Source organism: Thalia democratica, chromosome 5, assembly GCF_965202585.1.
Source record: "Thalia democratica chromosome 5, ktThaDemo2.hap1.1, whole genome shotgun sequence".
NCBI lineage: Eukaryota > Metazoa > Chordata > Thaliacea > Salpida > Salpidae > Thalia > Thalia democratica.
The window spans coordinates 74742289-74814377 of NC_139169.1; the positions used below are offsets into that span (position 1 = coordinate 74742289).

At 26.5% G+C, this 72089-nt stretch overlaps 2 protein-coding genes and 2 long non-coding RNA genes across 4 annotated transcripts in view; 1 reads left to right on the forward strand and 3 right to left on the reverse strand.

The window, feature by feature from the left end:
- LOC145837171 (26S proteasome non-ATPase regulatory subunit 7-like) overlaps nt 1-4435 on the forward strand; it is a 14768-nt gene extending 10333 nt beyond the window's left edge. The window contains exons 7-8 of the mRNA XM_082944939.1: nt 2583-2792; nt 3955-4435. Coding sequence (XP_082801065.1) covers nt 2583-2792; nt 3955-4059 — 315 coding nt within the window. The 3' untranslated portion in view covers nt 4060-4435. The remainder of the gene's footprint in view (nt 1-2582; nt 2793-3954) is intronic.
- Nucleotides 4436-29311: 24876 nt separating this feature from the next.
- Nucleotides 29312-42897, reverse strand: LOC145837135 (uncharacterized). The gene is made up of 4 exons (XR_014369919.1): nt 42765-42897; nt 40149-40261; nt 33633-33714; nt 29312-29515 (listed from the first exon to the last, which is right to left on the reverse strand). It is a non-coding gene; the product is annotated as an uncharacterized LOC145837135 (long non-coding RNA).
- A 5343-nt stretch (nt 42898-48240) lies between these two features.
- On the reverse strand, nt 48241-50353 carry LOC145836893 (cullin-associated NEDD8-dissociated protein 1-like). The gene is made up of 3 exons (XM_082944665.1): nt 50300-50353; nt 48704-48838; nt 48241-48342 (listed from the first exon to the last, which is right to left on the reverse strand). Exons 1-3 carry the CDS (start codon nt 50351-50353, stop codon nt 48241-48243), a joined length of 291 nt encoding a protein of 96 aa, XP_082800791.1.
- A 3971-nt stretch (nt 50354-54324) lies between these two features.
- LOC145837177 (uncharacterized) lies at nt 54325-69905 on the reverse strand. Its single transcript, XR_014369926.1, has 4 exons — nt 69767-69905; nt 66403-66542; nt 54735-54897; nt 54325-54515 (listed from the first exon to the last, which is right to left on the reverse strand). It is a non-coding gene; the product is annotated as an uncharacterized LOC145837177 (long non-coding RNA).
- Nucleotides 69906-72089: the final 2184 nt, after the last annotated feature.

The window sequence follows — 72089 nt, forward strand, 5'->3', positions numbered from 1 at the left end:
ATATTAGGATATGCCAAGAACCCTGGAAATTGAAAATTTAAACAAAGAACTGGAAAAATCTAGAATTTGAAAACTTTTTAACAAAACCTGGAAAAAAATAGAATTTTTAGCAGTTTTTACATGTAAAGTTATGAAATCTAGTTTACTTACGAAAATCTATAAATTAGAAAAGAAAATTGAATCTTTATATTTAAAAACACATTTAAAGTAGCATTACAGTATCTTTTCAATATTATGTTACCATTTAAGATATTTTTTACCTTTTTTATTTTTATACTAATAATGAACTAACAATATTGTATTTTCAAAAGCCTGAAAGAAGTTCAGAAAGCCTGGAAACATTTTTCATAAAACCCTTGGCAACCCTGTATTATGCAATAACCAACAATAGGTAAACTAGAGAAAGTTGATAGTTTTTAAAATTTGTTGTAATTTTTTCCCTGGCTAAAATAAGGTTAAGAATATAAAAAAAATTCAATAGTTTTCTTAATACCTCACTTATATATCTTTTCATATTATAACTTTTTCAAAGAAATACAACGACTAGTAAACTTTATCAACCTTTTGACAACCGTATACGTGAACAAGATAAAAAATAATCAATTATTTATTATTACATGTTATATTTTGGTTTTTCATGCAACCTGTCTGTCTCACATTTTAGAATTTAACTTCTAAAAACTTAAATATATATTTTAAAACAACATTACGTTTTACTATAACAAATGTTTCGCAGCTCTTTAGTTAGTTTATTACAATAGTATCATAAACAATAATAATAATAAACAAGAATTTAAGCAATAAACTTAATGGATTGTTACGCCACTAAATAAGTCATTGGAAAAATATAAGACACAAAAAGTTTGCATAAACGTTCAGAATTATTTAAAATAAAAGCTTGAAAAATGTTTACAATTACTATAAAGTCCATTTATTTAAAGCTAAATTTTATTTTATTTTGAGATCTGGTGTTTTTCCATGTTGCAGAGAGTGCAGCCATGTTTTAAATTGAATTTGTTTTTGTTCTGGCTAAAATTTCCCAGTTAACGGATATATATATATATATATATATGTAACAAACAAAATTATAAAGATTGTTTTACTTTTCCTTTTAGTAAAATCCGATTTGTAAGTTAAAGTTTAATTTAAACATTTCTTGAAATTTTGAAATAAAAGATCAATAAACATTATGCAGGGTTGCCACTCGGTCAGGAAAAGTAGAGAAAAATTTTTTTAAATGACAAAAGTCAGGAAAAAATGGGAGGTTTTGAAAAAATGTCAAGAAAAGCCAGGAAATTTGATAACATTAAAAAAAAAGTCAGATTTTGTCAGTTTAATTTTACAAAATTCCTTGTTTTCAAAAGCCTTCAAATTGTAAAAACTAATTAAAAGTCATTTAAAGTCAGAAAAAAATTGAAAAATTTTCCTATAAATTTACAAAAATATTTAGTTTTATTTCCAATGCCTTCTTCACCTAGTATAAATTAGTAAAATATCCTTTATAAAACTAAAAATTTTCTATTAACATATTGAACAAGTACCCTACTTGAACAAGCAGATTTTGTAAGCTTTTTAGTATTGATGATCTGTAGCAAGGACACTTCCATAGTGAAACTGTGATATATACACAAAAGTTTATCTAGCATAATTTTAGAATCAAAATGTTTTTGTTTGAATAATTGAGTTCTTTATAACTATACAGTTAGTTTAGTATTTTATGTATAAAGTTAATGTGTATACTTTACCTCTTTATAATTTTTTCAAAGTTGTTTAAATTTATAAAATAAGTTATAAGAGAGGTATATGCCAAGATTAAGTTTACTTATTTTTGGTAGAGTAACTCAAGTTTTTAAAGTAAATAAGAGTATATTTATTTGTTACAAATATAGTTTAAAGATTTTATATTAAATAGTTTGGGTAGTATTTTATTAAACTAAGTGAATAATTTATATAAGTAAAACTGATTTAGAAAAGTCAGGAAAATTTTGGTAAAAAGTCAGGAAAAGTCAGGAAATTTTTCTCAGCTTGATCAGTGGCAACCATGATTATGGTACCACCAATAAAAATAATAGTAATATTAAACTTCAGTAATAATATCTAGTCAACGAGTCGGCAGGTTTCAAAAAAAAAGGTTGAAAATGCTCATTCAACCATTTTCTTTGAATAATAAAACATAGGGGTTGGGATAAGTTTTAAATGAAACTTTTAAATATTTTATAAAACACAAAATTGCATTTGATCAGTTGAAATAAAGTTAGAGTCTGTTAACCTCTAATTCACCCCTGAACAAACGACATTAAAATCAACACACCATTACATTAGGCAAAAAGTATCCCTATGGCGTAACAATTGCTTTTTTATCGAATCATTATGACGTCACACACACAGGTGTATAAAAATATATCATGCCTCCAATGCTTGAATCATTAACACTAGAAACTACGATTTCAGCGTGAAAACCTACGAAATTTTTACCCATAACTTAACAAAAAAAAAAAACATGCATCAAATTGTAACAAAACCAAACTAATTTTTTTTTTTTAAGTATCACTATGACGTAACAACTTTATGACGTCTCACAGGTGTACAAGGGCGAGCTGCCGATGAACCACCAGATAATGTACCTGTGCCAGGACATCTTCAACCTTCTTCCCGACGTCAACCTGGTGGATTTCAGCAGGAGTTTCCACCTGAAAACCAACGACCAGCTGATGGTGGTCTACCTCTCCAGCTTGATCAGAACAGTGGTTTCGCTGCACAACCTCATCAACAACAAGATCTCCACAAGACAAGTAGTTTGATTAATTTTTATATAAATACTTTACCTAAATTATGACGTTTTCTATTATAAATTTAGTCAAACTCAAGTTTTTTTTTTTTATATGAATTGATAAAATAATAATAATTTATTTATTATCAATGCGTTTTTTTTTTTTTATACAACCTCATCAACAACAAGATTTCCACCATACAGATTTATAATTATTATTTTTAAAATGTTTTGTTATTGTTAAACAAATATTGTATAGTTGCTAATAATTCTCCGTAAACAACAAGATTTCCACAAGGCAGGTAATTAGTTTTTGTAGTTAGTTTTATTTATAATTAACATACATTTTAGTTCCTCAACAATATTTGCTGCTAAGCAGGTTTGATATTTATTTTTTTAAATTTCAACTTTTAACTATAGTTAGTTGTAAATAATTCCTTATCAACAACAAGATTCCACAAGACAGGTTTGTAGTAAATATTTTTTAAGTGTTTTATTGTTGTTAAAAAAATATTGTATAGTTGCTAATAATTCCCCGTAAACGACAAGATTTCCACAAGGCAGATATTTAGTTTTGATTGTTTTTATATAAATGTTAAAAATAAATTTAGACTTTTTCTATCATAATACACAAGTTTTTATACCTCTTTTATTTTAAATTTTAATTTACTAACATGATTGCCTCCAGATATGTACTTTGTTGAGGTTGATTTTAAATATTTATATACTTATTATTTAAAAGTTTAAGATTTTAACCTTCCAATAAATACAAAGATTGCTGCCAGAATGCTTTTTGTAAAACACTTCTGTTATTTATTATGCATTTAGAATATAATCTTTTAAATCATTTAATTTCCTCATCAACAACAAAATTGCTACAAGAACAGCTATTAAGTGTAATATTGAAAGACTTAACTTATTTATCATTTAGTTAACAAGCTTACTAACTACAAGATAAACCATAGACAAGTTTTCTTTATAATTTGAAAAAATCTACTCCTTAATTATTTTTTGATATAATATATTATTTTTCAAATAATTCCACTTCAACAACCTAAATACCTATTATTAAAATCTAAAAATCTCTACAAGACTAAGTAATTCAAAAAGGCATAATTTTGAATTTGTAAAGCTTATCAAACAAACAGTATTATTATGTTTAATTAATAAAATAATAAATGTAGCTTGAATTCGGTGACCAGAGTGAAAAGTCGGGGGGTGATTGCAAAAAGGAGGCTCAGAAAGAAATTAAAACCAAAGAGGCTCCGAAACCGGCCAGCGCTAAATAATTGAATTTGTGTTAATATTATTATGTTTATGTGGGTTTATGTTTTCGTGAAAGAAAATGTTTTGTTTAACTAGCTTGAATATTTTTCAAAAACTACAAATTTAAATTTTACTAGTTTTTATCGACTTTTTTGTTTAGGTCAGTCTATTTTAATTTTTTGTCGAAAAACTAAGTTTTGTGGAAAAGTTTTAACCAGAATGGTTTCTGTTCAAACATTTATGTTTTATAAAAATATATATTAGTTTTTTAATATTTAAAATTTTTGTGGAATAATTTTTGAAATAAAAACGTTTAAAGTCAAAAGACACCTAAGTTTGTAAAATTAAAAAATAAAATAATATGGAGCTATTTTCAAACTTTTTGGAAACTAACGTTAAACAACAACATTTGTTAATAATATAATCTTTTTTTTAAATTTTGTACATTACTATGTTAATAAATTATTTAATTAACTTGTTTCAAAGAGTTTTTAAAAGTAATGCAATTGTGTACAAAAGCTAAAAAGCTTTTACTCTTATTATTATTACAGGGTTGCCACTCGTTTTTTCAAATTTCTTCCAGGTTTTTAAAAGTACACATTTTTGGGTTATTTTTAGTTAAAAGTTAAATTTAAGGTAAAAAACAGTTTTAAACAGTATAAAGAGATTGAAAAAATACTGTAAAGCTACTTAAAATGTGTTTTTTATTAAAAAAATTTTTGGTGATAACAAAAATTTTTTATCTATATGATAAATTTCTTGAGTTAAACCAAAATTTTATTACTGAACATGTAAAAATTCTTAAATATTCCAGGTTTTTTGTTCAAAATTCAAGGTTTTTTCAAAATTTCTTAAATTCCAGGTTATTTTAGCCTAAATTGTCAAATTCCAGGTAAAGTGGCAACCCTGTTATTAGTATAACTAAATTTATTAATTAACTAATAGTGTTTTTCTAAAACATCAATTATAGTACTTAAGACTAATTTTTTTATTGAAACTTAGATAGTGTAAAGTATCCCCATCATTATATCCTGTATAAAAATTCTGATATTACTTGATACATATTTGAAAATTGAAAAACTTAAGAAAATATGATTTTTAACTAAACAGTCCTTAACTTTTCATTTCGACTCAGCAAAAGTACACGAGCTAGCTTTCTTAGCTTAGATCGTGATTCTGTAAGAATCGTTTTTAATAGTAGATCAGCATCCTTAACAAGGCCCGGTCGGATCCATATCCAACAAATGAAAAATTGCAATAGTTAAGTTTTAAAATAAGACGTCTAAATAAATGAAATAGCTACAATAAATATGTAAAAAAAATTCTTTGGAAATAGAAGTAAAGAACAAAGAAATCCAGTGTTAGAAAATAATTTTTATTGCTGTTAATGCATAATATTGTTTCAGTTCTTTTTCCTTGCTTTGAAAGGTTTTAACAAGATCTCCTTTCACTTTTTCCTGCTTATTTTGTTTTAATTTGACCTACAATAAAGACATGCTGACTAATTCATAAAAATTTTGCTTCCTATATTCGTGACTAACCATTGCTTGTTTTGAATTAAATTTTACATCCTAAATCAATTAGTCTTACACATTCGCATTACTTTGCAAAATGGAAATGTTTCACTTGCACCAAATTATTTCAATATAACCATAGAGCTAGCCACACAGCCAACTCTTAGCTTACATAATAATGTTATCAACCTCTATAGGGATTGTAATACTCAAATAAAAAATAATTTAAAATGTAATTCGGCATTGATGTCTCTTATAATTCACACTTATCTGAAACTAGACCCGGATCTCAGTTTGAAAAAGTTATTCCAATCCAGCCTGATTTCAGTTGGAAAACATATCTTGTTCTGGTTAGATCTTAGTTTGATGAAAAGCTACGGATCCAGTAAATCGCTTATTAACAATCAGAAACCACTTATAACTGTAAAATCAAACTTTTCAAAATCAAGCGGTTCTAAAATGTGTACATTTTTTGCATTTATATTTTCAATACTTGACCTATTTTGCGACTTAGGTTAGAATCTTGCGAAAATCCCTGAAATCTAGAACATCAAAAACTCAAATTGTGGTTAACATGCTTGTGTAAAAACTCAACTATAGAAAGCTTATATTGAAAACAATTTGAGTTTAATATGGTCATGAGCACACTTTTTGAGCATTTTTATAACCACTGCTCACGCATCACCAACTTTAATCAAAGCAGTTTTATTAGGGTATATACAGTTTAAATCAGAAATTAAATAAAAGTTGTTCCTGTTTTGCAAAAAGCCTCCCTGAAATTATAGGAGATTGGGGAAGGTCATCATCTACGTCATCGCTCGATTCATCACTAAGGTCGTTGTCTTCTTCGTCATTGATGACGCCATCGCTTTTAAAGAAAGTTTTCGCCGTGACGTCACAACTTTTTGTTTCTTTTGTGACGTCGGTAGGCACCTCCTCAAAATCATTAGTTACGTCTTTTTTTGTGTTAAGGTCAAAGTTTTGACTGTACTTTAACTCTTTACTGACTTGTTACGTTTTTTTGAATAACTTCACAAATAACGTGTTTATAATTTTTTTTAGAAATTTAAAGCTGTTTTAGAGCTATCGTTTTTAATTGTTTTAGCCTTTTTGTATTGAACTAAAATATTTCGTTACTTATTTAAAAAAAAAACAACATAATTTTGAGTTTAATGTAAGGGAGATTTTAATTATAGATACAAAGGAGCATTATCAACTTTTAAATCATACTGACTAAAATAAATACAATTAGGGAACGCGAAATCTCCATAATATTAAGCTCTTTAAAAGAAGATGACACATTTAAAAACAAAAACCATTAAAACTAACCCTCATAACAAAACGCAGTCGACAAAAAAAATCAAAATGGTATTCCAATTGCAGCTACCATGCAAGTATAAGCTTTTAAAATAAATCGTTTTTTATACTTTAGTGATTCGAAAGTAAATTTAAACAATTTTTTCACTCACTAAACAAAATGTTAAAGTTGATCAAGTTTTTCGTGTAGGTGAGAAAATGATGTTTTTGATGGAAAAAACTTATATTTTACATTTTAGTTGTTTGTAAAATGTTTTCATCTTAAAAAAGACTTTCATTTTGTGAATAAGTTAAGTTAAAATAGTTTTTTCTACATATGCAAATAAATGCTATTATTTGTATTTGGAAATGTACATAACAAATAGAATTGTAAAAGATTAATTTTATATATAAACACACTTTTTGTTAAGCATTACCTGAGTATTATAGTTATTTGATTTTAATTGTTCACACCTTTTCTTCTCGTAATCAAAGGATTTATTGGATACTATCTTAAAAAGTCGTCGCACAAACATTACAAGTTTAGATTCTTAAAACACAAAACCCAATTAAAGTTTTCACATTTATAAACAGAACATACTACCAAAATCAAAGTAAAGCGTATAGTATGATTATTATAACACTGCAATTTTTATTTTCAATTTTTCAAACTTTTTAAGTAGGCTTTCTGTGAGATACATTAAAACTTTAACACGAAATAAGTGTATGTTAAACATAATATACTTCTTTATTATGGTTGTTCATGGTTAATAAATTAAATATAACAGAAAGTAAAATTTGAAAATAAAATTAAGAAAATAAAACATTATACTGTTGCTTTTTGTTGTTACTGTTATTGTAAACCAGCGTATTTTTAATTTGAAAACTAGTTTTGCTTGTTAATTGAGTGTTTAAACTTTATGAAGTTCCTGAAATATTTATCTTTAAAAATAAAGTTCAAAGTGATGTATTATTACATGTTTTACTTGGCTACAAGTAAAGTACCTACTTTAAGTACGAGTATTTGAAAATAAAAAAATATACAAGTATGTTCGGTTTCAATAAGTTTTTTATGGTGAGTATGAATATTTTTCAAGGTACAAGTGTATTTAACTTCCTAATAAGTATTAAGACGTTTTTAGAAGATTTAGTGTTTGCTATGTTTAAAGTCGAGGTACATATTATAACACTCTCTGTTTATAATACAATTCTTAAAAACATTTTAAAGAAAAAAAATATTTGGATAACTGATCAAATTCTTAAATTTATTTGTAACGTTTAAAACAAAGTTTTTTATTTTGATAAACTTTTATTCAGAAAAGCTTAACAAAGGTTCATAAAAAAAGAATTAGAAACAATATACATTTTAATTTTATGAAAAATGAGTAATTGCTGTTTTTTTTCGTGTTTTGTTGAAAAGTATATTTACTTTGAAATAGGTTAAATAAATTAACAATAAAACATGTATAAAAGCGTTATTTAAAACTGAACTTTTTTTTTTGAAAAAGTTTTAAGTATCTAACGAAAATGTTATAGTTGAATTAAAATTAAAAACATGTCTCCAATATTAAAAATCTTGAATATCAATAATAGTTTAAACAAATAAATAAATAAATTGTAAATGATGATGCCTATTAAAAATCGTAAATACTTTTTACCTATTTAGTTATCGTCAAAAAAAAAACATTATTCAGGAAATATCCCTACAGCCAATGATATTAAACATACTTAACTTTAAAAACTATTTTTTCACTAACTTCTAAAATAATACTTTTACCATCCAATAGTCTTAGAAAAAAACATTTTAATGTTTAAAAATATAAGCAATGTAAAAAAAAACAAGCGAGAAATACATTTTCTTAATCTCAAATCAACACTCAAAAAAAAAACAATGTTATTTTCATGACAAGTAAAATAATAATCAGGAAATATCCACAAACCGATTATTTATTGAATTGCATCTTTAAGTGTGAATCAAAAATTCTTTGCAGGTCAGAACTTGATTTTTCTCTCTATTAGTGAAAACTGGTTTAAATTTTGAGTACTTTTAAACCGCTTTAGACTTTTAAAACTGTTGTTAAGTATTATTTGATAATTTTCTAACAATTTTTTTGCCGACTCCTGTAACAAAAACTCTAATTGATTTTTTTTAGATGATTTATTAAAAATTGTGGAAAAAATAAATTTAATGTTGCTATGAATAAAAATTAGAAGTCTAGTATTTTCTAAAGTCTTACATAGAATACTGTTTTTATATCAATTACTGCTTATTATAATTTTACTTGAAATTTTGAAACAGAGGACAGATTAGAAAAATATGATATTTTTATTAACAATCATACAAAAATATATAAACAAACTTTAGACATGCAGGTTTTTTTGAATAGTATAAGTACTCCATATTAGATGTGTGTTGACCTAAAAACAAAATAAAAATATATAACAGCTAGATTCATATTCAACTTCAGTTGTGGCAGCTAGGTATAAAAAAAGTAATAACTGTTTAAATATTTTACCTGTAGTTTGCTTTTATGACTTTCTTAATTAGAAAAATCTAATGATAGTTTTGAAAAGTCTACAAATGTTTATTGCACAACACTAAAACAACGTTTTCAGATTTACAATTACTCCTCTATAAACTTTAATAAACTATTAGAACTAAAACCTAATGATAATTATAAAACAATTTATAAGTTTATTATTGAATTAAAGCAAATATATTTTATAAGTTAACAAAATACATTTGTTAAGAATTTACAGACCTACACAAAAGTTTAAAACAATTTTTGTTTAAACTACTTCATTCTAAAAAGAATTTTATACGTTTGTCAAATAAAAACCATAATATTTGTTTTAAACTGTAACTTTTTGATGAAATGAAATTACTAACAATCATTTGTTGAATATATAAAATATATCAAATATTTAACTATAATTCTTTTATTCTTAATTTACTATAGCTAGATGCAAAAGTGTAAAATGATTACAATTTAAGGTTTTAGTTTTAAAGTTCATGTACTTTCAAACATAAAAAGCTTAAGAGTTTATTTAGTAGAAAATATTTATTACTTAAGTAATAAGATTATTAAACACGAAAATTAAAATACTCAAAAAAAAGGTCTAAGGACCCAATGTATAAAAGGTCTCCTTGTCATAAAACAGTATAGTTTTAAGATATAGGGTAAGTATAAAAAAGTCAAACTATTACACAACTAACGTTTGAAACAAAGTAGCAAAATTAGTAAGAATAATAAAAAACTAACATTAGACAATATCACAAACTAAAAAGGTTAACAACCATCTTTTAAAGAGATAAGTTTTTGATGAATGTTTAGACCTATTGTTTCTCGTTTAAAACTTTTATAAAAAGTATTACAGAATTCTACAATTACAATAAACGAACAAATATTTTAAGCAAAAGTGATAAAAAAATGTATTGTATTACTTTTAATACTGTATTTTTATGACATATCTCATTGTTTTAAGAAATTTGTCTATACTGAATCCATAACAATACATTTCAAACTCTTTAACTAGATAAAATTAATGAACTTTACAAACATATCAATTTTAACTTTCTCTAATAATCTAACTTTATTATTTATAAAATGACGGACGTTTTTTTAATAGAAAATATAAGTTAAAAAAATAAAAAGGTTTGTCTTCTAAAGAAATTTGGAAAAACTCATGATTATTTTTATTAATACCAACTAAAAGTACGTTTAAGGACATTTTTATGTAAATACTCGGTGTAAGCTAAAAACAAAGTACTAAACTGATTTTGATAATTATTTGAATAATAATCAAATAAAAGGGTATATTTAAGTATTTTACAGTATTCATATATTTATAAAAGAATCAGAAAAGCAAATAATATAAACAAAATAACTTAAATATTGGTTTGGCAAAAAAAAATTCTTCAAAATGTATATAAAAAATAAAATTTTTGCTAGAAACGCCAATTTTTTCAAAAAGCACATTTATAATTAGCTTGACACTTGAGATTTTAAAAATATTTTTATCAACTTATAAAATTATATACTAAAACTTATATGGTATTTGATTGTAAAATGCTACTTAATGCTCTTCTATTTGCCGATTTACAACTACATCTCAACTTCTTTACTTTACTTCTACAATTAAAAAAGATGTAGAGAAAAAATTAGTTTGTCATTTTTTGTAACATAAACAAAGAATAATAAAAAGGCATATATATATATATATATATATGTTACATTTTGTTGTTAAGAAAAGAATATTTTGCTTTCTAAACACAAAGTAATTCAATAAATGTTTAAAATTTATTTAACTTTTATTTGAAGTTTCACTTAACTGTATAAATTATTATTTTTACTTTCTAGAAACTGTGTGAATACATTATAATGATAAAAACCTTTATTACTCTACTTATGTATATATAAAAACTAAACTAAACTTTAAAATTAGATTTTTCATAAGCAAGTTTCAATTCAAAACGAAGTTTACTTCACATAAGTTGTATTTTCAGTATTGACCAACTGATGAAATTAATTTTATAAAATAATTGGAAGCCCTATAAACAATTTTATATAGAGCAGCCAGCAAAAAACTAAGATTATAAAAAAAACACAAGTAAAGAAATTAAGAGTTTAAGTTCGGAGCAATTTGTTTATTTTTCTTAAATAAGTTTTTGTATTAAACAATAGTTATTTAGTTTAAAACTTTTTTATTTAATTAAGATTAAGTTGAAAACTTTGAATTATATTACTTTATAAAAGTTAAATACGTTAAAATCTCTGAAATTATTTTTTTTACTTTTGATTTTTTTAACAATTCAAAATAAACTAAATATTTTAACTAACTGTTTACAAGTAAAAAAAGAGCATTGAAAATTTTGTAATATTAACAAATTAACAGCTTAAGGTATATAAAATTATTTATAAAACCAATGAAATTTCAAGAAAAAAAATAAAACTTTACAGTTAACAGATTTTTTTTACTTTGAAAATGATAGAACTTTATTAATAAACAAAAGATAGTATAATGTTGATAAACATAAAGTAAAGTCTAAACAAATAAAGTTTTGTTAAAACTATTTTGTGAAATTTTAGTTTTAGGTTATTTAAAATATTAAAAGTTTTCAAATTTTACAAAAATAAGTAAAAACGTATTGAGTTAAAGTTTTCAAAGTATATCTAAATCAAACTTACGCGCTAAGTGAAACAAGAGGACGAATATGAAGAATCTATCTGCTCATTTTAATGTTTTCATTTTCCCACATAACTAAGATTCCCAGATGTTACGGGCCCATTGGATGGAATCAGAGCTCAAAGGTTATTCTTATGGAAGTTGTAGTTTAATTTCATGGACCAAACTTGTTCGTAGGCAGCATAATTTTTCATACAAATTAAAAAAACTGTTTAAATTCAAAGTCGAACAAAATTATTATTTATTGAGCAATACTATAATACTGAAAATAAAGTATAAAATTTAACACAAAATATTTCATGAAAAAACTCAAATTTATGCACATTTTTAACAACTTTAAAAGGCCTTTTTAAATAAAACCTCACAACTTAAAAAGTATATCGCAAATATAACTTTACTTATTGTTTGTTCAGTGAAAAAAATGTTTTGAATAGCTAAGTTATTACGATGATTGTTTTTAGTCTTAAACTTTAACTTGATTTTTTTGTACAATTTCGTAAAAGAAAAGTTGAACTTCTGTTACCAAGTAAGGCTATATATATATAAAATATAGTGATACAATATAAAATTGAAAACCAAATTTTCAGACTCAGTCAAATAGTTGTTATCATATTTGACAAAAGATTTGTCCATGAATTTATTAAACGCATGAAAACTTTCTTACACTACCTTATAAGTGTACGATAGCTACTTCAAGTTACACAGGTAGTTTTTTAACTAAAGCTTCTTTTGTTTTGGTAACAAAAAAGTTGCTTTAAGCGTGTGTGAAATTTTACTCTAAAGTTTTTCATGCAAACAAAAATTTTGTCGTTTATCCACAACTAAACGTTGAATACTGAAAACTTAGCAGTTAAGAAAATATAGTTTAAAAAAGTAGATCAAAGGATAAAAGAAGTTTATTTTTACAAGGTTTTTTACACTTTCGGACAAACTAAAAAAATTAATAATAAAAGTTATAATTAGTTCTAAATAAACAAAAATGGTTACATACATCAATTATTACTAATAAAAAAATTAAGCAAATTTGACTTCTTTTTTTTTAAATTTATATACAATGATTTAGAAGCTCATTAAGCTAACAAACTTACTCTGCCCATAAAAGAAAAGCTGCTTTTAGTTTCTCTGAAGTTTTGTAAGATACATTATAAACGATTGCAAAAACAAATTGGTACATCTTTAAAATTTTTACATTTATGCTTCAAGTGTATTTGTAACCACCTGGTTAACACTAATTTGTTTTAACCTGAAATATGCTTTTATAAAAATATTAGTTGTTGATTAAAGAGCAATACTAACGTTTTAATTTAGCTTGTGCTCTAGAAGACAAAATATTGCATCCTTTTTCAATTATAAACATTTATGAACATACATATAATATACACTTTATACTGTATATATACGTTGACAAAAACCGCAAAATTGTTTGCGGACTTGCGTAGAGCTGTTTACATTTTATGGGCAGAGAATCTTATCAATTTTTGTGAAATAAAAACATTTGTTTTACATAATTACTTGGTTAAGTCATTTTAAAAAACTTGTCAATAAATAAAAGATAAAAACATATCGTATATCTGGTTACTCTTTAGACTAAGTATACTCTCTTTTACAAAAAAAAGCTAATTTTATACATAATTTACTTTTTGATTGAAAGCTTAGTGCTAAACTTAATTAAAAGTTTAGTATTGGAATCTGTTTGATAACTGGACAAACTTGATTGTTTTTCATTGAACGTTCTTTGAAAAATATTAACACATAGAGGTATTTATACTTACGATATTTAAAAGTTTTCAGCAATTAGTTTAAATACAAAAGTTTTAGACAGATATTTATTGATGTTTTTCGAAACTTTTTCAAACCTTATTGAATTTTCATACAAAGAACTTTATACTCTTAGAATAATATTATAAAAGCTTTACGTAAACGTTTTTATGCTTAAGACATTTTTTAATGATTTTTTGTTCTTTTTTTAAGAAAGTTATACAAAGAAAAAGTACTTGTATGACATGTAAAGTTTGAAAATTTATCTTTTGTTAAAGCAGTAAAATATGATTTGAATAGATTTATCATTAAGAGGTTTTTTGGTTTTGAACAAAAAACTTTTGCACAACATACAAACAAAAAAAATTAACATCTGTTCTTTAGAAAAGAATTTTTTGTATATGAGACAATAAAAGCTTCTAAATCATAATTTTCAGTATAAGACTAAAAAGTTTTCAAAATATTTGTCTGTGAACTTCTTAGACACCTGAAAACTTACTTACATTTCCTTATAAGCACATTTTGATGACTTCATCTTAAAAATTCAGTTTTTTAACAAACTTGTTTTTTGTAGTAGTAAAACTGTTTGTTAGAATGAAAAACCTTACTCTGAAGTTTTTAATATTTCATAAAAACTACATTTTTATCAAAAAGCAAATATGTGATTTTTAAACTGGACAAGACATTAAAAGGTGTTGGACTCGATAACCGAAAGGTTTTTTGGACAATAGGTCCTAGGACAAAATATTTTGAGTGTAGTTTTTGTCGTTCAATAAACTTTTGAATAGAAAAATATTTTTCTACAAAATAGCTACAAATTAGTAAAATGAATACAAAATTTCATAATATAAAGATAGTTCTTCTTTTAAGAGTTGTGTTGTTACACTTTTAAACAAGAAATTAAAAGTTAAGGTAAGGTAAAATCAAATTAAACATAATAGTTTCCTTACTGCTGCTATATTTCCATATTTGTTTACACTAGTAAAAAATTACAAAGTTAAAAACATGTTTTAAGCATTGTTTAAAAATATAAGGTTTTTTGGAATGATTTTTAAATTATTAACATTAGCAACTGTATAAGCAAATGTAGATTATTACAAAAAAGTTTTGGGATAGTATTTCATATTATACTCCAAAACTTGTGTTAAACTGTAAACACTTATGTTGACAGCTTTATAATTTAAAAAAACATTCAATATGAAAATTAAATACTTAAATTAAAGGACTATTTAAAGTTTCAATGGTGTACTAATTCAATAGTTAAGATCCAGGGCTTGACAATATACTAAAGTAACATAAAAGATACCTAAGCTTGTAATAATTACACTTTTATATTAAACAACTACCTTATCTTTCTAGCTAAAATTACTTACATGACTATTTTAATATATAAAAGTTAAAATGTTGTATATTTCACAAAACACTTAAACTGTTATCTGTGTAGGCCTGAACTGTTTTCATTTTAGCTTTACTTGCAGTCTGAGCAACATGAAAATTTGTTTTTCGAATTTGGCCGACAACGATGTCACTACTGAGCTCTAAAACCGGAGCAGAAATTTTCAATATCTGCAACTTTAAAAAAAAATTTAAGGGTCAAAAGTCTAAGCCGACTAAATACTTTAAACGTAAATGTACTTAAGTACCATTTGTATAAAGCCTGATGTTGTATATACATAGTAAACGTAAAATTTTACCAAAACAAGGTCACAGTAGTTAGTCAGCGGTAAAACTGTGTCGAAGTTTAGTAATTTAAATGGTAGTTTAGTTAGTATTTACAAAACTTTTATAACAATGTACACTTGTTTATAGTTTATTCTTACCTTATTATTATTGTTTAAAACGAAAAAAAAGCGCTTAAAATATTTGGTCTCAGGACCTGGCGCACAATAAAACATTTCGTTTATCGAATTAAGTAGGATATTTCCCACACTTCTATTGCAAAACATTATAGTCAAACATCGTTCATTAGAGTTTAACAAAAATTCTAAAATATATTTATACATAAAACTCGTTTTATGTCACTGTTTTAAAATAAAAAGACTCAGAATAAATTATTAAAAGATGTAAACAGGTATATATTAAGCACGCACAGGTTGTAAAATTTCAGCTTCTTTAGTTTTGTATCTACTTTAAAAAGTTTATTCACAAGCGATATTTAATCACCAAAATTTTTTTTTTATGATTTTTATAATTTATTTAGAATTTTATTGAACTATTCTAAAAGTTATAACTTTTGTTAAATTTTAAATTCAAGCATACGTAAACGCAGTGTAAAGTTTTTAATTCGATCGTTATAGAAAAATTTTTTATTTTTTTTTAACCTAGTGTATTTTTCTACCTTTTTCTGAACTTTGCTTTTTTAATTTAGTTAGTAACAATAATTTCAAAAAAGATAAAGTTTTAAACATCAAACATCATACTGAGTTTAACTTAACTATCATTTGAAAAAAGTACTATCTTTAAATGTGAGAATCTAAGAATTTTATACAATAAATTAGGGAAGTAAGTTTTTTTGTAAGACTGTTTTACAAAAAAAAAAAACATTAACTCGAAGTTAACGTCTATTTACATACTTTTTCTACTCGAAGTATGTATTTTAAAAACACCTTTTGTTTATGAAAGTATATAAAATATTATAGATACAGGTATTTTACTTTAGAACATAGTACAAAAGTTCACTAAAGTTTTAAGGAGTAAAAGCAAAGTAAACGATTACGACATACCTATTTTTAAACTTAAGTAAACGTCAACAACAAAATATGTATTCAAAACATACTTCTTGATTATGATAGATTTCAGAAGCTGGTACGAGAAGCACTTATAGAAAATAATTTTAAATATTTGAAACGCGACTTTTTCACACAAAAGATTTGACAACGACGTGTCTGATTAAAATATAAAATTTTCGTGTATTCTAGGCGTTGACGCGGAAACCAACTTATTTTTTGTTTGTTTCATTAAATTCACCTTTTTCGCAACTTCTCACTTTTTCAGGTATAAAAAACCGTGTATTCGGTTGTATTACACAACAGACTTGGACTTTAGAAAACTTTAAAGGTAAGTTTTTAGTTTTTTTGAAACGGACTTTGAAGGTAGTTTTGGAAAATTACGGCATTGGCTCTGACGAGGACATATTGGCAGCCCAACGGGTTAGTACATTGAGAGTTTAATAATATATTTTTACCGTTACTTTTGTTATCTAGCAGTGTGGTATTAGATAGCAAACGATAAAAACGTAATAACTTGTTAACAAAGTGTTCTGATAGCTTCCCCAAAAAAGTGACTGTATAATAATCCGTTTTGATTTTTAATTTGTGATATTATTTTTAATGTAGAAATTATCGAGTATTTTCGATAAGTTTTGAAATTGAGTCAAGTTACTATTTGTAGTTCGATAATGTTTTGCAAAAAAAATTATTACTTAAATTGCAGAAGGTAAAAACGCCTTAGCTGTTGATGAAATTTTTCTAATTTCTTCACTTGAGTTAGTGCCATATTTTTAATTCAAAACGAAATATGACACTTACTTCAGTGTAGAAACTAGCGAAAACTTGAAAACTCAATATTAAGTCAATAGTTAGTTGTCCGATGCTAAAATGTAAAATTAATGTTTTTGTCGTTGTTGTTCTTTTTTGTTGTTGTTGCTTTGATAACTAAATGTTGTTAAAATATTTTACTAATTTCTTCACAATGATAATCAACATATTTCGTCGTGTGTTTAAAAATATGCTGCTTACTATTGTGTAGAAAGGAGAAAAAATACCAACAAAACTTGATGTCAGTAAAAACGGGTAAATGCTTTAATATTTTTTCTTAATATTGATACTGTTGTTGTGGTACACTCGATGATTAATATTTCAGAGGTTTTGAACGAAATAATCGATGATACAGAATTGTTTTTAACTTTTTTTTAATTTCTTTACTAGACCAACTGCCATATTTTTATTTCGAAACGAAATCTGGCAGTTAGTCTGGTGGAGAAACTAAAAAAACATACAAAACAAAAAAGGGAACTTATAGCGGTGAAGATTAAAAACGAACAATAAATAATAATAAACTAAAATACATTGCTACTTGATTCAGAAAAGCAAATCACACATATTTGAAATTAAAATGATATGTGTTTCTTACTTTTCCGAAGCAATTGGTCGGTTTTTCAACAAAACTTAACAACAAGTCAAGTTACTAGGTACGGATTTAAAAATTAATTGTATATGATTTGAGGTATAATACATAACTTGTGTTAACAAGATTATTTCGGAAAACCTTATCAAACTGTTATAATCAACATTTAAGTATGCTTCAAGTATAGTAGTGTTTTACTTGAATGTTTTAATATTCATAAGTTTTACAAACCACAAAAAAAGTAAAAAAGGTTTTTTAGTCGCGCAGTATTATTGTCAAAAATGAAATTATTTACAGTTTGCTTTTGGCTATCACACTACAACAACTTAGTTTCAGATGGTAAACTGAGTTGTTAAAGTGTTATAATCATAAGTCAAAAATACGCTAAGAAAAAAGCATAACATTGAGATAAATATTGTCCATAAAATAACTACTTTATGAGCATCATAAAAGTTTTATTTTAACGTCAAATAGTGACGTGTTCGATCTTTGATCTGAATTGTGACACCATACTACCTTGTCAGTGCTTCTTCAAAAGTTTTACAGGTCGTTGTTTCAAACAGAGACTGTATTAATTGTTTGGCTTTTTTAAACTTCTAAGTAATCATCTATGATAATATTGAATATATGATTACTTAGAAGTTTAAATAAATCCATTCAACTTTATACGTTTACTAGTTTTTGTAATATTTTACAGTTGTGTGAAAATATACGAAGCCTGTATTGTAAAAAGCCAATCAGCTCTACTTATTGTTGTTTAGTAAACAGTTGAACAAATAATTGCTGGAGAAAGGCATTTGGCCCGCGGGCAGCAGTTTACCCTTTCATATTTTTGAGTTTAAGATTGAATATTTGCTGTTGACTATATTGGTCTAAATATTTTGTTTAAAGAAAAAAAAAGTTGTTTAGCAGTAAAAGACTTAACTAGAAAAATTTTTATTAAGATTAAACAGCTTTTGGATAAATAATTTATTTTTGAGTTTTAAATTTTGATGTTGAAAATTTCTCTGACAGTAAGTTTTTTATCTGTAATTAAAAATAAAACAAAGTATTTAAATTTAATTTAGATTTTAAATTAACTTGCAATCAGCTTATTCTATTTGAACTTTGCAAGTGAATTTAAAACTATTGGTTTTGCTCAAACTTCAATATTTTTACCATGTTAATATTTTTGTTCCAGTAGTATCTTTTACCTGAATTAAAAAATTAAATATATAATTATCCAGTTACAAATTACTTTTTGGTTGCAAAAGCTTCAATTCTGGTGACTCAGTTATACCTTAGTTGTTTTATACGCTTTTTCAAATAAAAAACTTCCTAAAGTCTACTCCATACAGCTTATCTTTCTATACAAGTTTAGATTCTAAATAAGTATAAATTAAAGGTTAGTTTTTTAACAGGTATTTTTATGCAGCAGGTATAATAAAAAATGTGCGATGATTTTTTTTACTAGACCATTTCACAGACGAGCAGTTGAAGTTTGTGATATGTTTTAGTAAAGAGATTGTGAGCATACATTCTACTTATTAAATAAACTGCTATAATTTTCTATAATTTTATGTTTTTGTTACAACAAAATTTAACTTGTATAATTTTTTCTATTTATATCCGACTGCGACCAATTCAAAGCAGAAAAGTGTTTACAACTTTTTAAAAATAAAATAATTGGCAAGCTTTTTGGCACCTGAATTATTTAAAACTTCAATACTGTCGAGTTTTAAATTTTTCTGGCGCGAGAAATTTTGTCACAACTCAATAAAACAATGGTTACAAAACTTGACTACCAGTAAAACATTATTTCGTGAGTTTTGAACACACCTTGTTTATATAAAAAAGTTTTAAAGTCTACCATTTACAGCTTATGTTTTTTATAGAAGTTCAACAAATAAGTCAGTAAGAAAAGCTTTTTATTTACCAGGTATCTTCATGCAGCGGTGATAATAAAAAATATGCGATAACTTTTTTTACTAGCTCAATTCACAGACGAACAATTGAAGTTTGTGGTTTGTTTTAGTAAAAGAGATTGTCAGCATACGTTCTACTTATTACTACTACCACAATATATCATTTTTAGCTCAATGAAAGAAAACTTATATAAATCTATATATGTAATTCAACTCTTATACGAAAGAAGTCTGGAACTTTGAAAAACTAAGATATTTGACAAGCTTTTTGGCTTCGGAACAATTTGAAACTAAATTTTTAGCAGTTTTAAATTGTTCCGGCGCGAATAATTTTGTCACAATTCCAACTACAACTATTCTGCCAAACTTGGTTTGTACAAATTCAAATTAAAACAACATACAAAAAAGGATTAATTTCAAAACATTATATTATTTTCCATAAAACTTAAACTAGTCACATGGGTTGAAATAAACCCATCATATTTAGTTATTTTACAGAACAAAATTGAAGATAAAAAGCAGCCATTTAATCCTACAAAACAGTATGAAACAAGTAGTCTCAAGCAGTTGGTTTGTTTTTATAGTTTAATAAATACCATTTATGAGATTTTTGCATGTATGGCATTTATTAAACCCATAAAATCAATTCATATTTCAACGTGCAGTTTATTTTAAAAATATGTATTTGATAAGCTTTGTCTACAAAACCAATTCACAAACTACTAGTATATGTGAGTTGCTTTTGTAGAAGTAACTTGTCAGAATACATTCTACTTTTAAGTAAGCTGCTGTTATCTGGTATTTCATAAAAAATAGATTTCTAGGAACGTTTAAAGTTAGTTTTTTATTAGGAAGTAATAATGTTTGAAAGCTTCAGATTTACATATTGCTGTTGGCTTAAGCAGAATAAAAGTTTTGCTTGAAAATAAAACAGAACTTTTAAACTGCTTTAGTCCGCAACAGGCAAACACATACTGAAGATTTTAAAAAATCAGTTTTTGTTTTGTTAGGTAGTTTAGATAATTTCAAGACGAAGAATAGTATAGAGTCTATACTATTCTATACTATAGACCTAAAACTTTAGCAATTGCTTTGAAGTAGTGTTTAAATTTGACTGTTTAGACTTTATTTTCAATTAGAAAGTCTAGTTGTTAAGAAATTAAAGATTGTTTTCTTTTTTTTGTTGGCTTATGCATATTAATCAGTATTGTTTGAAGTCTTTTTATTAGCATTCTACGAGTTTATCAAAAAGCAAGGTTATATTTAGTTATTAAGTAGCAGGTTTTTAAAATTTTACTCAATATATGAATTAAACGTAAAAGCAGTTTTAAATGTATAGTCAAAACGTTTGTTAGATTGTTAGTTATTAATCTACATTTGCAGTTCAAAATGTTAGCAATTAACTAAAATATTTGTTTACATTGTTTTTTTAAACTTTAATTAAGAGACACTCTTAGTTAAAAAAATTTTAATACAAAATGGAAGTTATTATTTCAGAAATAAAAATAACTTAAAAAGTATTAAGTCATAATAAAATATTCTAAGTTTTAGAAACTTATAGTTTAAAAAACTACTTCATAAAAGTATACTCAAAAACAATTGATAGTTTCTTTAATAAGGTAATAAAAGCATTTTTGATGTTTTTATAAAAATGCTTTTAATACTTATACAAAAAGCAAATCAAATTTCTGCGCCTACCAGTTATTTATACTTTAGTAATTGTTCATAAAATGTTATAGATGAGAATATTTTTTTATTTTGCATTTATAAAAAGTGCATACGAGTTTACAAAATTATGTGATATTTGGTTAGTTTTAAGTTCATATGTGTTTAGTTTTATCAATATCTTAAGTAGTTTTAAAATAATTGAATTTTTATAATTCAAAGTAAAGCTTCAGCTAAAAAAAATTATATCCTTAATTTGTACGATAATTCAGTAAAAGGCCTTAAACTTTACTTGATTTTTATTAGAATTACTTTTTTATGATATCAGCGTTAGTCTTATAAAAGCTCTTGTTTAAACAAAAAATATCTTCAAAAGAATATATAATTTATAATATTTGAACGATGTTTAGTTTTTTGTCATTTTTTAGAGTTATCTTCTATATCAATTAATTTGATAAATTTAATCTAAATATACAGTTTAAAAAAAAAGCAATTAAACTTTTATATAAACAGTTAAACAGTAACTAAAAAAATATATAGATGCAGAATGAAATGTTGGTTTGAATTGTGACGTAACATCAGTGTTTCAGTGTGTCTTCAATTCTAATAACAAGTTTCAAAGTGGTATTTTAACCCTTTCTTAACTTAACACTGCGGTTAATTTGACACGGTGTGCTACTCCAGGGGCAGGCAGCCTTTATAAGTCGCACCTAAAATGTGATGAGATAAACACTAGTAAAGAGTAATTGTTAAATAAAGATCTTAATTGTAAGCTTTTATCACAAAACTATTATTATTACTTTTTTTAAAAAGGCATGTTTTGGGCTCCCAGGTACGTGACCAAAGTTTTTTTGAGCATATTTTTGTTTTTGCTCAACAGACTTACTTACTGTCTTACATACTCACATTGAAACTTAAGATTAGAAAGGCGTTTCAAAATCACCTTTATGACAACTATTTAATGTGTATTTAAGTATTCTGAAAGTTTTAATGAATCCTTTTCAGACTGTTTTATTAATTCATTGTATAGTTATAGAAATTAGGATAGCTTAGATAAGTACTAGTCTGCCTTTGCTTAAACTAAGTTATATTGAAATTAAAAGCTTTGAGAGCAGCTAAGAGTAAAGATTAACATTCATACATAACATTATAACCAAAGAATAATAAATAGTCAAAGATTTTAAGTCTTTGAAAATATAATGCATCCTGTTATATTACAGCTTATTAAAAAATTATTAAATCAAGTTGCCTCAAGCAATTGGCTTATTTTTTAGTTTAATACCATAGAATATTTCTATGTTTTATTTTTATATATTATTATTATTATTTTATATATATTAATTTTTTGTTATTGTTTTGTTTTATCATCGGTTCCATTTGGTTTGGAAATATTAAGTTCTGGTTTAACGACCTATGAATATATCAAATAAAAGTTTTGTTTTTTAATTAGATAATAGAAAAATACGTAATGTTCAAGTTACACAAAAAATCGTATTATATTAAATAAAAAATGTTCAACAGTAAGTTTTATTATATCTAAAAGCTAGTATTTTCGATTGATCTTGTATTTTTCAAATCGCATTTGTACTTTAAACTAGTGATAAAAATTTTAAAGTATTTATCTCTTTTAGCTTAATTTTTACGTATATTAAATAAATGAAAAGAAAATAAAACTCTTAAAACAAAAGAACTGATAAATTCATTGCTGAAATGAATATTGCCAACTATTTTTGCTTCCTTAATAAAATAATAGTTATATCTATATAAATGTTTGTTGTTTTAAACAACTATTAAAAAGTTGTTGATAGACTTTGCTTTTAATTTTTAAGATTAGTGTATGTTTAGCATATATTGCTTAAGTTTTATACCCTTTGTTTACAACTTATTTTCATTTAACATTTGTTCAACATTCATATAATTAAGTTATACAAACAAATAGTACTAAAATTAAATTGAGCTTGTGCCTATAATTGTTAAATTATAGGTACAAGCATAAAATAAACTGAATGGAAGTTTGTTATGATTGCTAATTTTAAACTATATATATTAGATAATCGCATATTTTGTTACATGTGGCTATTCCTACCCCTGGCGAGTTATCCCCTACTAAAGTTCTATGTAAATTAACATTTTTAATCTCAGTTCTAGCTAAAAAAATTTTTTATTTAAATTATACTACTATCAAGTGAATACGTTTAGAATAGAATGAGGGTTTTAAAATTGTTTAGATAAGCTCAGAAGAACAACATTTAACAGCTTCAAAAACCTTGTGTAATCGAGTTTTGACAAAACTTACATGTTAAAATTCAGATATATATAAACCTATTAAACCTATAAATAAATTAAAACATATAACACAATTTTGTTTTGCAGTAAACTGTATTTGTGCTATAAAAAAATTTATGCAACGAAAAAATATAAAGGAATTAATAATGTAACATAAGTAATTCACTTTAAAAAGAATATTTTAATCAAACTAGTCATAATAAAAAACTAAAATTTAATTAAGTACCTTCATGAGTGTTGAAAGTATTTTTTATTTAATAGTCTTTAAAAAGTTTCAATATTTTTATCTAAAAAATAAAAACAATATATAAGTATGCAAGCAAGAAATATGTATTAGAAATATTTTATAGTGTCGCTAGTTCCCGGTTATGATTAATTTGATATCTTGACTAACAAGGAGTGAAGCACTACTAAAGTTATAGCAAGATTCATAAACATACAACACAATTTGTAGACTGTTTAACTTGGTAGTTTGGTTGGGTTGTAAATAAAAGAATACAGTAAAATTAGCTTAAAAATGTTCCTACTGTTACCTACACATAAAATAAAGCACATTTAGAATTATTTTTTGTATAAATGCTTAGTTTTGATAGTATTACACAAGTTAAAAGTATGACACGAACTACAGGTTTCTGCCTGCTGGGCCTCATTTTGCCCTAAAAGTTTAACACTACTTAAAAGTTTTTACTAATCACAATAACTTCAATGTACTTACTAAAATAATCTTTCGGGCTTTGTATAACTTATGTAGCTAAAACAAAGTTTATGATATTACACAAAGTTAAGTTTCTAAATAAGTGTAAAATTTTCAGTTTGAATTATTACGAATAAGTTTTCTTATTCTAAATACTTTAATGAAAATTCACTGGTTTAACTATTTTCATTATTTTAAGCGTTAAAGTTTACAGCTGATAATATTAAAACGTTTTTATAATAAAAAAAAACTTGAGCAAGTTTAAATGATGAGCATGTTAATAGCCAAGCAACTGTTAAATCTAGTTTGGTCAGTTAAACAACTGTAAAAAGCTATACATTGCAATATTAATTTACCTAAAATGCTAGTTTGTAAACTGTACTTTAACATAGTTAAGTACTTAAATAAAATAGTAGTGAATATTTTCAATAAGTAGTAAAAAAAAGATACTTAAGACTATTCATATTTATTTATTTTTTTAGGAAAAAATAAAGTAACTAATTTATAAAAATGAGACAAAATATACCGGATATTTATTTTATTATTTGTAGGAGGCAGTTTATTTGGCCAGTTGCCTCGCCTCTGGCTCTAATTAAATTGTTCCTAGAATTTATTTTTATATATTCCGGATTTCTTGTTGTACCTTGTTTCCAATTGGATAAGATTAGAATTTGTCGAAAACTTTTCATAATTTTATTTTATGATAAAAAACAAAGCTTTAGTTTCTGCGGGTTATACACAAAAGTATTGATTGGTACTCAAGCGTTAGATATTGGTTGAAAACCTGGCGGAACCTTTAAGTGTGGTTTGAAACCAGGCGGTACGCTTGTTTTTATTTGTTCACAGCTGTTGTTTTGAAAATTTGCAGGTTGTGGAATGCTTTGTGGCAGGTCACTGCTTTCAAAACCAGGTGGTACATTTAAGGTAAGAGAGTTAGTATGTTTCGAGACTAAATGTTTAGTTCCATTAAAACCGGGTGGTGGTAACACTTTCTTTTCCGAATTCTTTTCTTCGTAATTAATGTCAACACAAGCTGCTTTTGTTAAACCATTTATTTTGCCACTTTTTGTAAGATCTTTACACTCGAATCCAGGCGGAACAGACAATAACTTTGCTACAGGTTGAGATTTAGAGCTAAAGTTGGTAAGTGAACTTTGTTCAAATCCCGGGAAACTGATACCAGAACTAGGTGTGGGTTCAATTCCTGGTGGAGAAACCTTTATGAATAAATTGTCATAGCTTTTTGAAACAGAACTATTGATAGTTTCAAACCCGGGTGGGACGTTCAATGATTCAGTTTTGGTATTATTGTTTATCTGTTCTGCATATTTAGACAATACTGGCTTAAACCCCCGTGGAGTGTTTAACAAACTTGAAGTTTTGCTTTCATTGTTGATAAATCCCGCATTTTGAATCATATCTACTTTTGATGTGTTAAGTAAAGGCTTGAAGCCTGGTGGAACTTTTAGCTACTATTTTGTTTTGAAATACAAGAATAAATTTCTCTCAGTTTCGGTTCCGATTGAAATTTCATTTTCTCGAACCCGGGAGGTACACCAAACTTCGTTTCTCTCCAAACATTGGTTTGAGACGTTGATGATGTGAAACTTGGCGGTTTTGGTTCAAAGTTCTCGAAACCTGGAAGGGCGTTTGATTTTTTTGTTTGAGAATTTTTTAATGAACTGCTTTTATTCGTCGATTTGTCAGTACTTTTAATTATCGGTTCAAAGCCGGGTGGAACAGACAATTTATTTTGGTTTGTTCGAAAATCATCAGTGCTCTTCATATCTGTGAAGGTGTCAGTTGAAAAACTGGTAGAAGTCTGCTCTGAAATTTCCTTAAATCCCGGAGGAACTTTTAAAAGGTCCTTGGGTTCCAAAGGAATGATTTCTTTTAAACTGCTTGCAGAATTTGGAATACAAGGATCAAGTATAGTTGACACGGGAGCTGAACATTTAAAATCAGAATTATTGTTTGTACTTAAAGATGATGTTTTGCGCTCCAAGTGATTTCCTTTTAGACTTGTGTTAAAAAGAACTTCGGTTTTCAAAGCGAGAGATGTAGACTCAAAATCGGAAGTATTTTTCTGCAATTTCTTACAAGTATCTGCATCTAACGGTTTTTCCTGCATTTTTGCTGGAGGTAAAATATTTTGTTCCGTGTCTTTTGACGACGGTGTTTGAGCTATCGAATCAGATGTGCTTTTTTGTGTGCAAGTTTCCTCTTGCGTGTCTCTTGTTGATCTTATTCCTTCTGAAGGATCTGATTTTAGACTGCTAAGATCTAATGGAGGAATTTGCGAACTTGCATTGAAAGTACAATCTGTACTTGAAGATGATGACTTACCTTCCAACTGACTTCCTTGTAAATTAGTTTTAGAAAGAACTTTGGTTTTTGAAGATAAAGTTGTTTGCTGATTTGTTTTCAAATTTGGTGAATTTTCTATATTCAAATTAACATTTAAAACTGATTCTTCCTCTAATCCGTCTTTTTTAAAGTCAACTTTAAAAGCTGGAGCTTCACTGAGTTGTAATGTATTTGAACTTTTTTGTTTAAACTTGCAAACATTTTTTAGTTTGTTTTCAAAGATTATTGACAAACTGTTTAGCATGTACAAATTCTGTAGACATAAAAGTAGAAAAACCAACACATTAATGGAGTCATCGTTAGCCTTATTTTCGACAAAGCGAATTAATGTTGCCATCATTTGACTTAACAGTTTTAACAGCAAGACATACAAAGATCTTTCTTCGCAAGTTTTCTTGTAGAAAAGACTATCCATAAAAGATTGGAAACTCGTTTTTTCTTTCTCTTCTATTAGGCTTTCAACAAAGCCTAACAACTTACAATAAGTAGATTTATTTTCATTTTGAGTAACTTTTGCATCGTAAACGAATTTACCTGCACCAAGTAAAATTGTGCAGGAAAAAGCAACAACAAATTGCAAATGTTTCCTTGGCATTTTAATAGTTTATGTTTAATTATCAAAAAAACATCAGCTTATGCGGATTTTTAATTTTAAGTAAATACGTCATAAATAAAAATTTTAACACAAATTTCTCTAAATTTAAAAACTATGTAAATTTTGCTTTAAAATTTCTATTATTATAATTTTAGTATTTTTATTTTAGTAACTTGTTAGTATTTTTTACCTAGACTAATGGTCGGTAGCTAGTCAAGAAAGAGGTCAATTTTACTAGAAAAAGTTGCTAGAGGGTCGCACTGGATTGAAAAGTCATCTGCAGGCCTAAATCACTTAAATACTTGTATTGATCAATAAAAATACTTTGTTTTATTATGATCAATAATGAATGTTTTAAACTTAATAAAACTATTTTCAAAGCACTTAATCTTACGGATTAACAAAGTAAGATATAAATTGTAAGTTTTAATAACTTTAACTTTTTTATTAAATTCCACTAAAAAAGTATGTTTTTTAAAGAAAAGTATCCCGAGGGCTCCTGGTCTAAATGAATTATTTCGACATAAAAATATGTTAGCAGAAATTAGCAACACATTCTGTGATGCTGAACAGGTATTGTGTATATTTATCAAACCAAACTTTGCTGGCATGTAAATTTAAAATCAATGATTTGTCATGAAAAGCTAGTCCTTCATAAACAATGTACCTATCGTAAGAATCGCCAAGAAGACTCGTATAGATATATTGTGAACCAAAGAGTAGCACAAATAAATATTGAAACAACTACCCTATAGAATTGTAAAATTAGTTAATGAATTTTTGAAGTAAACGAAAATTTTAATGACTGTCGTAAAATCCTGACAGAAATCTGGCCAGCAAACAATATCAATTTTTTTCTTTTTACGGTTATGTTACAAACCTAGTTTATCATTCTGATCAAATTTGAAATCAAAACTAATTAAAAATATATATATAGATAAATGCAAAAAGTGAATTACTTACTATCAGTATTTCAACGTTTTTATATCTAACAGAATAAATATCATACATTCACAGAATTATACATTCACAGAATTCAAATTTAGTACTCTATGTTTTTACTTGCAAACTTACTTATTAACAGCGAAGAAAATAAAGTAACAATTGTACTAAACTTTAAATTCAAATTGACTTAATACTTAAAAATACACCATTAAAAGCACTTCGAAGTATTTCATACAAACTCTAAACAAGTACAAAAAAAGTTTAATAAACAGTTAAATCTAAGCTAAAAACTTCATTCAAAATTTTTTATTAAAATACTATTACAAAAATCATCTGCTAAATACAATTTCAACCTATTACAATTGTAAAAAATGTTGAAATGGTGAATTGTACTTAAATATAAAAGTCTTATAACTAATACTTTTAATTTTGAATAATTTACTAGAAAATTCAACATTAAAAAAAAAAGAACTTTTAATCTTCAAAACGTTTTTTACCAAAAAAATAAAATCCTTAAACTTTATGTTAACTACAAAAAAAAAGTTAGCTTGAGTAGAAAACTTGATATGAAAGTGCACATTTTAAAAATCGGGAAATCTTAGAATCCTTGTTTACTGTAATGTAGATACTGCGTGCCCCGTTTGAATTGTGGAAGTTTAAAAAGTTTTCTTCAATCCAAAGACGTTTGTAGCAACATCTGGCGCGAAACAGCAATGCTTTGTTTGATTTCGAGAGTGACGTCGAAGTGCCAAATTTATTGCTGTCATAACAAATATGAGTACCGAAAAAGTCTTTAGTAAATGACATTTGAAAAAGTCAACATTTATATGAATCTTTATTTTACATAATTAAAAACCTCTTACTCAAAAGACTAACACTTTTATTGCTTCTAACTTTAAGCAACCTAAAACATTACAAGATGCCAAGGTAGTTATAGTTGAAGCAAATTACGAAGGTGTATATTTTCAAAAATCTCCTACATTTTATTTGATGTAGTATAGCTATTGTGGGCTTCAAGATAAACAGTGGAAATTTAGATAGATCTTACTACAGTCCAGAACAACTTGCTGTAACATTTGGCGCGAAATAGAAACACGTCATTCGATCTCAATTTGACATTCAAGTTATTGCTTCTTTTATAACCTGTAAAAAATATTTGATAAAGTTTAAAATTAGCAAGTTTATTATTGCTTAATCTAAACTTTTTTATAAGAAAAGTTTCTCTCAATGTTATATTAGTAATTTTAAATTTTAATTTTCACTTTTGTTTCAAGTGATTTTTTTATAAAACTGATGTTTTTTCATTTGAAAATTTATCTCCATATTTTACAAACTCTACAAAATTTAAATGTGATCAAAAATTAACAACATATTTAAAATTTACTGCCATGCTATGGCTACATTTAAATTTATATATATCATTTAAACTTACTCATATATTTGTAAACAATTTCGTATTAACTGTATGTGCAACTTTACATGGATAAAAGTTAGATTTTATTTATTGAACTACTTCAAGACTTTTTTATTAGCATGATACCAACAAACTATATTAAAATTTAACTTAACTACTTCAAAATTGAACCGTATTAAGTAGAAAATATTTTATTTAACACCATAGTTGTACATAAATATTCCTTAAGTCTACTAAATAAGTCTTTTTTATGTATGAATGTAATAAATGGTACAGTAAAAATGTTTAGATTTTAAGAATTTGAAAAAAAGTTAGTTTTTTTTGATAACAACAAACATCAAATAGGTACTTCTACTTAATTCAAATTCAAATTAAAACTGGTTGTTTATCTATTAAATAACATTTACTATATAGTAATTATTATATAGCAATGCTTTTAAATTCGATTTATGTTTTAAAAATAAATTTTATTATTTAATTTAGAAAACAATGAGAAGTTATGAATTAGATTTATCCAATAGCAATATATACATACATTGTTTTATCTTATAAATATTTAGATATAACTTAAAATTCAAATAAGTCTCTTTTTTTCTACGAATAGGTTTTTTAAAAGAGTTTTGGTCAATTATAAGAACAATAAATTTATTTATATCAGTTCGCACATTTTTACTCATCTTATAAGTACATTAATTTTTAAAATACTCTTAGCTCAAATAATCTTTTACAAATCCCCGTTTTTTTTTACTTAAATCATCTTGAGGTTCATGAGTTTTAAAGTTTGTTACTATACAAAAGCCCTTATAATAAATGAATTAAAATTAATGAAATAGTTGTTTAGTTTTATTAAACAAATAAATTAGGTGTTAGTTTGTTGTAGATAAAAAAAATAATAAGGATATTTTTGACCATGACAGCAAAAATTCAAATTGTTATTTTAGTTGTTTATGAGTTAAAAGTTTAGATAATCAATAACATGAAAAAGATAAATAGAAACATAATATAATTTTGCGACATAAAACAAACTAGAAACTATTTGACAGAAATAAGTTACAAAAAAAATGTTGGAATATGTGTAACTTAATTTAGATATTTTTATATTAAGTTGAACTTACTCAAAATAAATTTATATGACTAACTGTAAAATACATATTTAGAAGTTTATAAGAAAAATTAATTGTGCAATAAGTATATAAAAACAGAATACTAAAAATAATTTCGAATACTGAATTTTTGAAAAACAGTGCAACTAATATATCAAAAGTATACATTAAACCATTTATAATTCAACAAATAAAACATAAAATAACTATTAAAATAAGATTGTTTTGTTTTTTTTAATTATAGTTTTATTTTTAAAAATAAACGAAAAGCTCATATGAATACTTATATTGTTTTACAAGATATAAAACTGAAGCACAATGACAGTCTATTAAATAAAATATTATGAAAATTATTAGGCTATTCCAAAAAAGACCTTAAATTTATTAAATTTTGGATAAACAATAAAATAAATTAGTTACTATTTTCGATTGATTATAAAAGTTTTAGAAAACAACTTTTTTCATTTTGAAATTTTATAGTCCCTGGTATTATACCAGCCCTGATATCAAAAAACCAAAATGTTCAAATCATGCTTAAAAAGACTAGTTTATATTTTAACACTTGGTGTTTAAAATTATGATGGAAGATGCTTTCTTTATATTTAAGTTAGTGAATAATTTTGGAATAATTTTCAGTTAATAATTTTTTTTTAAATGTTAGTTAATAACAATAGTATAAAAAATAATAGATTTATGATTTTATAATATTGAAAAAAAATAAACTTCTTAATTATTTTAAATTATAAAAGAATCTTTCCTGAAAGTTTAAGGTATCTAGCCCAGCAATCAAAAAGTATAAGATAGTTTTTTGGTGAATTTATAAAAATCTAGAAAACTGAAGATGAAAAAGGTACACATTGTATCCAAAACTTTTAGTGAAAAGTAATATATTACATAAGTTAATAATTTTTTTTGTTCTATAAAAAGTTACATTTAATTTATACAAAATTTACTAATAATTTTGATCATATAAGAGCTGTTGAAATTTGTAAAAAATGTCCTAACCCTTCCCATTCCCCTATGCCCTTAAAGTTATTCTTTTAGTTATTTGCTCTTACTTTTTTTTTATAATTTCCCTTAAAATTTTTTTTCTTAGTCTAGTTTTTGGTCACTCAGGCTGAATTTTTTCCCAACAAAAAGTTATGATATGTATTCACACTTTTGGTATGTTCCCTCTGCACTAGTAAAATATAGAAAACTGTAGAAAATCGCAGTTTAAGAAAAAACAAATGCAAGAGAGAATTTTTTTAAATGTTTACCACTAAAAGGTGACTCAGGCTTATTTGGGAATTTTGAAAACACTCAGGCTGACTCAAACCATCTCAGACTATTTTAAAGTTTTATGTTGTAATTAAACACTATTGTTAATATTTAGCTATCTTATATTTTTAAAATAAGTTTCAAGTTTTAGCTCATTGTTGTATACTGTGATTCAAACTAAAGCTACCCAAAGCTAGCTTGATGTAGCTCATACTATTTTTGCTCATTAAAGCTGGGTTATTTGCCACTAAGAGTGGCAGCCCTTTAAAAACACAAGAAAACCTTTTACTTCACTTTCTTATGTTGCTTGGTCATTTTCAATAAAAAATACAATTGTAATTATCAAAAATTATAAAATACAACAAAATAATAATTTCTGTACACACTACCAGTAACAGTTTAGGTAACATTAGAACAAGCTTTAAGTAGACAGAACAAATAAAAATGCCCTTAACTCATCTGTACAGCAGCTAGCAGTATTCTGTATCCTTGTGGATAACTGCACTTTTTGAAAATATTGAATATGAAAAATAACCAACTTTTTTTCCCAACTCAGAATTTTTGAAAATAAATGGCAACTTTGACATTAGAATTGTACAAAAAGAATTATAAAAATTATATAGAAATAATAAAACAACAATAATAGAAAGTCTGTATAAAAAAAAAATTTAAGATCTAGTATATGGTATGCCTTTATTTTATATAATAGTTATTTACTCGATTTAAAAACCTATTGTTGAGAATGTTTCTGGAAATTTATGTCATATTAGTTTAATTTTTTGCTGAAAGACAGGATTTATTAAATACTAAATTCAAGTTTTGTCCTTTACACTTGTAATAAGAAAACTTATAAAAATACTTTAATATATTTAAATATCAGAAAACAGGGTTGTACGTTCATACTCTCAAGTTGCTCAATATAACTCAGACCAGTTTAAAAAAATTAAAACTCAAGCATTTTGAACTTTATTTGAAAAAACTCAAGTTTGACTTTCTGTTACAAAATTCAAGCTGGTTTAGATTTTTTTTTAATATCAGGCTATTGTTTTTGACTTAATTTTTTTTTTTTTTCAAAATATTGAGTTCTCTTTGAATTTTTGCTATTTATTTGGTAGTATGTTTGATTAACAGTCATATTTTACATTTTTTGGCTATACTATAATTTTTAAAAGTCACAGGCTAGTTTTTTGGTCACTTAGGCCAGCTTTTCTTGACTCAAAAAATGTCAACCATGAACAAATATAGAAGTAAAGTTATATTTTACAATATCACATACCAAAAAACAAAACTATTGCTCAAGCAAAAGTATTGTAAAACATCATTTGTATATTTTTTCAGGGTTGCCACTCTTTGAATCAAAAAGTCTGAATGCCCAGAGTAAATATAATGAATATACCAGAGTATAAAGTAAACTTATGAAGTCAGTACCTGGTTTAGTAAATAGCAATGTATAGTTGAATAGCAATGAATATACTAAACTCACAGTTTGTAAAACTTTTGGTAGTAAAGTTGCAATTTAGCTGACGGAGGAGGTTTTAGACTGGATCCCAGAGCTTTCATTTGATCTGTAAAAAGAAAAAAAAGGTTCTAGAAAGCTTATAATTTTCACTAAAAAATTGTTTAATCCAGGGTTTCTACTACCAATACCACATACCAAAGTTTCTCAATAAGTTGTTACTATTACTAATGCTATTAGTAAGTATTTTTTAGGTGATGTCATTAATTAGTTCTATTACTATAAGTGCTGTATTTTATATATAACTTTTGGGCATAGGGGATCCAGCTTGATTTTTACTAATTTATCTTATCTTATAGTGTTTTATCTTAGCTATCAGACATTTTTAACCCCTTAAAAAATTCAAAGTAATTTTTGAGCTATGAACGTTCAAAGCTTGTATCCTCAATAGGTTCCTAATGGAAGGCACAATAAAAAAACACTAACAAAGACCATTTCACTAAAAATCTATCTCTTCCTTCATATTTTAACTAATCTTCGAATTTTCACATAGAGTCTATAATCAAATTTAAAAAATTGAATGCAGGATTTTCTTTAATTAAAAAAAAATATTTTATTAAAAAGAATCAGCTAATTTTTTTTGTTTAAAATTTCTATTTTTTAATGTTCTAAAATCCTACATTCAAAGTCTTTTAAACTATAAAAGGAATGTTTCCTGAAAATTTGACGTTTTAAGCTCAAAAAATGGAGGAGAAGATATATTTTTAGTAGTTTTTTAAATTTCCAAGAAAATTGAACCCAAAAAAAAATGTGGTCCATATGTTTGTATTGGAAACTTTTTATAAAAATTACAATATCTTAAACTTTAAATAAGATTATTTTGTTTTATAAAAAATGACTTGCAGTTTGTATTTCAAGCTTTCATATAAGATGTAATGTTATTTTTAGTAAAAAAATATCAGATTCCCCCTGTACCCTTAATACATATTTTTTTTTTGCTTATTTTTATATACTTCTTCCCATCTACTTCAAGTTTAACAAACTTAAGTAAAAGATAAATAAACAATGCCATTATGAGTAAAATACTAGTAACATATATTTTCTTAAACTTTAACCACCAGCACTACATCTTACTCAAAGTAATTGTATAACTAAAGGCCACTGACTGAAATATGTTTTGCTTAAAAGGATTTTTTGTGTATCTAAACCACTTTCTATGGCCTCGAATGAGTTTTACTTATTTAAGGGCATATGTAGGGGTCCACATTATTTCTACAAGTTGATCTTATTTAATAGGGTTCAATCTAAGCTATCAGGCATTTTTAATAGCTTGAAAAAATTCAAAGTAATTTTGTGATATAAGCAATCAAAGTCTGTGACCTCAATAGGTTCCTAATGGGAGGGCAAACCAAAAACGGAAAAAAATAATTCTATTAAAAATATATCTTTTCCTTCGTTATTTAAGTTATCTACAAATTTTCACAGAAAGTCCATTATTAAATTTAAAAATATTATTTGGAGAAAGTTTTTGATTCTAAAAAACAAAACATTTATTTTAAAAAATCACTTATTTGTTTTGTAATTCTTTAGCAAAAATTTAATATTTCTATAATTGCAAATTAAATATATTTTAAACTAAAAAATAAATATTTTCTGGGAGTTTGAGGTGTTTAGCTCAAAAAATGAAGGAGAAGATAGATTTTTAGTCATTTTTAAAATTTCTAAGAAAATTCATTTTAAAAAACTTGCGGTCCATTTTGTTAGTATCAAAAGCTTTTTACAAAAATTACAAAATATCAAAAGTTATATAAGATTTTTTAATTCCATAAAAACTGGCTTGTAATTTGTACTTGAAGCTAACATAAAGGCTAAAGTTATTTTTAGTTAAAAATATAGTTGGATCTCCCCTATGCCCTTAAATTAAGTTTTCAGTTTTTTGAGCTTAAAAAAGTTCTGTAAGTATTTTGAACTATTATTTCTCTAAAGTGAATACAAGTTTTAATCAGGTTATAAACTCTTGATAGCAAGGGTGTTTTTCAAAGTCATTATAAGGTTGGGGTGAAGCAAAAATACCTCATGAATTTTGTCAAACTTAAATGTTCCAATTTAAATGCTATAGCAATCTGTGCACAAATTGTATATTTTAAATTAAAAAAAAAACTGCAACAGATGATGTGTAGTTGCAAAACAGGCTTTTCAAACTTTTTTTTCAAAAGACCCCCTTAAAAAAACAAAAAAGCTATGGTCTCCTCTAACAAGATTTCTCAAAAAAACGTTATTAAAAACCCTTAAGACCTTTTATTAGTTTTTCATCATTAACTTCAAAATATCTAGTATAAGTTTCAAGTTATAACCTCATGGTCCCAAAGGGGGTCACTTGGCCCACTTTGGGAAACCCTGTTGTAGACTGTATTGTTCTAATCCCCTATCATGTCATGTTGCTTGCTGAGGTATAAATTAAAACCCAAATCATTTATTTTTATACTTGCAGTTAAACTACAATATTACTACAAAATAGTTTCATTTTTGCAAAGTTAACAAAATTTTTCATGAACATGAATAGAACCTAAAACAAATTGTCAAACTATTTTAACTTAATCAACACTAATAACGAAGTAAGGGCTCTTAAATTGATACATAAACATATTTAAAATTACAGATCTTCAGACCAATAGTTAGAGTAATTTTATAACAATGACTATCAAACCAATCAACAATTCTGAAGAAAAAGGTGAACAGGATTTAGCCAACAAGGAAGCCAACCAAGCTGAAGTTGCTGAAAAAAAGCATGATGAAGCCCACTCTGAAAGCATTCAGCATGAAGCAGATGAAGTCTCCATGGACTCAGATGTATATGAAGAATCCGAAAGCTCCTGGGAAATCTCCACAGACGAGGATGAAGAATTGGAATTTACAGTGCAGAATAAAAACAACTGGAACATTCAAAAGCTGCTGGAATGCATCCAATACAACCAGCACCTCCCAGACATTCTCAAATTAAAGTGGAACAAACTCTTCAACCAAAACCGAGACAGGCTCTTTGCGCGGGAGGTTATGATCCAATGCAGAGCAGCAAAAGACACGGCTTACACGTTCAATGGCAAGGACTTAATGAGTCTGGCCATTGAAGACAATGAGCTCATAGGCAACGTGTTGGACTTGATAATAAAATTGAAGTGCAAGGACACTCTTGTGCGCTACATTGAGACATCAACAACTGAGTTGATTAGTACGACCAGGGAAGGCATCCCAAAGTTTGAAGAGGACCGGGCGATGGGTGTGTACAACCTCAGTTTGGGCCCAAAAGTGAAGCATTGGATATTGTTCATGCTTTGCAAGGCGATGAGGACAATCTATATTATTGACCCCATGCATGGTAAAAACGGAGAGCGCCAGGAAACCCTTGGTAGGAATCTGCTTCAGTGGTTCACTGAGATCAACCACAAAAAACAAGAAGATGACAAAGGAAAAGGTGAGGAAAATGAGCAGATTGTTTACGCTGGAAAAAAGTCCAGAGATGTGCACTCTTGCGACCCTAAACCTACTGGTTGGAACTTTGATTGGTCGGTGAAGTGCATTGAGCACGACCTGCAGAAGGACGGCACCAGCTGCGGGTTGTTCTGCATTGAGTTTGCGCTTCAGCTGCTGGAAGAATACCCTGACATTCCTGACAAGCTGAACGTTGATTCGAACATGATGAGCATCAGGAGAAAGCACTTTGCCACCCTCCTGCAAAGCGTAGATGAAAGTAAATATAAACTTTAATAGATGTTTCTCCAACTGCAATTTTACCAGTGACTGTTTACACAGCTTTGTTGTATATTACAATGTATGAAATGAGTTGTAACAGTTTAAGGTTTTTATTTACTTATTAGGCAATTTTGTGATTTAGTTTAGTAGGAAATTCTTGGTAATGTTACTACAAGATGTTTTAACTTTTTGTATTTTTATCCTAAATTCTTTTATACAGTGCTATTTGTTAGGCTGTGAAATAATAAGGATTTTAAAAAGTATAAATATTTCTTTTTCAATGCTTACTGTATATAATATCAGTTTAGCTTTTTTACTATTTGGTAAATTAGAAAACTTTAGATTAAAATGATTTGTATATTTTATTTTTAATTGTACATGTACTTTTTTTGTAAAACATGCTAGTCTTAAAAGTCGTGTGAATTGATTTACTTCCTATTTTAAAACACTGATTATCTTTAAAAATTTAGAGATTGTTTTTAATTTTCAAAAATCTTCTTTAGACAATTTTGTGCATAAATATTTAATAGAAGGGTTTCTAATGTGAATTTTATGTTACTAAACAGTATAAAGGCCATAGGGGGGTTAGCCATGTTTTTTACATTTTGATCTTATATTATAGAGTTTTAACTAAGATTCAAGTTTCTTTTTACCATTTCAAAAAACTAAAATTAGTTTATGATATATGACCGGTTAACGTTGGGCCGCACAATAGGTGCCTTATGGGGAGGGAAAACTAAAACAGCAAAAAATGACTATTTTGTTTAAAATCTATCTCCTTAAGTTTCAAGCGATCTTCTTCAAACTTTCACAGTCTAACCTTTATACAATAACAAAAAAGCATTACTTTAGATTTGAGTTAAAATACCTTTTTTTAAAGACTTTTTTTTTAATTATTGTGACAAAATTTTAATTTTTTTAAATATATTAAAATACATAAGTAATGATTTTTCTAATAATGTAAGGAACATTTCCTAAATTTATGAATAAGATTGCTGAAGAAATGGAGGATATAGATTTTTAGTGACTATTAAACATCTAAGAAAATTGACCTCAAAATATTTGCGGTCCATAAAGTTGTTTAGGAAACTTAAAAAAAAAATTATCTCAAAACTGATATTTTTGATTATAAAAATTGGCTTGTAGTTTGTACTTTAAACTTTTAAATAAAAGCCAACAATTTTTTTTTATTTGTTGGGACCCCCTATGGCCTTGATTTAGTTTGATTAAAAGTTAAAAACATACTTTTTTAGCAAAATGTATTTAGCTTTTGACGTAATAAACCAACCAAAACATACAAATGGACAACATTTTTTTAAACATTTATAGAAACTACTTATAAACTTAAATCATTTGAGGTAATCTTATAAGAAACTAGTAGGACTTTCAGATATATTGTAACTCGGCTATAGAAATAGCACTATTTGGTATTCTGTTTTATATCCATTCTCTGACACAAAAAAAAAGCCAGAGTTAAATTAAACTATAAGGAGTTTATGATTTTTATTTTTATCAAGACTCAAAAGCTATAAAAAACTGTTAATTAGGCTTGAATAATTAAAATTATATCATTAGCAAAAAAAGTTAGTTACATAGAAAGAAATACCTTATTCTCATAAAAATTTAGTTCGAAAATAATAAAAAATAGAATGATAGTAAAAAACAATACAAATTTGTTTCAGTTTTACAAATAAATTTAAACAAATCAAAGCCATTTTAAATACTTTTAACAAGTTAGCGTGATTTTTTCTGCAATTTTGTCTTAAATAAACCAATTTTGAGACAAAAACCATGAAGCTTTAGTATAGCTTAATAGCAATTTAACAGTAGGCAGATTTAGTATTTTAATAACTGAGTCAATTAGGGTATAAATAAATTATGACCCTCTTAAGAAAGCTAAGATTATGAATTAATTATGTTTAATACAGTATAATATTTTTAAGACCATGGAAGGGTCCAAGCATTTATGTAAAAAAAAATTAGGATTATTAATAAAGCTTAAAATGTGAAAAAAAAACATATTAATCTTTGAACTATTTGTAAAGTTATATATAAGTAGTTATATTCAAATGAAGATGAATTGTTTTCCGAAGCAAGGTATATGGAATTTTTTTATAGCGTATGAGGCAACATACAGGCTGCAGGACAGATCTAATAAAGTTTATAAAAATAGTAGATAAAAATTATATAATATAGAGAATAATAATACAGAATTTAGTATTTTTTATTAATATCAAAAAAATAATTTTTTTGAAATATCAATAAAATTTATACTCATTAAGTTTTTCCCTGAAGAATAATCAGGAAATGAGGCCAAACTGTTATTTAATTTATGTCTTTAATAACGTTTTCTAAACCACTAGTTACATATTTTAAATTTTTTAATAGTAATTTTTTTTTACTTTAAGACAAATACTTATTATTAGTTCAAGAAAATATAACCGAATTCAAGTATTATTAATAATAAAAAGGTTAAAGTTTAAAGTTTTGATCTAACAAAAAAGTGTAAATTCTCATTTTACAAGGTGATAATCCTAAAACTTCAAGTATTTAAACTACTAAAATTAGACAGCATCAATTACCTAAAACTTTAAACTTTTATAGAAAAGATTAAATTAATTAGTACAGCTATTGGTACAAAAAGTATAAGTTGAAACCGTAAATGCCAAATTTGCATTGAGGTATATGAATCACTAACTTATTTTATTGCTTATCTATAGTTGACCCAAGTAAAATACAAAATAGTTAAAAAAAGTTTTATAAATACTTGAGTTTATTTTTATAAAAACTAACTCATTTACAGCTTTCCATGTTTTTTGCCTACTGAAATGTTGGCTGCAATTCTGGCTTCACCCCAACTATTTTCACATTAGTTGCATATGATTCATAGCCCATGGTAGATGACTCTAGAAATAATATTGAAAAGTAACTCAAATTTATTTATCTATTGACAATGATAGTCTGTAATTAATAATCTGTGTAAGTTATAGCAAAAGGGTTGTACATACCAATTTGATCATCAGACCACAAGCCCTTGGTAGACTGAGACTTGTTTTGTCCTGATTAGGACTCATCAGTCAGCCTCAACCAAAGAACTTGTAGTCCTCAATCTACTATTGGTTTATACATGCAAGCATTTGCTGGTAATGATCAGTGTTGTCAGCATTGTCTTTTGCCGTGCAACGTTCAATACATTGTCCATTAGGGAAGACATCTGGTACACTCATATTATATACTACCAACAAAAACATTGGCAAAAGTCTGCAGAGCAGAAGCCTGATGATCAAGTTGGTATGATCAACTCTTTTGTAAAACTTGAGGTTTGTCTCATGGCATACGAGAGTCCAGGCTTCTGCTCTGCAGACTTTAGCCAATGTTTTTGTTGACTGAGTAAATTATATAAAGTTTTATATACTAATTTAAATGGTTAAAAAGTAAGCAGTACTCTGATAAACTGCAGGCACCTACCTAGGTACATTTTTTCAAAGCAGCAGCTGCATAAAAAACCATATTTGCTAATATGCTTTAGTTTACAGCTATATTTCTAGATATGCCCCTGGAAAGTTGTATACCAGTATCTAAGAGTTTGGTGAAAAGTGTCAAAAGATTTTTTTGATAATGGTCCCATTGATAAGAATGATTAGTTGTTTGAGGCAGTCAACACAAAAATAGTAGAATGTGGAAGCCTTTTATATTGAGTACTACAAAATTTTGAGATTTAACAATAAAAAGTTACAAAAGAAATATAATTAAGCTAATGCCATCTTAAATGAAACAAACTAGGTAGTGTTAATATAAATGAAAACTGTTAATATTTTCTAAATAATAGATATTAAGTTATGTTTTATTTTAAAATAAAAGTTCTATGCAAGAAAAACAAAACAAAAGTAGTTTTTTTCTCAACTTTGTTTATACAGAAGTTTCTTAATATGACAAGGTTCATTTCTTAACCATTTCAGGTAATTATTTCAAAAAACGTAGGAGAAAATAAGTTTTTAGTGAAATAGTCTTTTCTCTCATTTTTAAGTATACAATATAAAGGAAAATTTTAAAAAGTAATTTGCTTCAGCAGGCTTAAAGCTAGAAAGCTAATTTTTTTTTGTGCTGTCTGTTTATGTGATTTCCTAACATCAAAAAAATGTACTAGGCAAACTTCTAAAAATTTCATTTTTGAGGGGCAACAGATGCACCCTAATGGCCACCCTGATATATTTGTATAAGTAAGAGTTGTCAAAGACTCATTGTTTTTACAAAAAATTTACTCAAGTTTCTAAAAATTCCTAAAAAAAATCACTATTTTGTAACCATATTGAGACAACTTATTAGAATACACAAAGTATTAAAAGAATTTAATTTAAGACGAAGGTTTGACAATATGATTATAAGAATGCAAATATGCAGCTAACTATAGAAGCATAGTTATAGTTAAAAAGACATTGAAAATAAATATATATATATGTTATGGCTAAGTATATATGTTTAACTAGATATTGAAGCAACATCATGCTAGGCATATACCAAGTATCTATTAGTGTATAATTCAAGCTTTTAAATACTTTTCTAATACTGGCTACTTTTATAATAAAATTTTGGATGCCACAAAAGACAAATATGATGTTGCTTGTTATTGATACTTGGTTTTGTGTTTCAAATTTTACATTTGAATTTAAAGAAGCTAGTTTTGGTTAGATTTTCTTTATTTACTTTATAAGTTATTTATCTTTTAAGGGTTTTTAACCAAAAAGAGTGTTTTCAAATGTGACACAACCATTTCCTTCTAAATTTCCTTCTAGATATAATTCAGATATAAATAGGGTTGCTAAATTTTTTTGCCAAATTTTCTTTAGGTTTTCAAAATTTTCTCCAGGTTTTTAAAAGTATAAATTTCAGGGTCTATTTTAATTTAAAGTCAATTCCAGGTAACAACCTACGTTAAACAGTATGATAACATTGTAAAGATACTGCAAAGCTACTTTAAATGTGTTTTTCAATCAAAAAATTGATGATGAGAATAATTTTTTATCTATTTGCTAGATTTCTTGAGCCAAATTAAAATTTTACTACTGAATATGTTAATATTGTAAAAAATTCAAGGTTTTTTCAGCTTTAATTGTCAAATTCCAGGTTGTTGCATGTTTTTTGACAACCCTGTATAATTTATAGGGGTCCTTATAATAGCTTTGATAATTTTATGACAACCCAGTGGTCCACAAATGTATAAAAAAGAAAACTTTACTTAGTATATAAAGTAAAAAATTTTGGTGTGATATATTATTTTAAATATTTTAATGAAAATTGTTAAAGAGTCTTCCCCAGAAAACGTTTATTGTTGCAAGGGGTAGAGTTTGAGACTGATGTTTTTTACCTTAAAAAAAAGAGTCAGGTTAAATATTTTCTAATGTAACTTACTTGCTTTATCTCCATAGAATACCTATCCATGCATAAGTGACTACTTGCACATTTACTCCTTAGACCAAAACTTGACTCTTTCGCAAATAAAATAATTTCTGGTTTAAATTATAATTAATTTTAATTAATTAACTTTAGTTTTGTAAATTTAGTTTTATATCATTACAAAATTTTAATTACTTAAACTACGGGAAATAACCTATAAGTAATCTCATTGAAATTTTCAGGGATATATTATAAACCAAAGAATCTATATTTTTGCTTTACCAAATGATTTGTACAAAGTCAGCACCTAAATCGTTTTCATAGTGTTGTCATATATCTATTAAATTACAATTATTTTTTTTTGAAATTTCACATTGATAAGTGTTAAGAGGAAGGGATTTTAAAAGAAGCTAAAGACTTTTTTTTAAGCTTAAAAACTTCACGGCTTAAGAAGACGTTTAAGCCGTAACAAAATAAACACTAAAGTTTTCTTTAATGTTTGTATTTGTGTTGGAGTCTTTAAGATTTGACTCTATAGCTGAAAATCAGTATCAATTTGTATTTTTTAATTGCTGTTTTTTCATTTGCGTTTATGATATTTTTTGTAATATATAGAATTATCAAAACACATCTGGAAATTTAAAGTTAACAACGTTGATCATAAAACAGGTTGGGAAACAATCCATCATATTGGCAAAGCCAAAAAAAAACATTTTCAGTACTTTCATACTAGAAAAGGTCGCGATTGCCAAAGCCGACAGAAGGGATGATTTAAATAAACGTAACGACCATTTTAATTCCTGCTCGCACTTCAAAAAACTCCACTTTAAAACTCAAGTCTTAAGTTGTTCGTAATAAAAGTTTTATGCATGCGGTTAAAAAGTTTTTTATGTAGCTACTATTTTCTTGAAAATAAAAGTTTTTATAAAAAGCATTCAAGTAAAATTTCAAACTTTCATAGCTGTTACAAATATAAAATTGTTTAAATTTTCAATAGTTACGTCATAATTGAAACTAGCTACAGTAAAATACATCTCAACTTAAATCTCACTTAGTATTATTAATTACATTATTATCTAAGTAATGTTTACTTTGAAAAGTAACTAGAATAATAAAGAAAGCTACATATAACTACTTATTATTATTTTTGTTGTTATATTGATTTTGAAACTTAACAAGAACTTAAACTTAACAATAAATTCAATCTTAAAATTAAATTATAATTTGTTTTTTTTTTAAGTAAAAACTAGTTTTTATTAACTGTTTAAGTTCTATTTTCCATGACTGTTTAATATCTTTTTAGATTTTTTATTTAAGCACTGAAGAGGTTTTTAAACGAAACTTAGTTTGTTAAAAAAAGTCTTGAACGAATAAATTCATTATTTTTCCTCTAGTAGTTAAGATCTGTTTATATGTTTTCTAAAAATCAAAGCATATAATAACGTATTTACAATAGCTAATTCTTTTACTGTCGTTTCAGCGCTTCTTGGATGATTGTGAGGTAAAAATTAAATAATATTGCTTTTTAATGCTTTTGAAGTGTTTGCAGATTAATATTACTTTAATGAAATTGAATTTTCATTAAGCAAGAATGTAGCATATTTCTGCTATTATGTAGTCACTTACAGCAAAATAAATAACTTTTTCAATTTTTTGTATTCGTATACAACAAACTTAAAATAGTCGCTTTCCTTTTTACTTCAAAAAGAGGTGAAACTAATTGATATTTTACTTACTTTAATTTTTAACAGTTTGTAAATACTAAATTTGTGAGTTATAATTTAATGATATGTTGTATTTGTATTTATTTTATAACTATGAAATTATAAACGTACAAATAAACTCAAAATTAAATTTAGACTTTTGTAACTAAAAACGAGCGAGTGAGATATTTTGTAATATCACTGGAACAATTTTTTTTTATTAATTTATAGTTTCTGTCTGTGCTTTGTACTGTAGTCTCTATTTGTCTTACTATTTAATTTTTTGAGATTTTGAGATGCAAAACTTGTATTTAAATTTATATTGTTTATGTAAGATGACCAAATTATCTATTGTAATCAAATAAAAAAAAAAGTTTATAATTTGTTTTTAAACTTTCAATAACAAAAAAAAGTTATTTGTTTACGTATTTTCACTGTAAAATCCAAATTTAAGGCGCTCTGGTTCATTGGTATTTTGTTTATCTTTATTTCAAATTTTATTTATAACGTAAACTAATTATTTTTTGTAACACTAGTAAAAAAAAAGTTATAAGTTTAAAGATTTGGTTAAAAATGGTTGGGTTTGATGTTAAAAGTATATCGCTGTAAAATTACTTTAACTCATTTACATAATGTTATAAATTACAATTGCAGTCGAGTCGTATTTTTGAGACTATTTTGTAAAAAGGACGGGTCATTAATAGTTTCTAATTTGAGTGTCATCAATTTTAAGCACGATCCCTTTATATGGCATATATGCTTTATATGCTCTAGCTGTAAATGAAATGTTGGTCTAATTTATAAGGTTGTAGTTATGTGTAGCCAACTTTTTGATCCGCGGGCTAGACTCAAGATAAAAAAAAGTTTTTTTTGCGATCAGAACTGGCTAGAATAAATTTTAGCGGGTCTTGTAAATTTTAAAATTATTCTACAGCAAAATTGTGATGAAATAAGCGATTCTTGAAATAAATACTCTATTAACAGCACCTTTTTAATCATTTCTCATCAAAACCTCAATTTTTTTGTCTTGCACATGTCCTTTTACATCTTAACTACGTCGCGAAATCGTATTTCTTTTTGCTGGCCGTACTTTCATAAATCTTATATTAAGGGAGTTTCGATTACTTATCACAAAAATGCTTTTTTTCTACTCACGGTTCTACTGTGCTGCTGAAAACATCTTTTTATCTTTTCTGGTAACATACTTTTACATAGTTTTAGAACTAATACCTGTTATTAAATATCTTGATAATAAATTTCGCTAACAATTTAAGTAAATTGCTTAACCTCCATAGCGCAAAAGTGATTACTAGTATTTTTGAACCTTAGACACCAGACCTGACTCTTTTACACAATAATTTTCTTTGAGAATTATTCAAATTTAAATTAAAACTACGGGAAATAACCTAGAAGTACTCGCTTTGTAATATTCAAAGACATGTTATAACTTAAAAAGCTATACTTTTACTTTACTAAATAAATTGCGCAAAAACAGCACCTAAATAGTTTTCAAAGTGTCATAAATCAGTTTGATATAACAGATATTTTAAAGTTATTTTTAAAATAGTTTTAATAGTAAAGGATTTTAATAGAAGCTAAAGACTTGTTTTTTTGCAGCTTCAGTAGCTGTAAAGAGACTTTTAAGCTGTATGAAAAAAAACGTTTAATTTTTTAATTAGCTTTTCCTTTTTTTTATAGTTTCTATATTTAAATTTATGCCTAAAGATCAGCTTAAATTTGTCATTTTTTATTGCTGGTTTCCATCTGCGTTTTTAATGTTTTTGTGGCTAGTATACTTAAAGTTCAGTCTGATTTGCATATTTGCTGAGTCAGCAAAATAAAAAAACTTATTTTCATGTTAATTTTAACTGTAGCTATTAATTTTTAATGTGTTTAAGTAAAGTTAGTATGAGATAAGACAAAAGGGTATAAACGAAAAAGAAAATTCGCTCATACAGCAAACATGCAAATCAAACTAATTTTTAAATATTCTTTCCTGTTTTATTTACATTGTCTTTATAGTAACTAATCCCAATAGTTGTTGTTTTTTTGCTTCTAGGTGACTTAGTATAAATAACTGCGAGACAGCTGCTAATTTCGTAACTTACTAAAGCATATCTAGTAAAAAGTTAGAGTTTTATTTTTCAACTTATTTCATTTAAAAAAATAGAACTTGACAGCTATTAAAACTATTTTTAGTCAAAGTGTGACTTTCGTTTTAACAAATTTTAATTTTTTTGCTGAGCTTAAGTGATATTATTAATTAAATTATATAAAGCTTCAGTTGAAGTTAGACGAAAAACTTGTAAAAAAAATACTTGCTAGGTTTTAAATTTTTGAACAAACTTATATAAACAGTTCAATATTTTTTTTATTCTTTAATTAAGGTTTAATACTTTTAAGATTTTTTGTTAAAAATTGTTGTTTGTCTTTTATTTAAGTATTAAAACTTGTTACATCTAGTTGTGAAAAAAACGAATTGCAGAGAACTTTTATATTGTAAATGAGCTGTAAGTTTTACAATGTAAATAATATAAGGGGTTTTTTAGCCATTTTATTTCACATTAAAACCGAGAAACAATCATGTATGGAAATACAGACCATATAAAACTGGTTTAATTTTTTGTCGTAAGTTATATTGCCAACAACTCAGATTAGCGTTCTTATTTGAAGAATTTTGAACATCATCTATAAACATATTTTTCAATATTCAGTTATCCATTTTATTGAAGTAATTAAAAGTCGCTGAAACACAATGCTTCAATTTTTTAACATAGTTATTGGTTATAGTTTAGTCTTCTTTTGTTTCAGCTTGGTACTTCATTTTTACTAAATGTTGCATATCATAAGAAGTTTACTACAAAATAATACTAACTTGTTTAACTAGAGGCAGTAAATATATGAAGCTTACCAATTTTTTACAAAAAAAAACGCTCTTTATATAAAATTTGTTATGCAATTAGTTAAAATAATATAAAATCACAAAAACTAAGTGCAAATTTATATCATTTGGAAATTTCGTCAAAAATTTTAATCATTATTAGAAATTTCTGAAACCTATTTAAATCTAATGTTAGCCATTCAAGTACTTATACTAGTTTTTATTGACTTCAAATTTTTTTATCTCGATCAAAAAAAACATGTTTTTTTTTTCAATTCGAATGGACAAGATTTATATATATTTCAGTTAGTATAGTGCGCCTATGAAACTTATAAGTTAGGTCCAAAACAAACTTTAAATGTTTATACATTTCATTCAGTAAAGTGAACAACGTTATTTGTTTGATTGTTAGAAACTAATTATAGATCTCTACTAAATAAAAGCAGAACAATTCAATTTCTATGACTTTGACACGTCTTTTCAGAACTATTTAATTAAGCACTGACGAGCTCTATGAGCAAGGCTTAGCTTGTAAAATTAATTAGAATATATATATAAAACAAAAAATAATTTTTGTAGTAAAGTGTATTTGTGCTATAAAGAAACATTTTCTTATAAAGAAGTTTTAACCTTAAAAAAATATAAAGGAATTAATAATGCAACATAACTAATTCACTAAAAAAAGATGATTTAAATAAAATATTTCATAATAAAAAACTTAAATTTTAATCAAATACCTTCATAACTATTAAAAAATTATTATTAACAGTTTTAGAAAAACATAGCTAGTCTTTTACCTAAAGGCTAAAAAAATATATTAGTATGCAAGCAAGAAATATATTTTCCTAATCACAAAGTAACACTTAACATAAAACAGTGTTAGTTTTTATGATTTTTAAAATACTTATCAAGAAAGGTCCATTGACTCAACTTTTTTCTGATTATTTACTTGGGTAGCGTCTTTATGTATCGAATCGAACATTCTTTGAAGATCGGAGTTCGATTTCATCTGTGATAATTAATATAGAATTATACCTTGTTTATGTTGAATTATAATACATTGGATTTATTTTGCTATAAAATAACAGACTAAACATATTTAACACTATTTCAATTTGTTTTAAGTTAAAATTTTTAGCGCTAGTGAACCTATGATATTTTTAGTAAAAATTTTAAACTTTTTTGAGTTGTTTGATAAGTAATTAATAAAGCTGTAAGTTTATTTGAATAAAAACAAAAGTTTATAAGGTATTCTGTTCAATTGTAGGTGAACACTTTTTTTATGTGCAACTCTGAGAATTAAAAAAACAAGTTCATTTAAATTAAAAGCACATTTTTATCACATCAAATAATATGTAAACAAAACAAACTTGTGTGAGGAAATCTTGCATTTGTTGTGATTTTTTAACTTGTTGAATTTGCAGTAAAGCATAAACAGCCCTTAATGCACATTTCTTCAGTTCATCTTGTTTTTCAAATTCCTGCTTAACGGAGTCTGCTTTCACCTGTTTAAACAAATAATTAATATAATATTTCTTAAACTTTATATTTTTGGTGGAGATAAAAACATATACTAGCAAACACACGGAAAAAAGTTAAAGTTGTAGAAAACTTTTTGCATTTTTTGTTAAACAGCAAGTGAAATTAATACCAGCTGAACACTAACTGTGTTTCAACATTCTAAACAATAAACATAATAGTGTTATTTTTAACATGATTTCATGGGTTAACTTATAACCCTTTTGAGATTATAAAATCAGTGAAGCGTATTTTAAAATCATAGCATGGTCTACTTCGGGGTCTGCCAAAGTGGGCCAAGCGGCCTCCTTTAGGGACTATGACAAAAATTTAGGGGACCAAAAGCAAAGGGGCTAAGGCGGGCCATGAGGTCATAATTTGAAACTAACACTAGATAATATGGATTTGACGATGAAGAGACAAAAAAGGTCTTAAGTGTTTCAAATGGTAGTTTTGCAACTTAGACTAGATATTCTAAAAAAAGTCTCAAGTTTTTTTAATGGTAATTTTTTGAGTAATCTTGTTGGAGGGGGCCATAGATTTTTCACTTTCTTAAAATGGGTCCATTTAAAAAAAGTTTTGTAAACCCTGGTCTACTTTTACAAATATGCTTATGTATTTATTTGTAGGGAGTTTTGAAAAAAAAGGTGAGTTAAGTTTTGAGTATACTGTCATTTTATTTGCTGGATCTGAGTTTAAATAGCTTTTAATAAGTGTCCTACTTATTTTGGTATGTTTAATTAAATAATGTCTTGACACACATATTTATTAATGAACAACTGTTAAACTATTAGCAATACTCAAAAATATACTGCTCAACTTGCTGACTACTTAACCTACAAATTAGGTTGAAATTTTTTTAAATTAAGTTTAAATGTTTACAACAAACAAATTGTTAAAGATTTCTCTTGTTAACTTTATTTCCATACAAATACTGTATAACATTTTACAAAAAAAGTTTTCTTATATTAGCACAATTTACTGCGATCTTACTTGATCCACTATTTTATTTAAAAAACAATTAGTTAAGGTTGAGAATATTCAAAGTTTCATATCATTAAGTACAGTAAAGAGAGTAAAAATGATAATCCTATCAATTACATAAAAAAGGTTAAATTAATTTGTTAATACATTTTTAAGAATTATAAATTGACTTGGTTAAAATATTAGCTTGTGTTGTGTTATTCAGTATTGTTACATTAATTTTAATAAAATAAAAGCACATTTTTAAATTAACAATAAAACAACAAAATTCTAGGAATAATTCTATATGTCGTAAGTTTGTAACGAAAATAATGTAACTTAACTTTCATAAGTGAAACAAAATGTACCGGTTGTTTATTTTATTATTTGTAGGAGGCAGTTTATTTGGCCAGTTGCCTCGCCTCTGGCTCTAATTAAATTGTTTTTGTAGTTTACTTTTGTAAGTTCCTGTTTTCTTGTTGAACCTTGCTACTAATTTGATTGCTAGATCTGTCCGATTGCAAAAGTTCCTTCTTCATTTCATTTTACGATAGAAAATAGAATTTTGGTTTTTGCTGGTCTTGATTGGTACTCAAGCGTTAGATATAGGTTGAAAACCTGGCGGAACTTTTAAATGTGGTTTGTAACCAGGCGGTATGCTTGTTTTTATTTCTTTACAGCTGTTGTTTTTAAAACTTGCAGGTTGTAGAACATTTTGTAGCAGTTCTTTGCTTTCAAAACCAGGCGGTACATCCAAAGAGTAAGCATGTTTAGAGACTAACGGTTGAATTCCATCAAATCCGGGTGGTGGTAATACTTTATTTTTCGTATTCTTTTCCGCATTAAACCCAGGTGGTGGAGCAATCTTTTTCGTATTCGTTTCTTCACAACTAATGTCAACACAAGCTGCTTCTGTTAAATCATTTAGCTTGTCGTTTTTTACCAGGCCATTGCACTCGAATCCAGGTGGAACGGACAATAATTCTGCAGCAGGTGAAGTTTTTAAGCTTAAATTATTCAACATAGTTTGTTCCAATCCCATGAAATTGATATTAGTGCTAGGTGTGGGTTCAAACCCTGGTGGAGAAACCTTTTTGAATGAATTGTCAGAGCATTTTGAAGCAGATTTAAGCCCGAGTAGTGCGTTTAATGGTTTAGCTTCAGTTTTGCTTTTATTGTTGCTCTTTTCCGCATCTTGAAGCAAATTTAGTTTTCTTGCATCAGGTAAAGGTTTAAACCCTGGCGGAACTTTTAGAAGACTTTTGTTATAACTAGTCGTCTGTTTCGGAATGCAAGAGTAAATTTCTCTTAGCATTGGAGCGTTTGATGAAATTGTAATCTGCTCGAACCCAGGCGGTACTCCGAATTTTGCTTCTCTCTTGTAATTTGTTTGAGCTGTTGCCTGAGCGATATTCCGAGGTTTTGGGTTGAAATTCTCAAAACCGGGAGGGGCATTTAATACTCTTGATGTTTTTGGCGAACTCTGACTGTTTGCAACGATCAATTTGCGAGCAGTAGCAGTTTTAGTTATCGGTTCAAATCCGGGTGGAACAGATAACAAATTGTTTTGGATTTTATTTTCAAAATTATTGTTGTTTTTGACAATTTCATCCAAACTTGTGTGCATATTGACAAAGATATTATTAGCATAATTTCGAGAAACTTCCTCGAACCCTGGGGGAACTTCTAAAAGTGGTTTTTGTAATTTTGAAGTATTTCCTACCAAACTGCTTGTTGAACATGGAACACAAGAATTAAGTTTAGTCGAGGCGGGAGCTTTACACTCGAAATCAAAAGTTTTTGCATTTAAAGATGATATTTTTCGCTCCAACTGGTTTCCTTTTAGACTTGTGTTAAAAAGAACTTCGGTTTTCGAAGCGAGAGCTGTAGACTCAAAATCGGAAGTATTTTTCTGCAATTTCTTACAATCACCCAATTCTGTACCTAACGGTTTTTCCTGCACTTTTGCTGGAGGTAAGACATTTTGTTCCGTGTCTTTTAACGGCGATACTTGAGCAATTAAATCAGATGTACATTTTTGTAAGTTTGTGCAAGTTTTCTCTTGCGTATCTCTGCTTGATATTATTTCTATTGGTGGATCTGATTTTAGACTGCTGAGGTCTAATGGAGGAACTTGCAAACTTGTATTAAAAGTACCATTTGTAGTTGAAGATGTTTTGTCTTCGGACAGATTTTCTTGCAAACTTGATTTAGAAAGAACTTTGGTTTTTGTAGATAAACTCGTCTGCTGATCTGTTTGTGAATTCAATGAACTTTCTTTTTTCAGATTAACATTTAAAACAGATTCTTCGTCTAAATCGTCCTTTTTAAGTCAACTTTAAAAACTGGAGCTTCACTGAGTTGTAATGTATTTGAACTTTTTTGTTTCAACTTGCAAACATTTTTCAGTTTGTTTTCCAAGATTATTGACAAACTGTTTAGCATGTATAAACTCTGTAGACAAAAAAGTAGAAAAACCAACACATTAATGGAGTCATCGTTAGCCTTATTTTCCAGAAATTGAATTAATTTCGCCGACGTTTGACTAAGTAGTTTGAACAGCAAGACATGCAAAGATTTTTCTTCGCAACTCTTTTTGTAGAAAAGACCATCCATGAAAGATTGGAAACTCGTTTTTTCTTCCTCTTCTATTAGGCTTTCAACAAAGCCTAGCAGCTTACAGTATGTAGATTTATTTTCATTTTGAATGACTTTTGCATCGAAAGCGAATTTACCTGCACCAAGTAAAATTGAGCAGGTAAAAGCAACAACAAATTGCAATTTTTTGTTTTGCATTTTACTATTTTATATTTAATTATAAAAAATTAAAATCAGCTTATGAAGATTTTTAGTTTCAAGTAAATACGTCATAAGTAAAAATTATGACACAAATTTCTTAAGTTTATACGATTATTTTAAAACTATGCAAATTTTGCTTTTAAAATACCTAATTGTGTATTTTTACCTAGACTAAAGGTCGGTAGCTAGTAAGAGGCCAATTTTACTAGAAAAAGTTGCTAGACTGCTAGAGGGTCGCACTAGGTGGAAAGGACTTCTGCAGGCCTCAATCACTTAAAATACTTGTATTGATCGATAAAAATACTGTTTTAAACAAAAAACTTAATAAAACAACAATTTTCAAAGCACTTAATATTAAGAATTAACAAATTTAGATATAAATTGTAAGTTTTAATATTTTTAACTTTTCTATCTAATTCCACTCATTAAGTATGTTTTTCAAAGAAAAGTATCATGAGGCCAACAGTTTGCCAACCCCTGGTCTAGATGAATTATTTCGACATAAAAATATGTTAGCAGAAAATAACAACACATTCTGTGATGCTGAGCAGGAATTATATTTATCAAAGCAAACCAAATTTTGCTGGCATATAAATTTAAAATTAATGATTTGTCATGAAAAGCTAGTCCTTCATAAATAATGTACCTCTCGTAAGAATCGCCAAGAAGGCTCGTATAGATATATTATGAACCAAAGAGTAGCACAAATAAATATATATTGAAACAACGACCCTATAGAAATGTAAATATATTTTATAAATGTTTAAGTAAACGAAAATTTTAATAATTGTAATAAAATCCTGACAGAAATCTGGCCAGCAAACATTATCTTTTTTTTTTCTTTTTAATGCAATCTTGTATAACTTCTTGTCTATTAAAAAGACAAATCTTAATTCTTAAATGTGACAAACATAGTTAGGCATTCTGATCAAATTTGAAATCAATACTAATTAAAAATGTATGTGCCTTAATTGATAAATGCAAAAAGTGAAACACCTACTTTTACCTATTCTAACAGTATTTCAACGTTTTTATATTTAACAAAATAAATATTATACATTCACAGAATTTAAATTTAGTACTCTTATGTTTTTATTTGCAAACTTACCTATTAATAGTTGTTTTAAACTTTAAATTTACTTAATACTTGGAAATATACCATTAAAAGCACTTTGAAATACTTCATACAAACTCTAAACAAGTACGAAATAGTTTAATAATCAGCTAAACCTAAGCTATAAACTTTATAAATTTTTGTAAAAAAAACTATTACAAAAATCAAATAAATAAAAACAAATTGTATAATAATCTTCCTTTATTGTACCAATACATGTTTCTGTGTGTTAACGAATCAACACGCTTCAACTGGGTTGTTAAATGGGAAGAATAACTATCAAATTGTTGATAAAATAATATTACATAAATCATCTCCTAAATACATTTTCAACCTATTACAATTGAAGAAAATATTGAAATGGTGAATTGTAGCAAAATATAAAAATCTTATTACTAAAACTTTTAATTTTGAATAATTTACTAAAAAATTCAACATTGAAAAGAACTTATAACCTTCAAAACTTAACGAAAATATGAAGTGAAGGTAAAAAATTCAAAACAATTCAATAATTTTTTACTAAAAAGACAAAAAAAGTTCTTTAACTTTAAATTAACTACAACAAAAAAAAAGTTAGCTGGAGTAGAAAGGTTGAAATGAAAGTGCAAATTTTTAAATATTTCAGAGCCCTTGTTAACTGTAATATAGCTACTGCGTGCTCCGTTTGAATTGTGGAAGTTTGAAAAGCTCTTTCTCAAGTCTAAAGACGTTTTGCAGCAACATTTGGCGCAAAATAGCAATTCTTTGTTTGATTTCGAGAGTGACGTCGAAGTGACAAATTTATAGCTCTGTCATATTAAATGTGGGTAATAAAGAAGTTTTTAGTAGATAATATTTGAAAAAGTCAACATTTATATGAAACTTTAATTTACATAATTAAAAACCTCTTACTCAAAAGACAAACACTTTTATTGCTTTGAACTTTAAGTAACATAAAACATTACAAGATGCCAAGATAGTTATAGTTGAAGCAAAATACGTGGGTGTATATTTTCAAAAAATCCTACATTTTATTTGATGTAGTGTAGCTACTGTGGGCTTCAATTTAATTAGTGGAAATTTAGATGGGCCTTACCACTGCTCAGAACAACTTGCTGTAACATTTGGCGCGAAATAGAAACACGTCATTCGATCTCAATTTGACATTCAAGTTATTGCTTCTTTTATAACCTGTAAAAAATACTTGATAAAGTTTAAAATTAGTACGTTTATAATTGTTTAATCGAAACTTTTATCTAAGAAAATTTTGTCTCAATGTTGCTTTTAAGGCCATAGGGGGGGGTAGACCATGTTTTTTACAAGTTGATCTTATTTTATAGAGTTTTTACTAAGCTTCAAGATGCTTTTTACCGTTTTTAAAAATTCGAATTAGTTTTTGAAATATGACCGGCCAAAGTCGGGCCGCATAACAGGTTCCTTATGGGGAAGGAAAACTAAAACGGCGAAAAAAGACTAATGCATTCAAAATCTATCTCCTCCTTCATTTTTTAAGCAATCTTCTTCAAACTTTCACAGTCTATTCTTTATACAATAACAAAAAAACGTTATTTGTGACTTTAAAAAATTTCAAGTAAAAATACTTTTTTTTTGTAAAAAAAAATTTTTTTTGATGAAAATTCACTTTTTTTTTTAATTTTTGTCATAAAATTACAAAAAAAAGGTATTTTTACTTGAAATTTTTTAAAGTCACAAATAACGTTTTTTTGTTATTGTATAAAGAATAGACTGTGAAAGTTTGAAGAAGATTGCTTAAAAAATGAAGGAGGAGATAGATTTTGAATGCATTAGTCTTTTTTCGCCGTTTTAGTTTTCCTTCCCCATAAGGAACCTGTTATGCGGCCCGACTTTGGCCGGTCATATCTCAAAAACTAATTCGAATTTTTAAAAACGGTAAAAAGCATCTTGAAGCTTAGTAAAAACTCTATAAAATAAGATCAACTTGTAAAAAACATGGTCTACCCCCCCCTATGGCCTTAATCTATAACTTTCACTTTTGTTCCAAGTGATTTTGTTTATAAAGCTGATGTTTTTTCTTTTGAAATTTATCTCCCATTTTACAAACTCTACAAAATTTAAATGTGATCAAAAGTAAACAACATATTTAAAAGTTACTGCCCTGCTATGGCTACATTTAAATTTATATATATCATTTAATCTTACTCTTGTTAACATTTTTGTATAAACTGTATGTGCAACTTTACATGGATAAAAGTTAGATTTTATTTATTGAACTACTTCAAGACTTTCTTATTAGCATGATACAACAAACTATATTAAAATTTAACTTAACTACTTCAAAATTGAACCGTATTTAGTAGAAAATATTTTATTTAACACCATAGTTGTACATAAATACTACTTAACTCTACTAAATAAGTCTTTTTATGTTTGAATGTAATAAATGGTACAGTAAAAATGTTTAGATTTTAAGTATTAGAAAAAAAAGTTAGCTTTTTTTGATAACAACAAACATCAAATAGGTACTTCTACTTAATTCAAATTCAAATAAAAACTGTTTTTATCTACAACACTTACTAAATAGTAACTATTTGCACATAACACAATGCTTTTAAATTCGATTTATGTTTTAAAAATAAATTTAATTATTTAATTTAGAGAACAATGAGAAGTTATGAATTAGATTTATCCAACAGCAATATATACATACATTATTTTATCTTATAAATATTTAGATATAACTTGAAATTTAATTAAGTCTCTCTTTTTTCCTACGAATAGGTTTTTTTAAAAAGAGTTTTGGTCAATTATAAGAACAATAAATTTATTTATATCAGCTCGCACATTTTTATTCATCTTATAAGTACAATAATTGTTACAATACTCTTAGCTAAAATAATATTTTACAAATCCCAGTTTTTTTTATACTTTAATCATCTTGTGGTTCATGAGTTTTAAAGTTTGTTACTATACAAAAGCTCTTGTAATAAATGAATTAAAATAAATGAAGTAGTTGTTTATTTGGTAGAACAACTTATCAAGTTACAGTTTTATTAATCAAATAAATCAGGTTTTAGTTTGTTGTAATTAAAAAAATAATAAGGATATTTTTGACCATGACAGCAAAAATTCAAATTGTTGTTTTAGTTATTTTTGATTTAAAAGTTTAGATAATCAATAACATGAAAAGGATAAAAAGAAACATAATAAAATTTTGCGACATAAAACAAACTAGAAACTATTTGACAGAAATAAGTTGCAAGAAAAATGTTGGAATCTGCATGTGTAACTTAATTTAGATATTTTTATACGAAGTTGAACTTACTCAAAACAACTTTATATGACTAACTGTAAAATATATATTTAGAAGTTTATAAGGAAAAACAATTGTGCAAAAAGTTTATAAACAGAATATTTTTTTCCAAACTGGCTTTAATTTTGATACAAAAATAATTTTGTACACTGAATGTTTGAAAAACAGTGCAACTAATCTTTCAAAAGTATACATTTAATCATTTATAATTTAACAAATAAAACATAAAATAACTATAAAAAAAAGATTGTTTTGTTTTTTTAATTATAGTTTTATTTAAAAAAAAATAAATGAAAAGCTCATAATAATACTTTTATTGTTTTACAAGATACAAAAATGAAGCACAATGACAGTCTATTAAATAAAATATTATTAAAATTATACAGCTATTTCAAAAAAGACCTAAAATTTTTTAAATTTTGGATAAACAACAAAAAAAATTAGTTTCTATTTTCGATTGATTATAAAAGCTTTAGAAAACAATTTTTTTCATTAGAAAACTTTTTAGTCTCTGGTTTTATATACCAGCCCTAATAATAAAAAACCAAAATGTTCAACTCATGCTTAAAAAGCTACAATTTAAATTTTAACACTTAGGTGGTTAAAATTATGATGGAAGATGCTTTATATTTAAGTTAGTATATACTTTTGGAATAATTTTCAGTTGATAAAATTTTTTTTTTTTAATATTAGTTAATAAAAATAGTATGAAAAATAATTGATTTATGATTTTATAATACTGAAAAAATTTAAACTTCTCAATTATTTTAAATTATATAAAGAATCTTTCCTGAAAGTTTAAGGTATCTAGCCCAGCAATAAAAAAGTATAAGATAGATTTTTGGTGAATTTATAGAATCAAGAAAACTGAAGATGAAAAAGGTACACATTGTATCCAAAACTTTTAGTGAAAAGTGATATATCACATAAGTTTGTTATATTTTTTGTTCTATAAAAAGTTACATTTAATTTATAAAAAGTTTACTAATAATTTTGCTCATATAACAGCTATTGAAATTTGTAAAAAATGTCCTAACCCTTCCCATCCCCCTATGCCCTTACAGTTATTATTTCAGTTATTTGCTCTTACTTTTTTTTTATAATTTCCCTTAAAATTTGTTTTTTTAGTCTAGTTTTGGTCACTCAGGCTGAATATTTTCCCAACAAAGTGTTATGATTTGTATGCACATTTTTGGCATGTTCCCTCTGCACTAGTAAAATATAGATAACTGTAGAAAATCTCAGTTTTAGAAAAAAACAAATGGAAAAGAGAATTTTTTTAAATGTTTACCATTAAAAGGTGACTCAGGCTTGTTTGGGAATTTTGAAAACACTCAGGCTGACTCAAACCATCTCAGGCTATTATTAAGTTTTATGAAAAATTCAGGTCAGTTTTGATCTGTGTTTGTGACCTTAGAATTGTACAAATTTTTTTTTTTTAATTATATAGAAATAATAAAACAATGACAATAGAAAGTCTGTATAAAAAAAAAAAAAAAAATTATTTTAAGATTTAGTATATGGTATGCTATTATTTTATATAACAGTTATTTACTCAATTTAAAAACTTTCTATTAAGAATGTTAAAGGAAATTGATGTCAAAATAGTATAAATTTATACTGAAAGACATGATTTTTAAATACCAAATTCAAGTTTTGTCCTTTATACTTATAAAAAGAAAACTTATTAAAATACCTTAAAATATTTAGATAACAGTATATAGGGTTGTACTCACTTAAGCTACTCAAATAATTAGAGCTAGTTTAAAAATTTTCAAATCTCAGGCTAATTTTTTGGTCACTTATGCTAGCTTTTCTTGACTTAAAAAATAGCAACCATGAACAAATATATATAATAAATCACAATACCACATCAGAAAAAAAAATACTCGAGCAACAGTATTGTAAGATATTATTCTATTTCTACATTTATTCAGAGTTGCCACTCTTTGAAGCAAAAAGTCCGAGTGGCCAGATTAAACATAGAAAGTATACCAGAGTATAAAGTAAATCAATGGAGTTAGTACCTGGTTTATAGTAAAGTAAATAGTAATGTATAGTTAGCACTAAGTTAAGGCCATAGGGAGGGGGTAAGCCATGTTTTTTACATGTTGATTTTATTTTAAAGATGCTTTTTATCGTTTAAAAATTCAAATTATTTTATGAGATATGACTAGTCAAAGTCGTGCCGCAAAATAGATTTCCTATGGAAAAAAAAAGATTATTTTATTTAAAATCTATCTCCTCCTACATTTTTCAAGCAATCTTCTTCAAACTTTCACAGTCTAATCTTTCTATAATAACAAAAAAACGTTGCTTAGGAATTTAAAAAAAATTATGTAAAAGTTTTTATTTTTTGAAAAAAAAAACAATTTTTTTTTATAATTCTTGTGATAAAATTTTTATTTTTTTATATTGAATAATTCTAAAGTAACACTTTTTCCTTTTAATATAAGAAACCTTTCCTGAAAATTTAAAGATGATTGCTTGAAAAATGAAGGAGAAGATAGATATTAGTAAATTTTTAAGTTTCCAAGAAAATTGACCCCAAAAAGTTTGCGGTCCATATGTTTGTATTGGAAACTTTTTACAAAAAGTAAAATATCTCAAAAGTTTAATTATATTTTAGAACTCTTTAAAAACATGCTTGTAGTTTGTATTTAAAGCTTTCATATAAAAGCCTAAGTTAATTTTTGTAAAAAAAAAAAATGTTGGACCCCCCTATGGCCTTAATTATTGAAAAATTATGCTGACTCAAGCTAACTTGATTTTGTTTTTGAAAAATTATGCTAATTAAGGCTAATTTGATTTCGTTTTTGAAAAATTATGCTGACTAAGACTAATTTGATTTCGTTTTTGAAAAATTATGCTGCCTCAGACTCATTTGATTTTAAAAAATTATGCTGACTCAGGGTAATTTGATTTTATTTTGAAAAATTATGCTGACACAGGCTAGTTTTATTTTGTTTTTGTAAAATTTGGCTGACTCAGGCTATCTTGGATATCTTTGCCAAGTTTCAGGCTGTTTTATTGACTTTATATACTTTACTGTAACTTTTATTTTGGATCACATTTTTCAAATTCCAAAAAAGCCAGGTCAACTTAGGCTAGTTTTCGGTCACTCAAGCCGGCTTATTTGCTTCAAAGAGTGGCAACCCATAAATGGACTAAATCTTAAGCAAATTAAAAACTTCTTTCAAATGTTTAATAATTATATTTAGAAAAATTGTTATAGCTTTTGGAAATTCAAAAAATGTAACTACTAAAATGCTGTTGTGCAAAATGTTTTACAAAAAAAACAGGAATTTTTGATATAACTTAAGAAATCACAGGTCAACTTGTACTTGTTTGAAATTTTTCAGGTCGTTTAACAACCTAAAACTAATTGATATTTTTTTAACTCATGTAACTTTTTAATTGTTGTTACCCTTGTATATATTTTTCCTTAAGTTTTTTTTCTTATTTTAAGCTTGGTCAAGAGTAAATTATTTTTTTACTAGCACTTACTCCTTAAAAAACTTAATCTGACTGGATTTTATCTTAAGATTGGCAACTTTGATAAAACAGCATTATATAATTTGTTTTGTTTTATCAAAGTATTAAGTAATCCTATTTTATTATATATCAATTGAAATTAATTAGAAATATTTGTGAAATGAAACTGTACTTTGACAAAAGGTACTTAATAAGTGGTAAGTTAGATTAAAAAATAAACAAATCATTACCATCATAAGTAAAAGACAAGTAAAATATATTTTTCCTACATTATGACCCAAAGTTTTATTTTTACTCTAAGTATTTGTATAACTTGATGCCACTGACTAAAATATATTTTGTTTAAGAGGTTTTCTATATGTCTAGACAACTTTCTATGGTCTTGAATGAGTTTTAGTTATTTAAATTTAGTTTCCAGTCTATTAAGCTTAAAAAATTCTGTAAGTATTTTGAACTATTATTTCTAAAAAGTTAATGCAAGTTTTAATCATGTTATAAACTCTTGATAGCAAGGGTGTTGTTCAAAGTCATTATAAGGTTGGGGTGAAGCAAAAATACCTCATGAATTTTGTCAAACTGAAATCATCCGATTTAAATGCTATAGCAATCTGTGCACAAATTGTATATTTTAAATTAAAAAAAAAACTGCAACAGATGATGTGTAGTTGTAAACCAGGCTTTTCAAACTTTTTTCAAAATACCCCCTTAAAAAATCAAAAAAGCTATGGTCCCCTCTAACAAGATTTCTCATTAAAGTGTTATTAAAAACGCTTAAGACCTTTTAATTAGTTCTTCACTATCAACTTCAAAATATATCGTATAAGTTTCAAGTTATAACCTCATGGTCCCCAAGGGGGCCACTTGGCCCACTTTGGGAAACCCTGTTGTAGACTGTATTGTTCTAATCCCCTATGATGTCATGTTATGTTGCTTGCTGAGGTATAAATTAAAAACTATGATTATTTATTTTTATACTTGCAGTACACTACAATATTCAGGGTTTGTGCGCGAATTTTTTTTCATTTAACCTGACTGACACCAATTTAGCCTGACATTTTTTCAAAGTGAGGAAAATCCCCTTTAGAATTCATTTTAGGTATTGGGGAGTCTTAATTAGTACTATTGTAGTCTACAACTTCAATCAGCTTTATCTCAAAAACATTTGGAGTTTTAAAAATTTGCAAAAAGCAACTCATAGCTTAGTTACAACTCAATTAAATAAGACTAAATTGTGAAAAAGGTGATTGACTCCCCTCCCCCCTTTGCCCTTAACATAACAAATTCAGTGATAAGTTTTAAAATAAGTGTTATATCTAATATATTACTAATGTAAAAGTTTAATATATATTACTAAACACATTGTTTAATTTAATTAAGCACTAAGTAAAAACATAACTAGAAGATTTATATTAAAACGACGTACATTGTCATGTTTCATTAAAATTGAAAGGCTTACAAGAGTATAAAATTTCAAACAAACAGCCAGGTTATTGAACTTAAGTGTAATGTTTAAACTGTAGTTTTTTAAAAAACTTTCATAATTATGACGTATATAACCTGCTCAAAACAAAATAATAATACTCTTAAAAATTTTTAGATATTCAACAAAATGTTTTAAGCATTTATTTTTACAAAAACTGACTGATTTTGTCTTAAATAACTAAATCTTCATTTAGAAATAAATTCACATCTCAATTTGATCTTAAAAAAATTTCTCAATCTATTTTAATCAAAAATTTTCAAGCATTTGAACTGAGAAAAACTGAGATTCTCAAATTTTTAAGTAAAAAAACTGATTTAGCCTGACGTTTTTCAACTTTTTCAAAAAAACTGATTTAGCCTGACTTAGCCTGACGCGCACTAACCCTGAATATTACAACCAAATAGTTTCATTTTTAGCAAAATTAGCAAAATTTTTCATGAACATGAATAGAACCTAAATCAAATGGTCAAACAATTTTAATTTAATCACGACTAATAACGAAGTAAGGGCTCTTAAACTGATACATAAACATATTTAAAATTACAGATCTTCAGACCAATAGTTAGAGTAATTTTATAACAATGACTATCAAACCAATCAACAATTCTGAAGAAAAAGGTGAACAGGATTTAGCCAACAAGGAAGCCAACCAAGCTGAAGTTGCTGAAAACAAGCATGATGAAGCCCACTCTGAAAGCGTTCAGCATGAAGCAGATGAACTCTCCATTGACTCAGATGTATATGAAGAATCCGAAAGCTCCTGGGAAATCTCCACAGACGAGGATGAAGAATTGGAATTTACAGTGCAGAATAAAAAAAACAATAACATTCAAAAGCTGCTGGAATGCATCCAATACAACCAGCACCTCCCAGACATTCTCAAATTAAAGTGGAACAAACTCTTCAACCAAAACCGAGACAGGCTCTTTGCGCGGGAGGTTATGATCCAATGCAGAGCAGCAAAAGACACGGCTTACACGTTCAATGGCAAGGACTTAATGAGTCTGGCCATTGAAGACAATGAGCTCATAGGCAACGTGTTGGACTTGATAATAAAATTGAAGTGCAAGGACACTCTTGTGCGCTACATTGAGACATCCACAATTGAGTTGATTAGTACGACCAGGGAAGGCATCCCAAAGTTTGAAGAGGACCGGGCGATGGGTGTGTACAACCTCAGTTTGGGCCCAAAAGTGAAGCACTGGATATTGTTCATGCTTTGCAAGGCGACGAGGACAATCTATATTATTGACCCCATGCATGGTAAAAACGGAGAGCGCCAGGAAACCCTTGGTAGGAATCTGCTTCAGTGGTTCACTGAGATCAATGACAAAAAACAAGAAGATGACAAAGGAAAAGGTCAGGAAAATAAGCCAATCATTTACGCTGGAAAAAAGTCCAGAGATGTGCACTCTTGCGACCCTAAACCTACTGGTTGGAACTTTGATTGGTCGGTGAAGTGCATTGAGCACGACCTGCAGAAGGACGGCACCAGCTGCGGGTTGTTCTGCATTGAGTTTGCGCTTCAGCTGCTGGAAGAACACCCTGACATTCCTGACAAGCTGCACATCGATCCGGACATGATGAGCATCAGGAAGAAGCACTTTGCCACCCTCCTGCAAAGCGTGGATGAAAGTAAATATAAACTTTAATAGATGTTTTTCCAACTGCAATTTTACCAGTGACTGTTTACACAGCTTTGTTGTATATTACAATGTATGAAATGAGTTGTAACAGTTTAAGGTTTTTATTTACTTATTAGGCAATTTTGTGATTTAGTTTAGTAGGAAATTCTTGGTAATGTTACTACAAGATGTTTTTTAACTTTTTGTATTTTTATCCTAAATTCTTTTATACAGTGCTATTTGTTAGGCTGTGAAATAATAAGGATTTTAAAAAGTATAAATATTTCTTTTTCAATGCTTAATGTATATAATATCAGTTTAGCTTTTTTACTATTTGGTAAATTAGAAAACTTTAGATTAAAATGATTTGTATATTTTATTTTTAATTGTACATGTACTTTTTTGTAAAACATGCTAGTCTTAAAAGTCGTGTGAATTGATTTACTTCCTATTTTAAAACATTGATTATCTTTAAAAATTTAGAGATCGTTTTTAATTTTCAAAAATCTTCTTTAGACAATTTTGTGCATAAATATTTAATAGAAGGGTTTCTAATGTGAATTTTATGTTACTAAACAGTATAAAGGCCATAGGGGAGTTAGCCATGTTTTTTACATTTTGATCTTATATTATAGAGTTTTAACTAAGATTTAAGTTTCTTTTTACCATTTCAAAAAACTAAAATTAGTTTATGAGATATGACCGGTTAACGTTGGGCCGCACAATAGGTGCCTTATGGGAAGGGAAAACTAAAACAGCAAAAAATGACTATTTTGTTTAAAATCTATCTCCTAAAGTTTCAAGCGATCTTCTTCAAACTTTCACAGTCTAACCTTTATACAATAACAAAAAAGCATTACTTTAGATTTGAGTTAAAATACCTTTTTTTAAAGACTTTTTTTTTAATTATTGTGACAAAATTTTAATTTTTTTAAATATATTAAAATACATAAGTAATGATTTTTCTAATAATGTAAGGAACATTTCCTAAATTTATGAATAAGATTGCTGAAGAAATGGAGGATATAGATTTTTAGTGACTATTAAACATCCAAGAAAATTGACCTCAAAATATTTGCGGTCCATAAAGTTGTTTAGGAAACTTAAAAAAAAAATTATCTCAAAACTGATATTTTTGATTATAAAAATTGGCTTGTAGTTTGTACTTTAAACTTTTAAATAAAAGCCAACAATTTTTTTTTATTTGTTGGGACCCCCTATGGCCTTGATTTAGTTTGATTAAAAGTTAAAAACATACTTTTTTAGCAAAATGTATTTAGCTTTTGACGTAATAAACCAACCAAAACATACAAATGGACAACATTTTTTTAAACATTTATAGAAACTACTTATAAACTTAAATCATTTGTGGTAATCTTATAAGAAACTAGTAGGACTTTCAGATATATTGTAACTCGGCTATAGAAATAGCACTATTTGGTATTCTGTTTTATATCCATTCTCTGAGACAAAAAAAAAGCCAGAGTTAAATTAAACTATAAGGAGTTTATGATTTTTATTTTTATCAAGACTCAAAAGCTATAAAAAACTGTTAATTAGGCTTGAATAATTAAAATTATAACATTAGCAAAAAAAGTTAGTTACATAGAAAGAAATACCTTATTCTCATAAAAATTTAGTTCGAAAATAATAAAAAATAGATTGATAGTAAAAAACAATACAAATTTGTTTCAGTTTTACAAATAAATTTAAACAAATCAAAGCCATTTTAAATACTTTTAACAAGTTAGCGTGATTTTTTCTGCAATTTTGTCTTAAATAAACCAATTTTGAGACAAAAACCATGAAGCTTTAGTATAGCTTAATAGCAATTTAACAGTAGGCAGATTTAGTATTTTAATAACTGAGTCAATTAGGGTATAAATAAATTATGACCCTCTTAAGAAAGCTAAGATTATGAACTAATTATGTTTAATACAGTATAATATTTTTAAGACCATGGAAGGGTCCAAGCATTTATGTAAAAAAAAATTTGGATTATTAATAAAGCTTAAAAAAAAAAATATTAATCTTTGAACTACTTGTAAAGTTATATATAAGTAGTTATATTCAAATGAAGATGAATTGTTTTCCAAAGCAAGGCATATGGAATTTTTTTATAGTGTATGAGGCAACATACAGGCTGCAGAACAGATCTAATAAAGTTAATAAAAATAGTAGATAAAAATTATATAATATAGAGAATAATAATACAGAATTTAGTATTCTTTATTAAAATCAAAAAAATAATTTTTTTGAAATATCAATAAAATTTATACTCATTAAGTTTTTCCCTGAAGAATAATCAGGAAATGAGGCCAAACTGTTATTTAATTTATGTCTTTAATAACGTTTTCTAAACCACTAGTTACATATTTTAGTTTTTTTATTAGTATTTTTTTTTACTTTAAGACAAATACTTATTATTATTCCAAGAAAATATAACCGAATTCAAGTATTAGTAATAATAAAAAGGTTAAGGTTTGAAGTTTTGATCTAACAAAAAAGTGTAAATTCTCATTTTACAAGGTGATAATCTTAAAACTTGAAGTACCTAAACTACTAAAATTAAACAGCATCAATTACCTGAAACTTTAAACTTGTATAGAAAAGATTAAATTAATTAGTACAGCTATTGGTACAAAAAGTATAAAGTTGAAATTGTAAATGCCAAATTAGCATTGGGGTATATGAATCACTAACTTCTTTTATTGCTTATCTATAGTTGACCCAAGTAAAATACAAAATAGTTAAAAAAAAGTTTTACAAATACTTGACAGTTTATTTTTATAAAAACTAACTCATTTACAGCTTTCCATGTTTTTTGCCTACTGAAATGTTGGCTGCAATTCTCAAAAACTGTGGAATATTTCAGCTTCTGGCTTCACTCCAATTATTTTCACATTAGTTGCATATGATTCATAGCCTATGCTAGATGACTCTAGAAATAATATTGAAAATAACTCAAATTTATTTATCTATTGACAATGATAGTCTGTAATTAATAATCTGTGTAAGTTATAGCGAAAGGGTTGTACATACCAATTTGGTCATCAGACCACAAGCCCTTGGTAGACTGAGACTGGTTTTGTCCTGATTAGGACCCATCAGTCAGCCTCAACTGAAGAACTTGTAGTCTTCAATCTACAATTGGTTTATACATGCAAGCATTTGCTGGTAATGATCAGTGTTGTCAGCATTGTCTTTTGCCGTGCAACGTTCAATACATTGTCCACTAGGGAAGACATCTGGTACGCTCATATTATATACTACCAACAAAAACATTGGCAAAAGTCTGCAGAGCAGAAGCCTGATGATCAAGTTGGTATGATCAACTCTTTTGTAAAACTTGAGGTTTGTCTCATGGCATACGAGAGTCCAGGCTTCTGCTCTGCAGACTTTAGCCAATGTTTTTGTTGACTGAGTAAATTATATAAAGTTTTTGTACTAATTTAAATGGTTAAAAAGTAAGCAGTACTCTGATAAATTGCAGGCACCTATCTAGGTACATTTTTTCAAAGCAGCAGCTGCATAAAAAAACCCAAATATTTGCTAATATGCTTTAGTTTACAACTATATTTCTTATGCCCCTGGAAAGTTGTATACCAGTATCTAAGAGTTTGGTCAAAAGTGTCAGGAGATTTTTTTGATAATGGTCTCATTGATAAGAATAATTAGTTGCTTGAGGCAGTCAACACAAAAATAGTAGAATGTGGAAGCCTTTTATATTGAGTACTTTCAAAATTTTGATATTTAATCAATGAAAAGTTACAAAAGAAATAGAGTTAAGCTAATGCCATCTTAAATGAAACAAACTTGGTAGTGTTAAGGCCATAGGGGGGGTCCGACTTTTTTTTTTACAAAAAATAACTTTGGATTTTATATGAAAGCTTTAAATACAAACTACAAGCCTGTTTTTATAGAATTCAAAAATATAATTTAACTTTTGAGATATTTTTTTTTTTGTAAAAAGTTTCCGATACAAACGTATGGACCGCAAATTTTTTGGGGTCAATTTTCTTGGAAATTTAAAAATTCACTAAAAACCTATCTCCTCCTTCATTTTTTGACCTAGAGACTTCAAATTTTCAGGAAATGTTCCTTTTAATATTTTGAAGAATTTTAATGTTGAAATTTTTGAAATTTTGAAAAATAAAAATTTTATCCACAAAAAACTAAAAAAAAGGGTAGTTTTTTGACAATAATTTTTTTTTTACTCAAAATTAAAAAAAATCCTACAATAGATCTCGAAAGTTTAATGATACACATTCTGTAAAAATTTGAGAAAGATTACTCAAAAAATGAAGGAGGAGATAGATTTTTAGTAAAATAGTCTTTTTTCGCATTTTTAGTTTTTGCCTTTCATAAGGAACCTACTGAGCGCCCTTTCTTTGATCGCTTATATCTCAAAAGTTATTTTGAATTTTTTTAAGCGGTTAAAAGTGTCTGATAGCTCAGATTAAATTCTACAAAATAAGATCAAGTTGTAAAAAACAAAGTGGACCCCCCCTATGGCCTTAATATAAACGAAAAATGTTAATATTTTTTAAATAATTGATATTAAGTTATGTTTTATTTTGAAATAAAATTTCTATGCAAGAAAAGCAAAACAAAAATAGTTTTTTTTTTTAACTTTGTTTATACAGAAGTTTTATTATATGACAAGATTTATTTCCTAACCGTTTCAGGTAATTATTTCAAAAAACGTAGGAGAAAATAAGTTTTTAGTGAAATAGTATTTTCTCTCATTTTTAAGTATACAATATAAAGGAAAATTTTAAAAAGTAACTTGCTTCAGCAGGCTTAAAGCTAGAAAGCTATTTTTTTTTTGTGCTGTCTGTTTATGTGATTTCCTAACATCAAACAAATGTACTAGGCAAACTTCTAAAAGTTTCATTTTTGAGGGGCTATAGATACACCCTAATGGCCACCCTGATATATTTGTATATAAGTAAGAGTTGTCAAAAACTCATTGTTTAAAAAAAAATTTACTCAAGTTTCTAATAATTCCTAAAAAAAATCACTATTTTGTAACCATATTGAGACAACTTATTAGAATACACAAAGTATTAAAAGAATTTAATGTTAGATGAAGGTTTGACATATAAGATAAAACAATATAAATATAAGAATGCAAATATGCAGCTAACTATAGAAGCATAGATATGGTTAAAAAGACATTAAAATTAAATATATTTATGTTATGGCTAAGTATATATTTTTAACTAGATATTGAAGCAACATAATGCTAGGCAAATACTAAGTATCTATTAGTATATAATTCAAGCTTTTAAATACTTTTCTACTACTGGCTACTTTTCTAATAAAATTTTGGATGCCACAAAAGACAAATATGATGTTGCTTGTTAATGATACTTGGTTTTGTGTTTCAAATTTCACATTTGAATCTAAAGAAGCTAGTTTTAGATTCGAGTTTCTTTATCTTACTTTTTAAATTATTTATTTTTTATGGGTTTTTAACCAAAAAGAGTGTTTTCAAATGTGACACAACCATTTCCTTCTAAATTTCCTTCTAGATATAATTCAGATATAATTAGGGTTGCTAAATTTTTTTGCTAAATTTTCTTTAGGTTTTCAAAATTTTCTCCAGGTTTTTAAAAGTATTAACTTCACGGTCTATTTTTAATTTAAAGTCAATTCAAGGTAACAACCTACGTTAAACAATATTATAACATTGTAAAGATACTGCAAAGCTACTTTAAATGTGTTTTTCAATCAAAAAAATTGATGATGAGAATAATTTTTTATCTATTTGCTAGATTTCTTGAGCCAAATTAAAATTTTACTACTGAACATTTTACTACTGAATATTGTAAAAAATTCAAGGTTTTTTCAGCTTTAATCGTCAAATTCCAGGTTGTTGCAGGTTTTTTGACAACCCTGTATAATTTATAGGGGTCCTTGTAATAGCTTTGATAATTTTATGACAACCCAGTGGTCCACAAATGTATAAAAAAGAAAACTTTACTTTTTATATAAAGTAAAAAATTTAGGTGTGATATATTTTTTTAAATATTTTACTGAAAACTGTTCAAGAGTCTTCCCCAGAAAACGTTTATCGTTGCAAGGGGTAGAGTTTGAGACTGATGTTTTTTTACCATAAAAAAAAAAGAGTCAGGTTAAATATTATCTAATGTAACTCACTTGCTTTATCTCCATAGAATACTTATCCATGCATAAGTGACTACTTGCACATTTACTCCTTAGACCAAAACTTGACTCTTTTCCAAATAAAATAATTTCTGGTTTAAATTATAATTAATTTTAATTAATTAACTTTAGCTTTGTAAATTTAGTTTTATATCATTACAAAATTTTAATTACTTAAACTACGGGAAATAACCTAGAAGTAATCTCATTGAAATTTTCAGGGATATATCATAAATCAAAGAATCTATATTGTTTGCAAAGAAACCAAATGATTTGTACAAAGTCAGCAACTAAATCGTTTTCATAGTGTTGTCATATATCTGTTAAATCAAAATTATTTTTTTCTGAAATTTCACATTGATAAGTGTTAAGAGGAAGGGATTTTAAAAGAAGCTAAAGACCTTTTTTAAGTTTAAAAACTTCACGGCTTACGAAGACTTTTATGCCGTAAGAAAATAAACACTTAAGTTTTCTTTAATGTTTGTATTAGTGTTGGAGTCTTTAAGATTTGACTCTATACCTGATAATCAGTATCAGTTTGTATTTTCAATTGCTGTTTTGTCATTTGCGTTTATGATATTCCTTATAGTATATAGAAATATCAAAACACATCTGGAAATTTAAAGATAACAACATTGATCATAAAACAGGTTGGGAAATAATCAATCATATTGGCAAAGCCAAAAAACCACAAAGTATTTTCAGTAATTTCATACTAGAAAAGGTGGCGATTGCCAAAGCCGACAGAAGGGATGATTTAAATAAACGTCACGACCACGAGCATTTAATTCATGCTCGTAGTTCAATAAACTCCATTTTAAAACTTAAGTCTTAAGTTGTTCGTAACAAAAGATTTATGCATGCGGTCAAAAAGTATTTATGTAGCTACTATTTTTTTGAAAATAAAAGTTTTTATAAAATGCATTTAAGTAAAATTTCAAACTTTCATAGCTATTAAAAATATAAAATTGTTTAAATATTCAATAGTTACGTCACAATTGAAACTAAATACAGTAAAATACATCTCAACTTAAAGCTCACTTGATACTATTAACCACATTTTTATTTAAGCAATGTTTAATTTGAAAAGTAAGTAGAAGAATAAAGAAAGCTACATATAACTTCTTAGTATTACTTTTGTTGTTATATTGATTTTTAAAACTTAACTAGAACTTAAACTTAACCATAAATTCAATCTTAATATTGAAAAATTTTTTTTTGGTTTTAAGTAAAAATTTCAAGTAAAAATTTGTTTCTATTTAACTGTTTAAATTCTACTTTCCATGACTGTTAAATATCTTTTTAGATTTTTTTTTTAAGCACTGAAGAGGTTTTTAACCGAAACTTAGTTTGTTAAAAAAAGTCTTAAAAGAATAAATTCATTATTTTTCCTTTAGTAGTTGAGATCTGTTTAATTATTTTCTAAAAATCAAAGCATATAATAACGTATTTACAATAACTAATTCTTCTATTGTCGTTTCAGCGTTTCTTGGATGATTGTTAGGTAAGAATTAAATTATATTGCTTTTTAATGCTTTTAAAATGTTTGCAGATTATTATTTCTTAATATTTCATCAAGCATGAATGTAGCATATTTCTGCTATTATGTAGTCACTTACAGCAAAATAAATAAATTTTAATTTTTTTGTATTCGTACACAACAGACTTAAAGTAGTCGCTTTCCATTTTACTTCAAAAAGAGGAGGGAATAATTGATATTTTACTAACTTTATTTTTAAACAGTTTGTAAATACTAAATTTGTGAGTTATAATCTAATGATATGTTGTATTTGTTTTTATTTTATAACTGTATATATTTATGTAATATATTTGTAGTTATATATTTTGGTAACACTGGTAAAGAAAAAAGGTATAAGTTTAAAGCTTTTGGTAAAAACTGCTGGGTTTGTATGTTAAAAATATATCGCTGTAATATTACTTTACCTCATTTCAATATGTTATAAACTACAAATGCAGTCGAGCCGTATTTTTGAGACTATTTTGTAAAAAGGACAGGTCATTATTAGTTTCTTATTTGAGTGTCATCAGTTTTAAGCATGATCCCTTTATATGGCATAAAAATTTTTTCTAGCTGTAAATGAAATTTTTGTCTAATTTATAAGGTTGTAGTTATGTTTGGCCAACTTTTTGACCCGCGGGCTAGACTCAAAATAATTTTTTTTTGCGATCAGAACTGGCTAGAATAAATTTTAGCGGGTCTTGAAAATTTTAAAATTGTTCTACAGCAAAATTGTGACGAAATAAGCAAATCTTGAATTAAATACTCTATTAACAGCATATTTCAAAACATTTATTA

Excerpts from the sequence above, each read along its gene's own strand:
- LOC145836893 (XM_082944665.1), bottom strand. The coding sequence starts at position 50,353 with ATGAAGAAGGAACTTTTGCAATCGGACAGATCTAGCAATCAAATTAGT. Across the intron at positions 48,839-50,299 it reads GCAATCAAATTAGTAGCAAG|GTGAAAGCAGACTCCGTTAA; the intron begins GTTCAACAAGAA and ends TTGTTTAAACAG. Across the intron at positions 48,343-48,703 it reads TGCAAGATTTCCTCACACAA|ATGAAATCGAACTCCGATCT; the intron begins GTTTGTTTTGTT and ends TAATTATCACAG.